This window comes from Mustela nigripes, chromosome 5 (genome assembly GCF_022355385.1).
Source record: "Mustela nigripes isolate SB6536 chromosome 5, MUSNIG.SB6536, whole genome shotgun sequence".
Taxonomy (NCBI): domain Eukaryota; kingdom Metazoa; phylum Chordata; class Mammalia; order Carnivora; family Mustelidae; genus Mustela; species Mustela nigripes.
The window spans coordinates 8,462,548-8,534,636 of record NC_081561.1 but is presented as its reverse complement, the minus strand read 5'-3'; the positions used below and the strand labels follow the sequence as shown (position 1 = coordinate 8,534,636).

The following is a 72,089-nucleotide window of genomic DNA, read 5'->3' as shown; positions in this document are numbered from 1 at the left end:
AGAACAATATCCATGTTGAATATTTAAGCAAAAATCTTTAATACAATTTTAACCAATAGACTTAAACCTATATGGTCAATTAATCAATAAAAGCACCAAGGCAAGTCAATAGAAAGAGAAAAGTTTTTTACTGGAATGATTAGAATCCATATGCATAAATAAACAAACAAATATCAACCATTGCCTCTCAAAAATGAATTCATATTATACCATATCATCTAATATGAAAGTTACAACCAATAGAAAGTCCAGAAAATAACATGAGGAGAAATCTTTGTGAATTTAGATTAAGCAAAGATTTTCAGGAGACAGAAAAGCATAAGCCTACAAAACTGATAAATTGAACTTTACCAAAGTTCAATTTATCTGCTCTTCCCAAGGCCATGAATGAAAAGATAGGTCACATATTGAGAAAAAATAGAGAAGTTTCATATGCAGGATACTTTTAAAAGAATTATAATTCAATAGTAAAAATATGAACAACCCACTTCAAAATTCAGGCAAAAAAAAAAAAAAAACTGAACTGACACTTCACCAAAGCAAATATTTAGAAGGTAAATAAGTACATAAAAATGCTGTTAATCACTAGGGAAATGCAAGTAAAAGTAATTTAATACTACTACACACACATTAGAATGGGTAAAATTTTAACTCTGACAATACCAAGCACTGGGGAGAACATCAATACCATCTGGAACTCTGACTCATACCTTATAAGAATGGAAAATGGTACAAATATTTTGGAAGAGAGTCTCACAATTTCTTACAAATTTGAACATCATTTACCATACATGCTAATTATCAATGTACTGTCTTAAGTTCAAATTCGTCATCAGTCAGTGGAAGGCACAAGAGAGACAGACATTGCAGGAATAAGAGGTTTCTTTTCTCTGTTCTGGTCTGCTGTTCTGATTGTTTTGTTTTGCTTTCTTGTTCCTGCTGCATAACGCATCAGCAGACACTATGCAGGGGTAACCACTAGTATATGCCCACAGTGCGTGCCCAGAACGTTCAACCCCTTAGCAACAACTTGGATCAAATCACTGTCTTTCTATGGCCTTCCTGATGTAGACACAATGTTCTAAAGACCTTGTGCTCAAAACAGCAACCCTACTGCCTCTGTGCATATTTTCCATTTCTTCAGCTCAGCTATAATCCCAGAACGTTATCTCCTGATTACCTGTCAGTTAGGGACCAGCTTTGACCCCAGCAACCCAGTGAACTTCAGCATCTAGAAGGCCACAATAACAACCTATCCAGTGAAGCTTAACTCCAGCTTTGGGGAAGACTCTCCTCTTTCAGCTTTATCATTCTGTGGGTGTTCACCGTCAGTCCTAGAATACATTTTACAGTTCCCTTTGCATCTGTGTAGTTACTCTCCTATTATAATATAATAATTCTTTTTTACTTCCATAGATTAAGTTACTACGTGGTTTCTTCTCCTGATTGAACTGGCTATATGCCATATGACTAGTTCACCTGTTCCTAGGAATTTGCCCGCCAAGACACACAAATAATATTTACCAGCTTTCAATATTTTCTTTTTTACTTCTGGTTTTCAGCCATTTGACTGGATATGGTTGTCTTTGTGCTTATCTTGCCAGAGTTTGCAAGTGTCTTGAACCTGTATATTTAAAACCTTCAGCAAATCTGTACATTTTGGGCTGTGTTATCTTTCAACGTTTTTTCTGTCACATCCTCTTTTTCCTCTGCCTCCTGATCACAAATCCCATGTATTTTAAACATTCTGACATTGTCTCTATAACAGGTGTCTGGCTTCATTTCTTTTTTTATGTCTAACTACTGACAGCTTTTAAACCAAGCCCTTTCTTTTCCCCTTCTGTTCTACATATGGAGAAACTAGTCAGAAAGCCTTATTAGGTACCAGCAGAAGACTCAGATCACTACTTCTTTAGTTCTTTCCACAGCAGCTTGAGAGGCCTGCCCAACTCTCCCAAATGGCCTTGTTATATAAATAATAAACTTTTTTCAGATACCAACAGATTTTTGGTGGTGGATCTATTTATTGTTTTGAGATGGCCACAGCAGTCTTACAAGTACTCATTTATTATTCTTTTCTGAGTTATAGATTAAATAATTTAATCAGTTTTCAAGTAAACCGACTCACATTTTAACTCATATAGGTTGTTAAGACTGTTAAAGGATTATTTTTTAATTTGAATGTTGTATTTTCCTGTTCTAGGTGTTCTGTTCAGCTCTTTTATGTAGTCTCTGTTCTTATCCTGAAGCTTACATTTTCATTCATTGTGAGCATATTAGACTTTATGGTCAACAAAAAGCTCTCTACCCAGTTATCTTCCAAAATGAAGGAAAAATAAAAAGCTTATCAGTATACAAATATCAAATCATTATATTGCATATCTGAAGTTAATATAATGTTATGTGTCAATTATGCCTCAATTTAAAAATTAAAATAAAACTCAGAGACATCTGGAAAAAATTATCAAACAAAATGGCAGAAAGGCTGTTACCAGAAGACTTTCAATAAAAGAAAATTTCATTAACTGATGAATAGAAGGGAAATGATTCCAGAGGAAAAACTTGCTCTGCAAGAACTAGTGATAAACAAAAAATATTAGAAAATAGGTGAGAAAAATATTTTAAAAATTGATAAAATGAAGAAATAATAATAACATAATCTAGCCAGAATTAAAATACTTGTCAACAATTGAATATGAACTCATAGGGCTAATCAAAATTAAGGTATTCTAAGATGCTCATATGATTCAGGAGTAGGGAATAATTAATTATCTTAGGCTTTGTTAAGAGTGCATGTTAAAACAGTTAGGTTATGGATTTAAAAATTTAAAAAATAGACATAGAATTTCCAAACAGCCTGAAGAGGGAATAAAAAGAATAAAATGAATAAATGAATAAAAATAAACAAAAAAAAATAATCCACAAAAAAGAAAGGAAGTGGAACCAGGTGTGAAGCCACAAAATGAGCTTCCAATAATTCAAAGAATTGTATCATACATAACAAATTCCTAATGACAATGAAAGTACCTTAATATTTGCTACCATAAAAGGTAACTAAGGAAACGATACATGCTTGGAAATTAAAATAGTCTTTTAAATAAATTATTTCAAAGGAAAATTCATAATGAAATAGGAAAATACTTAAGATTTGATAACATACTGCAAAGGCAAACTAATGGGATGTGATTACTAAAGCAGTAATTAGTGGAAAATTTGTAGCTTTAAATATTATAGTATGTAAAAGATGACAGAAAAGTCCAAGGAATATAGAAAATGTGTGAGTAATGATATAGAATACAAATATACTACAGAGAAGATAAAATGCCAAAGGGTGGTTCTTTGAAAACAATTAACAAATCACTGGCAACAGTTATCATGATAAAAGGTAGAAATCTTTAAATTGTATTAAGAGTAAAACAGGAGATATACCTTCAGAAACAGCATTGATTGAACAGAAAATAATATTATAAACAATTTTATGCCAGTAAATGTAAAGATGAGATGAAATAAAACTAGATGAAATGGATAGATTCCTTAAAAATGTAACTTAACAAAACTAACACAAGAAGAAAAGTATATTAATAGTCATATAATAATTAGGGAAATTAATCCATAACTAAAAATCTTCCCATGAATAAAACACCAGGCCTGGGTGGCTTTCCATAGGTCTCCCACCAAATAGTAAAGGAAAGGGCAAATCTGACGTCCCTGTCTCAGAAAATAAAAATAAGGAATTACCCCAATCTATTTGATAAGACTATCATAATCATAATAATATAACACCACAAAACATGAACATATTCTGCAATCTCACTCATGCGTATTGATGCTGAATTAAATAAGTAAATATTGTTAAATATTTACTGGATTCAATAAAGTAAGTATTGTTAAGTCAAACTCAGCAAGAAATTCTGACTTTATCTACTTTTAGGGCTGCTATAACAAAGTACCACAAACTGGGCAATTTAAAACAACAGAGAGGCACCTGGAAGGCTCAGTCTGTTAAGACTCTAACTGCAGCTCAGGTCATGATCTCAGGTCCTTGGATGGAGCCCCCCCCACCCCGTCAGTCTCCATGCTCAGCAGGGGGTCTGCATGTCTCTCTCCCTCTTTCTCTCTCTCTCTGCCCTCCCCCTTCCTGTGTGCTCTCCCTCCCTCTCAAATAAATAAATAAAAATCTTGAAGAAAATTTTTAAAAGATAAAACAACAGAAACTTACTCACTTGCAGTGCTGAAAGCAAGTAGTCTGAGGTCAATGTTACCAGTGCTATGCTTCCTGCCATGTCATTAGAGGAAGGTATTTCCTTGCCTCTTCCGGCTTCTGGTGGTGCCAGGCATTCCTTGGCATGTGGCAGCATAACTCGAATCTCTGCTTCCATCTTCATATGTCTGTCTTCAACTCTGTGTCTCTCTGTCTTCATACGGTGTTCTGCTTTTCTCATACTAGATTACGGCCCACTACAATGACCTTGTCTTTACTTGGTTATATCTACAAAGACCCTATTTTCAAATAATGTCATATTTATAGGTACAAGGGATTAGGAGCTCCGTATCTTTTGAGGGGACACAATTTAATCCATAAGAGTGACCAAGTTGCATTTAGCCCAGGAATACAAGATAAATTTCATATCAAAAAACTGATTATTGGGGTGCCTGGTTGGCTCAATGGGTTAAGGCCTCTGTCTTTGGCTCAGGTCATGATCCCAGGGTCCTGGGATCGAGTCCCGCATTGGGCTCTCTGTTCAGCAGGGAACCTGCTTCTCTGTCTCTCTCTGCCTGCCTCTCTGCTTACTTGTGATCTCCATCTGTCAAATAAATAAATAAAATCTTAAAAAAAAAAAAAAACTGATTATGGTCGATTCATCACACTAATGGATTAAAGGAGCTAGACCTTATAAATTTTCTTAGTATATGCAGAAAAAGTGATAAAATTCAACATCTATTTGTAACTACTAAAGCAAAGAAAAAGAAAGAAAAAACTCTTGGCCAACTGAGAGTAGAAAGGAACTTTCTAAACTTGCTACTACAAAAATGTAGAAAGCAAACCTTTATATAATTACTAAATGTAAAAAACAATCTAAAGATACCTGTTATTTTCATTCATTTTTAATACTGAATGGCTGACCTAGCCTGTGTAGTAAGATAGGAAGAAAAGAATAAGACGGCAACAGAACTAGTAGAAACAGAAACAAAACTTATCCTGAATTAGTGATTACTGCTTTTTTTCTTAACAAAAACTCAGAAGCATCTATAGGTAATTTTTTCTATCAATGGTAGCATAAATAATTTTAGTAGGCAAAACATCAATACAAAAATTCAATTACAAATCTTACTCCAGCAACAACCAAAAACTGTAATTTAAAAATGTATAAATAGAAACAAAAATAAATTGTACTTAAGCATAGGGAACACAGTCAATAATGATATAATAACATTATATGGTCACTGATGGTAACTACACTTCAGTTGTGAGCATTGAATAATGTATATTGGATACTTAAAACTAGTATAACATTGTATGCTAATTACACTTCAGTTTAAAAATTAAAATTAAATTGTATTCAGAAATAAATTCAACTAAATATAAGGATACTCTTTAGCAATAAAATTATAAAGAGTTTTGAAAGATTTCTAAGTAGAAAGAGATTCCATGTTCTTGGAGAGACTGTATCATGAAGTTGTATATTCTCTTGCAAATAATTCACAGAGAATTTAATCCAAATCCCAGATAAATATATTACTGTTGAAATTGCAAGTTGATTTTAAAATGTGTTTGAAAGAGCAAAAGCCCCGAATAGCCACCAACTTGCAAAAGACTCTTCAGCTAATGGATTTGAAGATTTATTATAATGCTATGTAATTAAGATCCTATAGTATAACCAGATAAATAAACTCCTGCAACAGAACAGAAAATATAGAAACAAATACATGCAAAATGAACAAACATGATTCATAACAAATCTAGATCTTCATATCAGTGGGAAAAGAATCGGCTATTCAAAAAGGTTCAGGGCATTTCAGTTATCCTTACTGAAAACTGTTATTAGATTTCCTACACACACACACACACACACACACACGAAAAAATAGCTACCAGTTGATCAAAAATCAATGTGAAAGACAAAAGCATAACACTTTAAAACACTTTAAAAGGCAAAAGTGTATCTTTTATGAGTTACAGAACTATTTCTTCTTTTTTTTAAGATTTTATTTATTTATTTATCAGAGAGAGTGAGCGAGCACACAAGCAGACAGAGGCGGAGAGAGAAGCAGGCTCCCCAAGGAGCAAGGATCTTGATGTGGGACTCAATCCCAGGACCCTGGGATCATGACCTGAGCTGAAGGCAGCGGCTTAACCGACTGAGCCACCCTGGTGTCCCACAGAACTATTTCTTAAACAAGATACAAAAAGTACAATCTACAAAGAAAAACACTGATAAATTTGAACTACATTGAAATTGAAAATGTCTGATGACTAAAAGTTTTCATAGAGTGAAAACATAAGTGCCATGCCAGGAGAACATAATTGTAACACATATAACTGAAAAGAGCTTTCACAAAGAATATTTCAAAACCTCCTATCAAATCAAGGGTAAAAAGGCAAACAACCTAAGATAAAAAGTTGGACAGGCACTTTGGACAGGGTAAAAACAGCAGTAATGGTAGGTGGATGGTAGGTATGTAGGTAGTAGTAGATAGGTTGATATATAGGTAGATGGATGGATGGATGGATGGATGGATGGATGGACAAATGGTTCGATGGATGAATAGATAGATGATTGATATAGAAAGATGATGATGATGATAGATGATAGATAGATAGATGGATGACAGGTAGATAGGCAGACCAAAAGTATTATTAATAATCAGAGAAATAAAACTTAGCCATAATGCTATGCAATATTGCTTTATACTTATGGATAAGAAAACAATTTTTAAGTTCAGACAACACAGTGTTGGCAAAATGTAGAGCCACAAAATCTTTCCCACACTGCTAACCGACAGGCACATAAATTGATACAACCACTTTGGAAAACAGCTTGACATTTCCTAATAAATTTGAACATGTCCCCACTCTATGATTCAGCAACTCCACTAGTTAGTATTTACTTGAGAGAAATTCTTGCACATATATACAGAATATGTGTACAAACACGGTCTTGAAAGCATTGTTCAAAATTGCAAAACCTGGAATGGTATAATATCCATCAACAAAATGGAAAAATAATTTGCTATATTCATACAATTGAATACTAGATGGCAGTAAAAATAAATGAATGTTACCTACATCGACAGATAAGCCTGACAAACATAACACAGAACAAAATAAGCAAGTTAGAGAAAATTATATCCAAATTTTTTTCATTATATAAATGTCATAAACAAGTACATCAAAATAATGTATTATTCACATAGATAGGAAAACTATAAAGTAAAGGGAAAAAGAATACAAAAACCTTATGCTATTGAGAGGAAAGGAGAGAGTACAGAAGAAGGAAAAAGGAGGATCATAACAAAAAGAATATCAAGGCAATATTTTATTTCTTGAGCTGGTTAACAGATTCACAATGGCTTTTATTATTATTCCTTACACTGTACACAAATTTTTTATATTATTTGGTATGCATAATAAATTTAACAATAAAAAACTTTAACAAAAAAGTAAAGAGCCAAGGACAGAAAACACATTTTGAATCAGAAAAAGGAGAGGTTCACCCAATCAGACATTAAAACTTTTATAAAATTACCAGTTTTAGGAATAGGATAAGAACAGACAAACCCAAGGATCAGTACAGATGGCCAAAGAACAAAATAGAGCCTAGAAACGTGTATGTTGGAATTTGATATATGATAGAGGGATGTAGAAAATTTCTTGGAGAGGATTCATTAATCAATGTTGGGACAATAAATACACAAATAGAATGGTTCATTTTTTGTCTTAGAATAAATTATGTCTATGCAGCAGAGCAGGGAATGTGAGTGGTTAAGGGCCCGATCGCTGGGGTCAGCGGGCCGCATTCCGGTCCCTCCCCAGGCACACTCGAATCCAGGGCCAGAGCAGGTCACCTTGCCCCTCTCTCGCTCATCTCACTCAGCAATAAAATGGGGATGATCAATGGTAGTAGTCGACTCATAGTCTTCTTAAGATTGAGTGAAATAATCCATTTCAAGGGCCTCATTTGGACGAAAGCTACATAAATGGCTAGCTTCCACAATAACTTAACTTCAAGTTTCTGAAATTAAGAACTTAATGTGATGGGGGATGGAGATGGGTTTAAAATCTTCATTTGCTCCTTTTCTGTCTCAGTCAACAGACTGAGTTTGAACAGCTTGAAAGTAGCAATTATGCCTATTCCACATCATATATTCAGAGCCTAACACAGAACTTGCCATGTGATCGATGCTTAATAAATATGCAGCGTGTTGCCCTGACTTGAATTAAGAAGGGAAGGGAAAGTAGTGTTGCTATAAAAAGGGAAAGAGTCAATGTGGGTGCCAGAAAATGCCACAGCTTTTCACTACTGTGTGGAGAAAAACAAAGCAGTGTTTTAAAGGCCAAATTTAATGGATTCCCAAGGTTATGCTACTGTGAAATTATACCACTGTGAAACAGGAATTAGAATCAGTCAATCCAAAATGTAAAATACCATGGAAGATAAGGTAATAAAACATAGTATACTTTAAATGAATAGTCCAATTAGCCAAACACCGGGGAGAACTTAAATCAGAATGTAACTTTATATGAGCAGAACAAAGAGCAACTATTAATACAGATGAGTAAAAAGGACCCCCCCAAAAAGAGGGGTAAGTACAGCAATTATGTGATCATATGCCATCTCATAGGACAACTAACCACCGAAGAAATAGTCTAATGCATCCACTTAACTCCTTTGTAAGATATTTAAATATATATAATCCATAATTAAAATAATTCAAATCAGCAGAAATCGAACCTGATGAAAAACCGTACGTCTGTGCCAAATTAGCTAGTGGTATAGCAGAATAAAGTTCGGAGCTCTTTAATTTTATAATATAATGATAGTCACTGATTTAAAGTTTCACCAAAATAAAATAGGCATAGGAGAAATGTATCACTTACCTGACATCATTATAATAGTAAAGAAAATATTTTGTCTTGAAATCTACATCAGAAACACTGTTTCAGGCAACACCAAAAAGTTCTCCAATTTTTCCTCTAAAAAATGTGATATAAATATACTATATATAAAAATTTATAGAAAAATTTTCAGAATACTTTATCTTCTTTTAGAAATAGATAGCCAAGAGGAAAATTACGATGAGACACTTCCTTTTCCTCCAAAAAAGGATATTTCCAATTTCATGACCAAGAAGAGAATCTAAAAAGCTCTATTTCTTTTTTGCTTTTTCACTATCATTCCAGAAATGACTGACCATATATCAAAAGTGGATCTTCCAAGCTATTATGTTTCACCATCTGGTTAACCTTATCTGGAAAGCACTAGAAAACAAACCTCACACATTAGAATTTCATCCACTCTGCAGAGTTACCCTGATCATAAAGAGTTGCCCAAAACTGAGATAAATTATTATGGAGACCAGAAATGGGTTGCATTAACTATACATGATTGAATTCAACTAGAAGAATGGTGCCCACAACAAACCCAAAGGTGAAATGCCGCTAGTAGTGGTACATGTGCAGAACAGAAATGCTGGTCATTCAGCTCATGTTTAGCCAATGCAACATAAATACATCTACAATATATCCAGATACAAAGACATTTCATGTTTTTGAGTCCTTCACAATAGTTATGCATGACCCACAAGGGCATGTCCACCCACCACGCACCTCTCCAGTGTCTCCAGACCAATTCAGATTGGATACAAAAATTATCACTATCCTAGAATTATGTCAAAAGTAAAGCCCTATGAGGAACAGCAACAATTCATGAAAATTATAGAACTGAGTTTAGATTTAGGATGAGAACCCAAAGCACGATCCAAACTGTAGTCCTGGGAAATACATATTTCAACCCAAAGAATTAATAAAATGGTCCCAGAAGATTTTACTGGAATTAAATGGAAGATAGCACTTGACATTCCTATATCCTTTTCATCTTTGCTTGTATTAAGTGCAGGAAAGAAGTGGCTTTACAAGTGAAAGATGCCACAGAGAAATTATCTGTGACCTAAAACATTCTGGGGATAATACACAAAGAAGGTGAGGTGCAAATGTGATAATCAATACTCATTTTTACTTTGGAGAACACAATTATCATGACTGTGGTTATGATTTTTGGTAGTTCAAAAGCTACCATATCATTTCCCTACACACAGTATGAAATTCAGTTTGGCATTTGGCCCACAAGAGCATTCCGTGTCACTCTTAGCAGTTTCTCCTTTCGTCCCCATAGAATGCCAAGAACTTCCAAAATGCATTACCATGCAAATGTCTCGGGTGACTTTACTCCACATTTATATTGCAAGGTAATCAATAAATTATTATTTCAATATTTATTGGAATCTCAGAATAAGAAAGAAGACAGATTACACAAATTCATCTTCTGTGATTAATGGATGTTCCAGCAGAAGGCATACACTGATGGAGTAGGTCAGTATGCAGACCATATTACTGAATATTTCAACCCGGGTTGTAAATATAGTATCTGTTTCTCTTAGGGACTGTCACACTGAGTGCAGTATAAAAGGCAATAAATTTCAACAGATTAATTAACTCTTTGGTTACTGGGGCTGTGTGTCACCTATCCTGGCACCTAATAAAAATTCCTTTAATGCCAAGACATAAAGAAGGGCCTCTTTGGAAATGAGTTATTAACAGCATTTCGTGAATAGATGGAGAAATTGTAACTGAGCCATTTAAGTGTCATAAACCGCAGCAAAGGCTGCTGGAGGCCTCTGAGGGACGCCGAGCAATACCATAACAATCAAATCTGAGATGGAAGAGGGATTGAGCTGTCCACTCAGAATTTTTATATTGTCAAAGAGCAGCGAGGAAATAATGTGATCAAGAAGTGAATTAACCTTGTGTGTGAAAGAAAGGGGATGATCTGATGGAAAAGGCAGTAAAGTAAAAATCACTCCATAATGCCTGCATTGCAGGCGAGCCATGAGGGGCTCCTAATGTCTGCAGGCTGTCAGAGAACAGATCCAGACCCCTAAGTACTATAAACCCATTACCTGCATTAGCCTGTAATTGGAATACATTTATTCATGCTTTTTTAGTTCTTCAGGGTCTACGTCTTGTATACCCACAGAGCATTAATTCCTATAAATGTTCTATCTTTGCAGACTCCTGCAAACAAGTAGACGGTCCTGGGTGGGAATTAACATTCAGTGGAGGGAGCGAGGAAGAAAGTGCTGTGCACAGAGCACGGGATTTCTGTATGGACCTTCCATTTCATACTACCCTCTTTAATGCGGCACCTCGACTGCCTCCCCCAAATATTCTTTGGGTGCATTCTGATGAATGTCTAACTACCACGTGTTCCAAATTCTTATATGTCAGGGTGGGGGTTCCCCCAAGCAGAAAATAACAAGTATCAAATACTAAGAACTGTCTTTCGAAATGTAAATTCCACTTTCTCACTGGAGACTGAAACTCGGTATAGGACACTTTTTATAAAGTTCTACAGAAAAAGTATGTAAAAATAATAATATAATTTGAATCAATTTTTTTCCCCCTAAGGACAGCATCTTTATCCTAGGTTACTTAGCAGAACCAAACCCAGCAAATCTCACCAAGGAGGTGACTGGCACTTTGGGCATCTATAGTGCACCAGACAGTGCTCTAAAGGTTTTACATATATGTACCCATATCACCTTGAAGACTACCCTATGAGGTCTAGACTTCTACCACTATCTCCATCTTATAATTTAGGGAAGTGGAGCACAGAGAGGTTAAGTAAATTCCTGAAGGTCGCACAACTGATTTGAACCCCAACAGTCTGTCTCTTGGAGTCTGGATTCTTAGCCATGTTGCAAAATTGCCTCACCAAAAAAATGGTTAATAGATCCGGCATACTATTTAAATTATTCTCCCCAAACAACGAATATTCTACTCGTGCTATAATAATTAATTAAACTTAAAATTCAGCATAGGGGTGTGTGTGTGTGTACGGGCGCACGTGTGTATGTTGTTCTCAGGGATGTTAAACCTTCAGCTGCCCTTCTTTTCTGCTATATCATCAATCATTCTCTTTTTCTATATGGGAAAGTTCCTATTAGCATATAGATGTGCTCCAGTCTTCGGCCTTTATCCTCCATCTCCTTGATCCTGTATCCCCTTAGAGCTTTCCTCACCCCTTCTTGGCAAAGCTTCTCTGACAAGTTGTATTGGCATGCTGTCTCCACTTGCTCCTCTCCTCTGTGTTCTCCAACCTCTTACAAATCTGCCTCCTTCCCCCCGACTCCACAGAAACTTTGGGGCTAAATCTAAAGGTCGCTTTTGGGTCTTGTTTTCTTGGACCTTTGGGCAAATAGGACACAATTAACCACTCCCTCCTTCTGGCTTTGTGGCTTCTAGAATACCACTCTCTGCCTTCCCTCCTACCTCCTGCATACCTGGACTTTCCTTCACTGGCTCCTCTCGTACCCAGCTCTGAGATGTTGAGGTTCTTCAAGTTCCTTTACACCATCACCAAAAGAAAAAAAGAAAAAAAAAAAAAAGGAACTATCTTCCATCCAGTTGCTTACACCAGAAATTAGGTATCTTCCAAAGTCCCTGCTTTTTCCACCTCATTTACCAGATACTGGCTTAAGGGCAATATGTTATCCAGTTCTGGCCACCATGTGTGAAGGAGAGATTTTCCTGATCTGTAAAAAGACACACAGGAAAAAGTGCTTTTCTTGTCCAGGTGATGGCTGACACCAGTTACAGGTCTGAGGTTCCATGAGGAGGAGATAACACTGACATGGTAAGGATGGCAGACCAGAAAGTGGTGAGGCCCTGGGGCCCTTGACGGTGCCCCAGGATTGACCAACCCAAGCTGCTCTCCCTCTGGACATATGTACTAGAACAAACTCTTCATGGTTTAAGATGCTTGTAGTTGGATCTTATTTTATTTGAAACTAAAGCAATCTGACACATTTCTTCCCCACCAGTTATCTGCATAACAAATCACCACAAAATCTAGTGGTTCAAAACAACAATGAATATGTATGTCTCACAGTTACTGTACTGTAGGTCATGAATTCAGAAGCTGCTTAGCTGGGTGGTCCTCGCTTGGGAAAACCCATGAGGTCGGAGGTATGATGTTTACCGGGGCTACAGTCAATTAAAAGCATGGCAGGAGGGCATGGGGTGGCGGCGGGGGTGCAGGAAGGGTGGTGGCGAAGTGTCAGGTAAATATAATTCCAGAATGGTTCATTGGAACACATCATACCTATTCACAACTTGGTGCTTGCCATTGGTGGGGCCCTCAGTTCCTTCCCACAGGGGATTTCCCACAGGTTGTTGGAACACAACATGGGATTTTTGGGGTTACTGATTCAATTTCTTGGCTGGCTATTGGTCTATTCAAGTTTTCTATCTCTTCCTTTTCCAGTTTTGATAGTTTATATGTTTCTAGGGATTCATCCATTTCTTCTTGGTTGTCCAACTTGCTGGCATATAGTTTTTCATAATATTCTCTTATAATTGTTTGTATCTCTGTGGTGTTGGTTGGTATTTTTCCTCTCTCGTTTGTGATTGTACTTATTTGGGTCCTTTCTCTTTTCTTTTTGATAAGTATAGCTAGGGCATTATCCATTTTAATTAATTTTTCAATTTTAGGATTTTGTGTATTTGTTTATTCATTCATTCATTCAAGACAGAGAGGGAAAGTACAAGTCAGCGGAGGAGCAGAGGGAGAGGGATAAGCAGACTGTGCTGAGTACAGAGCCCTATGTGAGGCTCAATCCCATGACCCTGAGATTATGATGTGAGTTGATATCAAGAGTCCGATGCTTAACCGACTGAGCCACCCAGATGCCCCTATTTCTGCTCTAGTCTTTATTATTTCCTTCCTCCTGCTGGGAAGATATAGGATCAATGTATGGAAATCTGTTGCATTTCCATACACCACTAATGAAGCAACAGAAAGAGAAATCAAAGAATCTATCCCATTTGTAATTGCACCAAAAAGTATAAGATACCTAGGAATAAATCTTACCAAAGAGATGAAAGACTTTGAAAACTGTAAAACACTGATAAAAGAAATTGAAGATGACACAAAGAAATAGAGAGACATTCTATGCTCATGGATTGGGAGAACGAATATTACTAAAATGTCTGTGGGGTGCCTGGCTGGCTCAGTCATTAAGCGTCTGACTCTGGCTCAGGTCATGATCCCAGGGTCCTGGGATTGAGCCCCAAATCAGGTTCCCTGCTCGGCTGGGAGCCTGCTTCTCTCTCTCCCACTCTTCCTGCTTATATTCCCTCTTTCGCTGTGTCTCTCTCTGTGAAATAAATAAATAAATAAATAAATATACTTATAAAAAATAAATAAATAAAAATAATACAATGTCTATATTACCCAAAGTGATCTACACATTCAATGCAATTCCTATCAAAATGCATGTTTATTTTTAAAATCTAAATATTGTCATTTATTGACAAAATATGGTTATTGATCTCAGAGTCAAAGAGATTTTAATTAAATGTTTCATTATGAAGCATATTTTCTAAAGTCTTTTGTTTCTGGAACTAATAAATATATGAGCTATAGTTTTTGCTCCTTTATTTAATTAATCTTTTAAATATTGCACAAAGGAAAAAAATACTCTTTAGTTTAGAAAATAATAGATATGGCTTTCAATGGGTAAATGGGTAAACAAAATGTGGTAGATCCATACACTAGAATATAATCAGCAATAAAAAGAAATGAGCTATCAAGTCATGACAATACATATAAGGAGGAACATTAAATTAAGCATGTTACTAAGTGAAAAAAAGCCAATCTGAAAAGGCCATGTGCTAGTATAAGTCTAACTGTATGACATTCTGAAAAAAGCCAGAGGCTCATGAGAGAGGGAAGAAGGGATGAATACAGAGGATTTTTAGGGCAGTGAATCTAGACTGTATAATACTGTAACGGCTGAAATATGACGCGTCATTATACATTTCATGACACCAAGAATGAACCCTAATGTAATCTACAGATGTTATTTAATGATAATGTATCAATATTGGTTCAACAACTGTAATAAATATACCATTCTAAAACCAGCTGTTAATAGGGAAAACTATGGGAGAGGTATATGGGAACACTTAGCAGGTATATAAAAAGTACGAAGGGCATATATGTATATATATATATATATATTATATAATACATTGTATAATATCATATACACTATATACGTATATATAGAACGCATAGTATATGTAATGAATAATAAAAGAGTATGATAACTTAGTATAAACTAAATGGTATTAAGTATTAAGGTATCTAAAGACAGAGAAGGGGAAACAGAAAGAGATAATGATGTGTAAAAAAACAGACCCCAAATGTGAAGGAGTGTAGAACATAGAGAAAAACTGATGAAAAGGACATAGTATAGGCTAGTGAAGCAGGATGAATGAAGGCTCAGAAGGAAAAACACTACCTACCAATAATGAACATTATAAACATCTATATAAGACAGGGAAGAAATTGGCCTTGACTGAGCTTGTGATTTATGGATTTATTCAACAAATACTTCTTTAAGCAACACTGTGGTGGGATGCTATGGAACTTCTAGATGTATTAGACACCAACTCTGCTCTCAAGAAGCCTCCTGGAAACTGAGAATTATAGGATTTTATAACCTAAGACTAGACCAGGAAACTAGTCAGCCCTGTTCTACTACTCACTGCATACTCACAAAGACTGACATATACAACCAAGTGCTCTTAACAGGGAAAATTAGGTCCATGTGGACTTTCTTTCAGCACAGAAATGGTGCTGTTTAGGTCTGAAATGCTTCTTACATTTATCTATTATTTTTAACACAGAAGAAATCCCCTTTATTTCTGGTATGCTAATCTGTTAGCAGGTAAGAGATTTGTAACCATTACCTCTGCCTACAATCATGAGCTGCTGTTGGCAAGGCTGATTTGTGGGTATTGCTTCTTCTATAGGATGCTGCATGATGGAGAAGGAGCAGTCTCAGCCGCCAGGCAGCCCCCAAGGGGTCAGGAGCGCTGCTCTGGAAGACAGCGTGTCATGGTGGGAAACCATAAGGGGTTATCGAGTTCATGTCTATAGTTCAGGGACCCCTTGCATAAAAACATCCCAGATAAAGCCCATTCCAGTCTTTGCTGTGCAGTGCATGAGACAACCCATTTCATTTTGGAAAACAACTATGCTTCAAGTCATGGGAATGAGAAATGATGTATTGTGGATTTCAGTTTAGGTCCAGTACTGCCTTCCAGAGCCACATAAGCCTAATTCCCTTTTATGTAACAGACTCTTAATGATTTGAGGACAATCATTAGGGGCCCATTTATGTTAATGATTCTTATGTCACAGTTTCCTCACCTTTGTCTACCCATAGTCCCTCTCTTCTGCATAAAAATTTTTGTTTGAAGCCCAGAGTCTAAACTTACCTCCTGGCCTCAAACACTTTGTCTTTTCCTTCCTTCCCACACACCCAGGTTGAAAGGAACAGTTGGTTGGTCCTACCGAACATCATGATTAAATGCATGGAAATTATACATAATATAAATATACATGGAAAAATATAAGAATGACAGATATAAAAAATAAATGAATAGCTCGTTTACCATGTGAGGATACCACAAGAAGCCTGTGACCTCAAGAGGACCCTTACCCACCATGGTAGCCCCCTGATCTTGGGCTTTTGGCCTCCCTAACGGTGAGAAATAAATTTCCAGTTTTTATAAGTGAAAAAATATATAAAACTAAGAAATTAAAAAGTAAATATACATGAATAGAACAAGAAGATAAGTTACATGTTGTATATAGCCTGAGCTCCTGTGTTGGCTGAACCTAATTTTTCAACTAGGAACCTGTAGGATACCATTAGATGAAAAAAGCCAGATGCAGAAAATTATGTATTATGTTACCACCTTAAGTTTCATAAAGGAAAAAATATGTGTGTGTTATACTTCTTATGCATAATATTGCTGGAAACATATTAAGATACTAGTAACATCAGCTGCCCCAGGAGAGGGAACTAAGTAATGAGACCCATGGTGTGTGATCGACTTTTCATTACATATGTTTTTGCAACTTTTGAATTTTTAACTATGTGGATATGTTATATAGTCATGAGTAACATTAAAACATAAAGAAAGCAATAAAAATTAAAAATATATAAATATTTAAATAAAGAATCACATCAATGTCAGCATAAAAGAAGTTTGGAGCATTTTCTCTGACAAGTAGTCTCAAGCCTACCCTAGTAATTAAGCTCAAGGGAAAATGAAATAATCCCAGAGTTGAGTTTAATCCCCAAATTGCTGACTCTCTTCCAAGATTCCCTACATATACATGAAAAGGAAGGAGTAAAATAATCCTCTTATTCAACTTTCATAATCACATTTGTATATTAAATATCATTATCTTTAAATTCCCATGCCTTTATATATGTCAACCATCCAGAATTGCATTGTGCATGTATGTCCTCGTTGGAGGTTTCAAAAAAATTTAAAACTATGGCATCGCTGCTCCTTTCAGCAACATCAGTAACTAATGTGTTTACTAATCTAATAAGATTAAGAATCAAAAATACATTTTTAAAGGTGTGGTAAAATAACCTTCAGATTGCACTGTTTCATGAACAGCCCTGAAAATAATTTCTTCCATCATTGAGGTTCAGAATGTGACTGAATGACTATAAAATATTCAAATTACTCTTAATACGTCACAAACCAATGAATAAAGCACTTCAGATATCTGTGACAAACCCAGTCAATTCAGGAATTTGCAACCTGAAATAATTCAATAATAGGTTTGGGAATCATTCACTCAGCCACATGTATTATAGACCAATTGGATCAAGCACGATGCCAACTCCGTGTCAAGTTATAAACAGAAGTATTAAGAGCCATTAAAGATACCCCACTCCAACTTCTTACATATAAATCTGTTCATTTACCTCATACTCATTGAATGCCACCATAAAGCAAGCCCTGTATTAGGCAGGGAGAATAAATATAAGATACAGCCACTTCTTTCTTAAAGCTCCCAGCTAAGTAAGGAACAGAGAGAAAGCACAGATACTACAAAATACTGTGGTTTCTGCTCTAAAAGAAGCCAACATGTGATTCATGAGAATTGCAGCGGCTCAAGACAGGGAATTAATTGTTCATCTATTTGGCAAAGAGGGCACGGGGAGGGATCTTTAGGAGGATACTACTTCTCACAGGTAGAAAGTATGCCAATGGCAGAGATTTCATTCAAAATTCAAATCTCTGGATTTCCAGTAGCATTCATTTTGCTACACCATCCCTAAAAACTTGATCAAAGATCATCAGTACTTATAGCTGTAGCCCCCACAGACAGAGGAGTGAGATTTAATTTAAGCAATGTTTTTAAGATGTGTTATGCTAACAATTACTTACCTCACAGAATAAATATATATATATATATAATATGCATATAATATATATATATTTTAAACAACTCAAACCTTGTACCAAAAGCATTTAACACTTCTACACATGCACTGTATGATAGACATACATGTGTGTGCAGTTTTACATAGAAGTTAACAGATATGCAGAGCTAATGATAAGTGTTATTTCAAAACCAGAAGTCCAATTCAGCTTATCTACAATGATTTTGGTGCTGCAAGCTTATTAACTAACCAGCTGTCAGACTGTGTTGCTACAAAACTCTTATCCCAGCAGGATGCTTAGACTGGAAGCAAGGATGAATCTTTTCATTATGGCTGTCTCTCTTATGTAACTGAACGTGTTTCGTGGGATTATCTGCTTGAACGCAGCTAATGCAGTATAAAACTAAATTAGCTACTTAGAATGTCCAAACACCTTATCCTCTTCAAATGCGTGCAAAGCAAAGCAATGGAAACCTCTGAGATGATGTTTCTTAAGAAGCGGAGTATTGGAGCAAGCCGCGTGTCAGTTCCCAACAGGTAGTAAAAGACCAAGTTTGGCCATGTAGTAGGTCACTTTTACACTTTCATATAACCGACAGTAGAGCAACAATGCACTAGCTCTACAGGAGTACTGGGGCTATGCGAATGTGTCAGAGTCAACTGTACTGATATTTGATAAGGATTGCTGGATGTTGCCACTCATTTGAACGAGAAGATGCAGCTCCTGCACAACTCTTGTTTTTCTCAAGGCTCCTATCAAGAGTGCCTTTCATATAAGACAGGGATGCGACTTAAAACAAAACAAGACAAGACAAGACAATGGCCTTTAAGAACACTTGAGTAGGGTGCCTGGGTGGTTCAGTGGGTTGAGTGCTTTCAGCTCAGGTCATGATCCCAGGGTCTTGGGATGGAGACCCTCACTGGGCTTCTTGGTCAGCGGGGAGATTGCTTCTCCCTCTGCCTCTGTCCTCCGCCCACACTTGTTCGCTCACTCTCTCTCTCTCAAATAAATAAATACAAAATTTTTTTTAAAAAAAGGAACAACTAAATATTATCTGTTAAAATGATATGCCCTAGATCTCCCTAGAATCAGATATTCTTCATAGAGGTTATGTTCAGCCCTTGGACCTAGAGCCTTTGTATAATGTCTGAGTACATCCTGATGCTAGCAATGCTTATTCCCTAGTCCTTCAGCTTTATATATTATCATACCTGCCAATAAAACGTCTCCTGTTTTCTTATTTTTATTCCATTATCTTTTTGGAAAGTTAAGAAAAAAACTGGGAGAACAAAAGTAAGGAAGAACTCATCTTTCACATCACAGCATGCTAAAATGAAGTAAACCAAAATGCTACAATTTTTCTCCAAGTTATGTTGGTCTGCAGCCTTTTTTTCATGGTGAATCCGATTAGCTATTGTTACAAGAAACTGTCTAAGTAAATTTCTCTTTCCATATTGGTTCTATTGCAGATAATACGAAATATCTAAGTGAATGAAAGCTAGATATTTTATTTCTAGAAGAATTTATATTGCTAAGACCTAAATCACAATAAAATAATCACACAGGTTAAGCGGGAAAACAAAAATATGTACATAGAAATAGATATGAAATAAAAATTTATTTCATCCCCTGGGGATAAAAATATATGTTTATAAAAATAAAAAAATTTTAAAAATTGATTTCATGAATAATTATTGCAATGAAATAAAATGAAAGGCAGCAGAATCATGTTCACATGTTATTTGATTGTGACCAAAATTGATTAAAGAACTTCAGAAGGAGGGGAGGGAAGGAGTTTCTAAAAGGGCTACTAAAAAAAGAGACTTCAAATAGTTGCTTTAAATTCAATAGTCATGGGGCACCTGGGTGGCTCAGTGGGTTAAGCCTCTGCCTTCAGTTCAGGTCATGATTCCAGGGTCCTGGGATCGAGCCCCACATCAGGCTCTCTGCTAGGTGGGGAGCCTGCTTCCTCCTCTCTCCCTGCCTGTCTCTCTGCCTACTTGTGATCTATCTGTCAAATAAATAAATAAAATATTTAAAAAAAAATTCAATAGTCATGTTGGCAATTTATGGACTTGATTATACCTTCAAAATGAAAAATAACCCAGTAACAACTCCCATAGAAGAACACTAAATTTTTATGATATGGTATAATCGAATTGGCAACCATATGTATAATAGACTTGATTCAAAGGAGAAACAATTCATGGTAACAAATTTCTGATAAGAAAAGATAAACTCTAATTTTTAAGACTAATTCATGTAACTGAGAAAAGCCATCATCACATTAACCCTCATTGTGGTATTTCATTCTTGTCTTGTTCTGTATAAGAATAATAAGAATGCCTATGAATATCTTAAGCAGATACCTATGGAGAAATGCATCAGGATGTTTTCAGTATAACAAAGGAAAATAATGAGGCCTCAGTCATTAACATAAGTGACATTAAAAAAGTGAGCTAATATTTTTCTAGGGTTTTAAATTTATCAATTTTTTTGGACTATTTTACTGGTCATTGATTATAAAATTTCATTTTAAGGGCTTTAGCTTTTAAGTCAAAAGAAGAGTTGGGGGGGTTGTGAGTTTTTTTGGTAAAAAAGAGTTGTCCCTTCATCATGTATTTATTTATTTATTCAGTTAATTATTTATATCAGTGTGGACTCATAAGTGTTACTTATTTATTTATTATTATTTAAATTCAATTAATTAACATACAATGTATTATTTGTTTCAGGGGTACAGCACTGTGACTCATCAGTCTTATATAATACCCAGTGCTCATTATATCACGTGCCCTCCTTAAGGTCCATCACCCAGTTACCCCAACCCCCAACACCCCTCCCATCCAGCAACCTTCCATTTGTTTCCTAAGATTAAGAGTCTCTTAAGTGGAAAGAAGTAATCATTTCCTTAAACATTATATACAATATCTTAAAAATTTAAAGAAAATAGCCATGTCACATACCTCTCCAGACTTCATTTAATTATATTTACTTAACTGTAGAAACTTCTCCTCTAGAATACAGAGAAAATAAAAATAAGCAAAAACATATCTGTCATAAATTGATCCAATATTAGTTATAAACTGAAATAGCATAGAATAAAACAAAGATTCCCTTAGTTCTGATTCTTTGGTTCTTTGAAATGCAAAAATACAGTGTATTTAGCAAGAAGTTTTGTTGTTTTTTTTTTTTTTAAAGATTTGATCCATTTATTTGACAGACAGAGATTACAAGTAGACAGAGAGGCAGACAGAGAAGGGAAGGGAAGCAGGCTCCCTGCTGAGCAGAGAGCCTGATGTGGGGCTCGATTCCAGGACCCTGAGATCATGACCCAAGCTGAAGGCAGAGGCTTTAACCCACTGAGCCACCCAGGTGCCCCTAGCAAGAAGTTTTTATGTCAATTACATTTTGCTATTATTTTATATATTATAATATTAAATATACCTTTATATTATACTATTAGTTTCTTGGCAGACCTTCCAGAATGTGTTTTGCATGCTGATTTTTTTACCTACTTTCTAGCGTTGAGCAGAGCAAATTGCCTCTAACCACAACTACAATTAGCCAAATATTAGTGTGAGTTCCACAAATCAGGCTAGTCTAATAAAATCTTTCAACTTATTTATTACAGAAGTCAGTTTAAAAAAAAAGTAAAATAAACTATAATAGATTTTACAGACAAATCAAAGTTTTGATACTACCTATAAACTGTTACTTATTCAATTGTATCAGTGAATCAAAACTTACCATTTCCATAAAGCATCTTGGGAGAAATTTGTTGATAAACACTTCCTTTGAATAGTTCTGCCCTTGATATAGGTACAAGATTGATTTGTCCAGCACTAGGTTTTGCTAAGTAACAACTGTTTTGTTCCAAAAATGCAGAGCAGCCTTCTATTCCCTGCTGCAATATTATTTTCTAAAACACCAATGTGGGAGGCCCTGGAGTCAGACAATGGAGTGCCCTGGCTCAAGGGATATGCAAAATTCAAACTTCTTTGTATCTATGAGGACCTCTTCTACTGAATTTATTTGAAAATAGAAAGCAATCACTTTTAGACAGGAATGCAAGTTTAACTTTCCTTTGTTAGATGGTCAAAATCTGTGCCTAGAGAACACAGAGGCAATAAGAGCAGAATTTCACAAGAGTAATGTTTACCTTTGGTGTGTGGAGTTCCAGATTAGATATTCATTCATAACCAATTCATTCCAGTAAGATATCTATGTTGTTTCCCCAGTCCCTTCTCAGCCAGACCACCCTGAGGATCCTGTTTTCTCTCTCCTTCCTCCATGCAGCTTTGGTCTGTGCTCATGGATTTTCTCTAGCACTGTCAACTCTGTCTCCTTCCGAAGGTACTACCAGAATGGATTAAAATGCGCTACAATTTCTGTAACACAATAGCCATGTGCTAGCTGAATTGGGGCTGATCAGAACTGAGACGCACTGGAAGTGTGAAAATTCAAACTGGGTTTTTAAGACTTTAGGTAAAAATGAAAACAAAATATCTCATTAATAATTTTTATTTTATTTTTTTAAAAGCAAAAAAAAAAAGAAAAAAGAAAAAAGCGGAAGCAAAGCAAAGCAAGCACAGGCTCAAGATGGAGTCACTTATGCTAGGCCAAGTCAGCAAACTGGGGCTTCAACCTCCCCAAGAGGTTTCTCTCTTGGGGAAACCTTCTTCCAAACCAAGAGGTTTGGGAGTTTCAACCTCCCCAAGAAACAGTATTAACTTGTCAGTCAGGAATTTTCTGGTCAGCACCAATGAATCAATCTGTCCAATAGGTCCTCTCTATCCCTCAAAGGAAAATGAAGTAGTCCACCTAATAAGACTCCCAGGGAAGGTGATCTTGTCGAACAGATCCTTTCTTTTGCTAATAATTTCCTTGCCCCACCCTGCTTCTTACAAAAACCTTTCATTTTGTAACTCCCTTCTAGTTTCTAGATGGGATACTGCCTGATTCCTGAATGTCTTAACAAAGCCAATTAGATCTTCAAATTTACTAAGCTGAATTTTAGTTCTTTAACAATACTGATTACAGGGATTTCTGTGTGCATCTGTCTTCGGCTCTGGTCATGATCCCAGGGTCCTGGGACTGAGTCCTACATCTGGCTCCTTGCTCAGCGGGAAGATTGCTTCTCCCACTCCTCCTACTTATGTCCCCTCTCTCTCTCTGTCAAATAAATAAATAAAATAATTTTAAAAATATATTGATTACATATTGAAATGATAATCTTTCATCTATATTGGGTTAAATGAAACATTATTAAAATTAACTTCACTTTTTCCATTTTACCTTTTTAATGTAACTAGCAGGAAATTTAAAATTGCATATGTAGTGTATATCATATTTCTATTAGTACTGCTCTAAGAAGTAAAAGGAACCAAACGGTAAAAAGATTAACCCTCCACAGAAAGCAGTTTAGGAATAATCTTGTAAGAGGCTTAACAAATTGCTTTTTAAAAATAAAAATAAAATAAAACTTGTCACAAAAGGGATTCTCAATCTAGTTGCTAAACAAGTAAAATAGCCCATCGTTCTTATTATATGTTTGAATTCTTCTTGCAGAATTTTGTACTACACAAATTATTCATGCAAAGAAAGAAGGGGAGAGAGGACTCAGGTCCCCGGTGGCCCAGACTGGGTGAACCTCTGTGCATTTGAGAGAGAGCAGAACAAACTCTGTAGCCTTGGGAGTCAATCATCCTCCTGGGGAACTGAATCTATAGCCATAGTCTCCTTGGCATAATCCATAGTTTCCATCCCACCCTAGAACTAATCCTCTTATCGTTAACACTAATCGCATTGTAAGTACTTGTGTAAGTTTCTCCACCCCAGGACTGTGAGCTTTGTGAGGGCAAGAATCAGTGTCTGTCTTACTCAGGGCCATGTCCAAGTGCCAGCTGCATATATGATTTGTAAGTGGTCCTTTTTCTGTTCGGTGCACCTGGAACCACACATCTACCAATGAACTGTCTAGCTTGGAAATGCTATTGAAGTAGATAGAAAAGAGATGACCAATAATAATACTATGTAAATGATGATATAGAGTACACAATCAGCTAGATACAGGGAATAGGACTCTGTGACCTGAGAAAGAAACCACCACTGATCTCTGATCACAGCCAAGAAGCCCTAAGGAACTTGTAAGTGCTTGTCCATATAATGGCCCTAAAACAACCCGTAGTTTCCTTATAATACATTTACAATGAGGTTTTGACCCCTGCTCTCTTTCAGGGGATGGCTGCCATGATCATTCCTGCAAGGACCACATAGGTCCAAAATCAACCCCTCCCCATCTGTACAATGAATCCTTTAGATGATTGGAGGCAACCTCAGTCAGAGGTTGTCCTGGCTTGGACCCATAACCTCTGAGCAATTGCCACCTCTGGGTCTGCCCGCACCCCCCCCCCCAGCTTAAGAGGGTACTTTCTCTCTGACCACTATTAAAAGTTGCCTGCTCTGAATTCTTTCAAGAATGGAGGTGGGGGAACAGGACTCCTTGTTAACAATTATATATAACAATAGTAGGTGATATAAAAATATATATATAATGATACTAAAAAAAATTAATAGGGTGCCTATGTGGCCCAGTCAGTTAAGCCAGAGTGACTATTGGTTTTGGCTCAAGTCATGATCTCGGAGTGGTGAGATACAGCTTGGCCCTAGGCATGGAGCCTGCTTAAGACTCTTTCTTTCTCCCTCTCCCTCTGTTCCTCCCTCCCAAAAATAAAAATAGTAATAGTAATAATAGCTAACATTTATTGAGGGCTTAACAGATAATACCCATTGTGCTAACCATTTAACCACATTTAACCCTTTTTCACTTGGTAATGCAACTAACCAGATTAAGTACTGTTATCATCACCATTTTATACCTTGGAACACTGGAACCTTAGAAGATTTAGGTAATTTACTCAAAGACACCCAATAAGCAAGTCCCTGTGCCAGGATATAAATTTAGTCTGACCCTAGAATCTAAGTCTTAACACTATGCCAAGATGATTTGCCAGGATGTTTGAGAACCTGAGAAGCATAAAGAGCCCTCCCATAAAGAATTGTCCTGAGGGATAGAATGCAGAAGTACTTACAGCTGCCCCTCCTTCCCCAGGAACATTGCCTGGGAATACTAACTTCCCCAAACCTTTTAAGGGACAGTGTGTGTGTGTATGTGTGTGTGTGTGTGTGTGCACATGTGTGCGCACAGATGCATGCATGCGTATACAGAAGATTTCATTCTCAAGGGTTAACAGAATCAACCAGAGAGCCTGCTGTTACAACACGAGCTGAGGCTATAGTTGATGGCCATCTTCTTCCTTGTCCAACATCCGTCTTAGATTTATTTTACCCTTAGCCTGCACCATAGCTGATTGCTTGCCTAGTGGGGTAACTGAGACACTTGAGCCCTTAGTTGCTTTGCCCTTCTCAGGTCATGTTGCTGCTATTGCTTTCTGCAGTTTTGCTCACCTTGGAAACGCCAGGAGACACCCCACTGAATCCCTAGCTTTGCCAACATAGATCGTCCTTGACCCCACTAAATAGAGTAGTATTCATAATGAACAGGTCCTGATAAGAATCCAGGTCTTTCCACCACCTGCTTGCCCACTACTACGAGGTACCCAAATAATCAAAGTATAGTCATAACTCTAGTTTCAGTGGCTCCTATTATGGTCCCTGGTTCTTCCATGGAGATCAGAATCTCTAATTAGTAGAGGAATGGGAAGCACAGATTCTCCCGCGGAGTCACTGGGAGGCATTCGGAGAAAGGCCAATATTGTTTCCAGTTCTTGGTTCCCAGACTGATATTCTAGCTCTGTGTGCACAAGATCATATCTATCAGTTGTGGGTTTTAGGCATATAAGGATCCTGGATGATAGTCTTCCAACTCTATCAGGGTATGGTTCCTGAGAAGGAGATTTGATGTTCATTAGAGCATAGCAATGTCTTACCAAGCCAGCTGCTTCCAGGAGATGCAACACCACCCAGTAATACCAGTAGAACCCATGATCATGTATCATTTTGTGACACCTCCTTTACCATAAAGTGGGTCCTGTAGTCAGAAGCAGTCAGAAAATCAGGTATTTTATAAGTTCATCAGATTGTAGGGCTGGCAAAAGCCATGTGAACAAGAAAAATTCATAACAAAGGAGATACCAGTTCCATAAGGACAAATCACTGCTCTCTCCAGAAAAGACAGGCTGTTCTGTAATCAATCAAGCAGCTGACTCCTCTCCTTTCAGGATTTACCATCAGTCTTTGCTGCTGACAGGCTTGACATTCCAAGACTTCTACCAGCTTTAGTAAACAGGAGCTTTAGCTGCCCGGGACAGGCATTTACCCCTTCTTAACATCATGACTATTCTATGAGCAGATCAGGCAGACACTGAAGCAGCTGAGAACAGATGTTAACTAACATACATTGGACAAGTCATCCTGCCCACTTGTTCACTGTGTGCCTCCTCTGTGATAAAGATACTATAGGAAGAATAACTTTAAGTCATGATTCATGAATTTTGTGTACACACCCTTATATCTATGCACATGCCTTTTCCAGAGTTCCATCTTCAATCTGTCAGTTTTGTACCTTCTAGACCCCTGACCAGAGTAGACATTAATTAAGACAGAAGAGGCCATTTCTCCCTCCATGCAAGGTGGACAATCAAGTGCTCACAGCTCTGTCTCATGGGGACATTTCACCCAAATGTCTCTCTCTCTTTTTTTTTTAGGACTTTATTTCAGAGAGAGAGAGAGAACAAGTGGGGAGAGGGGCAGATGGAAAGATGGAAAGGAAAAGCAGACCCCCCACTGAACATGGAGCCCAGTGTGGGGCTCGATCCCAAGACCCCTGGACCATGACCTGAACCAAAGGCAGATGCTTAACTGACTGAGCCACCCAGGTGCCCAGACACCCAAATGCCTTCTTAGGGCCATCCATGAGGAGGGCTGCAGTAGAGCAGTATTGCATTTTCAGATCCCACCAAGCTATTCAGCCAACTAATCCTTAAAAAAGGTCTGTGTTGCTGCTGAGCTGTGATTCTTGTCTTGGTGTTTTCCAGAGGTTCACCTAACCCTATCCTCTATAGTTGATGCCTCCAGCCCCCGATGAATCTACTGGGTCACACATGTCAAGTGTCAGAGCTACTGATACTCCAGTACATCCTGAATCTGTTACAGAGCAGATCCAGGCCACAATTAGAGCTGAAAGTCTTTTGAGTTACCTCATGAATGGGTTGACACTATTCCTAAATGTGGTATATGTGACCTCCAAAATTGAGGGGCCATCAGGTGCTGGCTCTCTCTCTCTTTCTCTCTCTCTCTCTCTTCAGTAAGGACTGCAAAGTGCAACAGATTTTCTTTCACTTGAAAAGATGTAGCCAAATCTTCTGTGTCTCATATGACTTTCCTTCAGCCAATCTCTGATTTAAGCCACAGCTCTGGTGAGAGCTCAGATCCACTTGGTACTTGCAATGTTTCAGCTCCAGCAGACCCTATGAGTCTCTCTGATTCCTGCTCCAGGGTCTCCTCAATACCACATGTGTTTTTTAGAAAATACTTATGTATGTTTTGAAAGTTGAAACTCACACTCATCTGTAAATAAATGATCCAAACTCCAGTCCTGCAGGCTTTCCAGAGTATTGCCTTTGCTCATTCTCCCACCTCTTCTCATTCTTGTTTACCTTCTGCTTCCTGAGATGGCTTTCCAAACAAACTACTTGCACACAAGTTCTTTTCTCAAGGTCTAATGTCCGGTGAAACCAAATTAAGAGACGATGCTGCCGACTCATAAACCATTAGATGCCCCTAAATTGGGCAGATTCTGAGCCCTTATAGGTTTTATCTCCCACGCTGTGATACTTTTTCTAAAATATCTTCCTGGAATATCGAGCACTTGCCTCCTGTTCTCTTGATTCAATGAGAATGACATCAATGATATGGAGAACTTCATGACAATCAAGGTTCCTGCGGGATTCAATGTTGAGATTGAGATGTTGAGAATGTTGAGAATGAGAATGAGAAGGTTACCTAGCCCTAGAAAAAGGCAGTGAATGTAATGTGTACTGAAGTCATTTTCACAAGGGAGCGAAGAGCTTTTTTTCTGCTTTTATGGATGGGACATTTGCCAGCTCAATAACCATAAGACAAATATGAGAGGCTGTTTTATCTATTTTAACAAAAATTGGAGCTGCCACTTCGTTAAGTTTACAGAATCTACCAAAATAACACCATGAAACTCCTGTTGTTGTTTTTTTTTCAAAGACCAGAAAGATGAATTAAATGGGTTATGATGGAGGTCATCATCTGTACATTTTTTTAAGTGTTTCCTGGTACAATCTCTGCAATCCCTCTTGGGCACAATAAGCTTCTGATTTTTCATTCTGGCCCAGGGAGGTCATATGATTTTAGGAGCTTTCACCTGGCCCTTCCTAGCACAAGAATTCTTAACGACAGGTCAGAGAGGGATTTATCAGTTGCTAAGCACGTCAGTACCAATTACACCTGGGGGAGTCCATAGACACATTGGCCACACGATAACACAGACTTTGGTGTCAATTTTGTCCCCCTGTAATTCACTTTCCACAGCATGCTCCTCCTTGGGCAAATGGCTTTCAGTCCCTTGGGGAATGTATTGGGAACATTTATTGTAGTAATTTGTAGTGGCATTGCAGGGTTCTTCCTCAAGGGACCTGGCTTCAACCTCAGCTGATGGGTCTGGGTGTGAGGCAGTTAATGTCAGCCTTTTGCTCACTACTTCTGTTTGTTTTTATGGCTATTCAAGGCAAACAATATGCTTGGATACACATCTGCCTCATTGTTGGGAACACTTTGATTGTGAGCTTTCAGGCTAAGGCAACCTGGTTGGATCTCTGGCTTTGCTACTAGTTTAATAATCACAACCACCTTAACTAAATGGTGCCACAGGGTTCTGCTCTTCTGGAACCCTATCATCCCTGTAGTCCTCATTGTTTACTAGGGGTTCTAGTTCCATGGAAGCATTTCCTACTTCAGCCTTGGTTTACAGAGGAAACCAGGCTTCTCAAAGATACCAATGCTCTTTTCATCAGTGTATTCCTTATTGCAGTGCCCACCCAGCCTTTCCAGGAAAAATGGTCAGGTGTTGGGTTCTTTGTTCTCACATAATAAGTTCATTCCAAAAATACCCATCTCCTGATGTCTTCCTCGATATTCTGCCAAGGCCATTTTACCAAACCTACTTCATTTTCTGTGGACTTTCACTGCATTTAAGTTTCAGTGAACCATCTTGGCAGGGCATTGGGACTGCCTCCAGGTGACCCTGCTTAGCTACTAAATTGATTCATGGACGTAGCTCCTACATCATCAAATCTTCCATTATCCAACCTGATATTTTGTCTCCAGCCCCCCAATCCAAAACCTGCAATATCCACTCCAGGATTCTGGCATATGTCCTCCTAGTAGCTGCCAGTTCTTATCAGCTAGATCTAGTGATTCTTTGGATGACACAACTATTTCCTCCAAGAGAAGGGAGTGCACTTCCCCACTCAGGCTATACCAAGAACTCATCTTAATTTTTAGTCTGGAGACAATGAGGGGATGTTGGAGGAGATCTTGAGGATAAGCATGACCTTGTCAAGCAACAGTCTCTGATGAGGTCTTTTCATTGCCTTCAGGTGAGAGTGGCAGTGCGTCTCTCTGCACAAGGGGAAGGGGGTATTTCTACCAGCCCAAAGGGCTCAAGGGAATTTCAAAGTGTAAGTTTCCCCCTTCCTAGATCCTTCTCCTCCCCTATCAAGGCCCTGACCCTAAAATCAGAGATCTGCCAAGGATACACATTCAATTACCAATCAGCTCTGCCATCCTTATAATTAAATCTTGAACAGGGGTTTTGGCATTCTGCCTGTGGCTGCAAGAGTTGAAGATCTCTTTAGATGCTGATAGGAAGATTTCCTACCTCTCATGAAAGCCCTAAGTTGATAGCTGGCTGATCATGAAAGTTAAAAACAAACAAACAACAACAACAACAAAAAACCCCAGCAAATTCTGCTATCCTTCTAAAGTGTCATTGTCTACTCCCATTCAAGGGCTAGAGCTACCATGCAGGATAGTGTTTTTTGTTCATCTTCTATGCAGCACAGGTAAGAAGAGCCTGAGTAATTGTGATACCCCAGCACACCAGGAATAATCCTGTTGCCATCTGACTAGTGAGTGACCTGGACACCTGAGGGGCTACATTTCACACTTTCTTCTTATGTCAACTTTCTTAGGCTGATTTCCCTCAAAAGCATAATCTAAGACAGGTACTTGTGTGTGGCTAGGTCATTTGGAAAGTCATCCTACTGAGAAGCCATGAGGGGATAAAGAGAATTGTAGACAAGATAATACAAGAATGGGTATTGAAATTGCTGCTGTGAGCAACACAATTCCCCCAGGACCTCTTGAGAAGCACAAGGAATGGCCTCACAGAACTGCCTTGTTAAAAGGTAAGAGGCAGGCACCTTTGTCCATTGGATACTGTCACCCATTGTTTGAAAGCTGGCCCTGGAGTGTTAACTCACCAACACTTCAAAGGTGTGCAAGGTGTGAGCTGAGAGGGCTACTGTTGCCATCGGAGTCAGCAAAGTCAGAGGAGCTTCAGGTTAGAAAGCAGAGAATTGTAGAGAAAGGAAACTCTCAGAGAAAAGCGACAAGTTTGCATGAAACTTTCCCAACCAAGTCCGAATATGAGTCAGGGCTTTTGATGCAAGAGGACTATGAATTTCTTAGGGGTTGATAATCAGTTCACAGCTACACAAACTTTAGTTTCCCCCTGGGGTCTCACAGTGATGTAATGGAGTCGGTATCTATAAACACCTACTCTGCAGTAAGTTCTACTCAGGTAGTGTGTTACATACACCTCACATTGGACACGTAAAAACATGGCACTGACTATATTACTTTGCTAGGGTTGCCATAGCAAAGTAATAGACAGCCACCAACCATAGACTGGTGGCTGAAGCCACAGAAATTTATCTCCTCCTAGTTCTGGAGCTAGAAGTCTGAGATCAAGGTAGGGTTGGTGTCTTCTGAGGCCCCTCTCCGTGGCTGTCTCTACATGGCCTTCATTCCATACATGTCTGCTTCCAAATTCTCCTTTTTTTTTTTTTTTTTTTTTTTTTTTTTTTTTGACAACTGCTACACCTCACCATTTTCTCATTTCTGTTAAATGATTATTGTTCTTTCTTGGAGTGTCTCTTAGAGAGACATCCAGGTAGGTGATGTGCAAACCCCAGCTTGCTCTAGGAAAAAAGCTCTGAGACTTCCAGCCAGCTCCTTGGATGCAGATATTTCTGAATGCCCAGTTCGCTCTTTTTTAATTTTTTTTTGTTGTTGTTGATGCCTGTCAGATTGAATTACGGCCCACCCTCACCACCTCATTCTCCTTTAGTTACCCCTTGAAAGATCCTGTCTTCAAATACATTCACACCCTGAGGTAATAGGGCTAATGTCCACATATGAATTTGGGGGGAAAACACAATTCAGCCTTTAATATTGAACTTTACAATAAAAATATATACTTATACTAGGTTAAAGTACAGCTTATTTGAATTAATACAAAAATTACTCTGTGGGCACCTGAGTGGCTCAGTCAGTTAAGCATCTGCCTTAGGCTCAGGTCATGATCCCCAAGATTCTGGGATCAAGCCCAATATCGGGCTCTTTGCTCAGCGGAGCTTGCTTCTCCCTCTCCCTGCTGCTTCCCCTGCTTGTACTCTCTCTCGTCAAATAAGTAAATAAAGTCTTTTAAAAAATTACTCTTAATTCATAAAGATCCTTTCCCTTTTACAGCTGATTTTTTACTGTTTTATTATTTTATTTGTCTTTCAGGCACACGAGAAATCTTCATATGTGTAACTTCATGCTTAATTTAAACATTAAATTCTATGTTATTTTCATTATTTTATTTTTTCATGGCTTAAAACAAATTCCATCTATTCTCTAAATATATTTCCAGTGAGTTTGGACTTGACACTAGTTGAAAGATAAAATCTAGGAAGAACTTGTGATCTCTGTCTGTCAAATAAATAAATAAAATCTTTAAAAAATAAAAATAAAATAAAATAAATATCTAGGAAGAATGGGATTTGCTACTAAAGGGGGAAAGTGTAAATTAGCCTTCAGTGAGGTAAAGTTGAATTTTCACAGATCAGCTATTAGCAGTTTTCTTGTTTTAGTTTCGTTTTTGGAGATCAGCATATTAGCATTACTGTAGCTCTGATTACTGCCTTGTCTAATGTCTCTGTTTATATTGGTTAACTCTCCTTGGACTGCCTTTCCTCCCCTCTTTCTCTCATTCCAAATCCAATGGAATCTTCATCATTTAGGTTTTGCCTCTTAGAGGAAGCTTTCATAAGCCATGACAGCCAATATTTTACTTTTTCTGGATTCCCATACTACTGTCCTAACACTCATTTGGCATTTCATCTTAGTCATTCATTTACCAAATATTTACCAAGTGCAGAGTGTGTACCAAGCACTCTGCTCTAGATGATGGTACCACAGATGCAGATGAGACAAAAATCTCTGGCTTTATAAAACATACGTTTGAGTAGTGGAAAAAAATATGTGGGGGAGGCACAAACATCAAATATATGGGAATCTATCATAACTGTTATGAAGACAAGAAATGCACAGGGAGGACGGTATCTGGGTGTAGAAGGGTTAGACCTCCTACTTGGGTAGTCAGAAAAAATGCCTGATCAGGTTACATTTGAGCAGTGACATGCAGAAAGTGAAGCAGCACATCCTGCAGCTGAGAGGGTAGTGTTCCGGTAGATGGAACGGTTAAGTCCAGAGCACAGACGCTTGGAGTTTTTGGAGAGGGGTAGATGGGCTCTGAAACGTAGCTGTATTAAGCTGGAGCCTTTCAGATCAAGCTCTTACTTAGAAGTCATAGTAAGGGTTTTGAACTTTAATCAGAGTAAAACAGTAAGCCATTAAAGCATTCCGGGCAGGGGAAGGATATATTCTGCCACAGGTTCTAAAAGCATCATTCTGGCTGCTGAATAGAAATTGGGAGCAGAGAAATAAAGGGAAGATAGAAAGACCCGTCAAAAGGCTACCAGAACTGTCCAGGCAAGAGCAGATGGTTCCTTATGACACCTCTGGTGTCCTAAGTTGTTTTATACCGACGTTTACCTTTTCTTGTATATCCATAACTCCTTAAGGGCATGGAGCCCATACTTGTAATTTATGGATTATGTATATGACCCATGCATATGCCCATTTAATAGGAGCTCAATAAATGTTGCCTGAATGCTTTTAAATCTACATTATTTAGGTAACAGCATGGCATCATTAAAGGCTTTGTCATTTACTGTTTCTTTAGGAAATTCAAATTCTCTAAGTCTTAATTTCACCACTTATAAAATGCTGGTAACACTGGTCTTAAATAATTAGTAAGGATTAAATAAAAAAGCCAAGCCAGACTCACCACTTATAGTAAACATTATCTGCTACTCTTATATAAACCCTCACATCCAATACAAAATACAAGTGCTGCCCTTCCTGTATAAGTCCTGTGACATTTTAAAAGCTACACATAACTGACTGGATTCTAACATATATATATTAACCCAGTCTATCGCTTTCTGGCTATCTAAATCATGCACTCAAAAATGTCCCGGCTTCCTTGCAGTAATCTTTGCCTTCCATGTCATTTTATTGTTACCTAAAAATATCACAGCTATCCCACCGTGGTGTTTATCTCAATAAATCCCAGTGATTGTAGATGCAGCCCTCAATGCAGGATAAATGTTTATAGTTTTGATAGCTGGTAAAGCCATGGGCTTTACATTCGGAGCAGTAAGTGGCATTGTCGAAACAATGCTGGCAACATTCGTGTCACATTGCAAGGCCTGGGGTTGCTGTAGCTACGAGGTGAATTATAATGTCAGAAGCAATCCAAGTGCGCCTTCAGTCCACCTTCACCAGAAAGCAGGCGCAAGTCAGGCAAGAGCATGAAACCAGAGACAGGTAGAGGGACCATACCAACTCATCTGGATCGAGAAAAGGGAAGAGGGGAGCCAAGGGTTTCTAAATCCAGATTCAACATTCTCCACTAGACTTCCTTCTCCAAGTCAGCACAGGGCCATTGCATGGTCTCCTGCGTGGTGGCCCACCGGGTGCCAGGGCCCAGGGAGGACTAGGCCTCAGCAACCCGGAAAGCTGCAGAGGCTCAGAGACCAGCAACGAGCGAACACTGATCGGAGGTTGACAATTCCCCACCCGATCGACGTTCACGGCTCCTACGCCATTTTCAGAGGCTGCAGAAGCGCATCCCTCGCACCCTCAAGCTCACTTTGCGCTCTTCCCGCGTTCGGGAGAGGAGAGAGCATGCGCGAGAGGTAACCGCGCCCCCGCCGCCGAACGGCCCCAGACCGGCGAGGGGGCGGGGCCGCGCAAGTGCGCTCGCGCAAGGAGACACGTAGGCGGAAGTGGCGCGCGCGGCGCCGGGGATGCGAGCACCTTGCGAGGAGGCGGCGACCGCTGTGGAAAGTGCGGGAGTAGGCGGAGAGGAGAAGCAGGAGGTGATGGCGACGGACTTGGGGAGGGGGAGCGCTCCGTCTGGCTGGCGCCACTCGGGCTGGGGTCACCCTTTCAGGTGACATACCGACTCTGGAGTAGATGTGTGACCCCCGGCCCTTCGCCGTGTTTGGGACCCAGACGGCCCCTCTCCCCAGAGAATCTGGACGTAGTTTATCTTCATCAATAACGGGCCTGAGGGATCGGGATGGAAGGCACCGGGGACTTCGTATTTTAAAGAACGGAAACCTACTGGCTGGGTTTCTGGGGAGGAGTATGTCCTCCTCCTCGCCCCCTTTCCGCCCTTTGGCTGGCTAGAACTCCCTGAGGTCCCCGTCCGTGGACTCTGAGGTCACTTCCAGGAGGGCCTTTTAGGCTTAGAATAAGGGGCCTCCGGAGGACTGTCTGTCGCCTGGGTTCCCAGGGCTGTATCTTAGTTGAGAGCGACTTCCGGGTTCTCTGTTAGGGTTCAGGTTACTCTGCCGAACATTTCATTTGTAGTGCAAGGTGATTGTTCTTGCCAGGTTATTAAGCCTAGGTGATAAATTTCCACTGGAAGTATGCAAATTTTCCAGTCTGTGCAGCTTCATTTTCTCCCCCACCTCCCCCCCCCCCAAGAAATACTGAAAGAAGGTGGAATGCTTTGGTGTGCTCGCGGAGGGTTTTTTAGTGTTGGGTATATGCGCTTCTTCCATGAGGACCTCAGATGTTGAGAATTGGTTTTTGGAGTAATGCTTTCCTAAGTGAATTGGGGTAGTTTGGAGCTTGGAAGAGAGAGCTACAGCAGCATTTTGAAAATAATTTACATCAGTGTTTGTACTTAATTTGTACTTAATTTCTTAATATATATCAACTCCTAAATTTAGATTTTATCCCTTGAAAAAAATAGAGTAACCATCAAGAAGGAGCGCACGGTTTCTTGAACTTCGTGTAATGAAGGGTGTACAAAGACATGAGACCGACTCTTGTATTTCACTGTTTTATAATCACGACCCATAGGTCACAATATTTAGAGTTCACTTAATTTATATATAGTGGCAAAGTTATTTTATTTGTAACATTGAGTGTGACAAAATACAGAATCAAGTTTGTTCTGGTTATTTACGCTGTGATGACATGATTTCCTCATATTCTTCCCTTTTGTAGTGGGAGACTTTTCTTCTGAAGATTGGAAAAAAACTAGATTAAGACATTAATTGAAATAATTTTGACTTAAGTAGGTCATTGTAAGTCAGTGTTACCACCAGTTATTTATAATTTTTAAATATCAATATGCTCTAGAAATTGCTGCCTTTTTATTCCAGTTTAGCAGTTATTTTGTACCCCCAAGTAACATTAAATATCTGTGTTGACTTTAGGAAGAGGCCTCATCCAGTGATTCACACCTGTGGGTTTTTTGTTCTTAGTTCAAGGGGTTATTGTGAATTCCTAAAGCAAAGCAAATTAAAGCTCCTTTAATTTGAAAATAGTTTTTATGCTTGATTTTAGTTTTCCTGCACCAAAAGGGCATTGGCCTAGTTTCTTTAGTTGTTGATTAATATCCATCGTTAGTGAAATGGAAGGCATGTGGCAAGCATTAAGGATCACGGTTACCAGGTATCGGAGTTCACAGCATCATCTGTCACGTGAACTGACCAGTGATGTTCTGATTAATAAAAGTGCATTCTGAATGCAAGGCCTTGTAGGGCAGATTTTCTGGTGCTGGTGCCTCAAGTAAGCAAAGGAAGTGAATTTATTTCCATGTTCATTTCAGATGCTTTGTGGGAAATTTCAGTGGAGATGTCAATATTTTGGCACAGATATCCAAGAAGTAACAGTGCTGAAGGGATTTAACTCTACATGTCTGGCACAGATCTGCGACTCCTAAGATTGCTAATAGGTGTGTTAAAAGCAGCAAATTGTCGGAAAGGGGCAGGATGCTACTGACTGAATGGTGCTTACTAAAGTGCAATAGAGCCCTCCATTTCATATCTTACACTTTTGCTATGTGTGAAAATATTATGAAGATGGTCTTGTCTCTTCCCTTAAAGATGTCATAAATTTGTGAGAGAAGCAGACCCCAAAACAAAAAGTTAGGCCATTCTGATCTAGGTATTTGTAAAAATCTTTATAAAGTGCTATGAGAGTCCAGAAATCAACCAGCTTATAATTTGTAGGACTTTAATCAGAAGTGAGGCATAATGAGCATTCATGTTAAGTGTGAAAGAGGGATTGGAAAGGGAAGAAGAGATTATAAACAGGCTAATCTAGTAATCTAGGCAAGAGAAAACAGCTGCTAATGGTAGGGTCAGAAACAGATTCTTGGTACATTTATGGATGTAGAGTCAACAGGAATGTTGGCAAAATATAGAATGTGAGGAAAAGAAAAGAGTCTAATAAGTTCCAGATTTTTTGCATCATACCAGTAAGTGACATTGGGACTATATGGAAGAGCAGGTTTGTTTGGAGGAACATAGTGAGTTCAGCCCTGGACACTTTTAAAATAAGTTGCCAGTGGAACTCATGAGTAGAAATGCTTTCAAAGAAGCATTTGGAAATGGAAATCTGGATCCCAGAGGAGAAGTCTGGGTTGGAAATCCGGATTCATATTTCCAGCTGCACATCAAAAGGGTGAGAATCTGTGTCAGCAGACCATATCACACTAGCAGTAGTTAAAAAAATTGAATGGCATCCAACATTAGTGGTCTGTCTTACTATATATTCTAGGCACTTTTACATTCATTTCATTTAATCCTGACAAAAACTCTACCATAGGCACATTTTTTGTTAAGTTTAGGAGGGTTAAGTAACGTCTGCAAGGCTTTTCAGCTATCAGTATCAAAACTGGTACTGAACTCAGATCTGTCAAAATCTAACCCTGGGGAAAGGCTTCTCATTATGGTAGCTGTAATTTTATTGGATCATTACAGTGTGCCAGCCATTTTGCTAAGTTACAAACACCTCCAGCAGAAGTTGGGGGAAGGGGATAAGTTTTTGATACTAACAAAAGTAAGAAAGAGGTCTTCTAGAAGTTTTATTTATCTCTCTATGTAAATAGATACACATTTGCACATTTCTCCCAACCTCTCTGTTTTCTATACCATTTTTAGTTTTGCTCACAAAGTTTGCCAGCACCAGAGTACATTTGAAAAATCAGTTTGGATAGACAGCACGTGATTGCAGGGTGGAGTTTTGAGGACATCCAGGGGAAGGGACAGTTTATTTGGTTCATCAGAGTATTTGTGCGGAGTATGTGTGCATATGCGCAGAGTATGCCAGATACCAAGGATGCCGAGACAAGTAAGATTTGAGTCTTGCCTTTCCAGTGCTCTTCCCTCCCAGCTCAGGGAATTTAGGGAGGGTATCACAAAGGAAGAAGCACTAAGCTTATTTCAAATCCTGAAAGAAGACATTGGGCTGAAAGAACATCATGAACGCAAGGCAAGGGTATTTGAAAGTTCATGGTCTTTTTTAGGAATGTATTTTCAGGAATGTATTAGTAGTTCATTGTGGGCAGTTTAAGGCTTGACTGGAAGGGGTGGAGGGAGGAGATTTATTTGAATTGTACTCTGTATCCATGCCTACGCACATGGAAAGTAGTTACTCCAGGTTTTTGTTTCTTCTCCATTCAAGATCATGTAAAGCATGGTTTATAAGGAAAGTCAAATCTGAAGGGTATCCTGCAAGATGACTTAAAAAGTCTTAACTCAGAGATGTCTGATTGAAACAGTGTGGGAAGGAAGAACAATATATAAAGAAGAAGAAACAGGTAAAAGAAAAGAAATAGAGTAAAACTTGTTAAAATTATGCTTTTTCTATTTAGAAATTGGCAGGTGCCCTGTAAAATAAGTGTTCTTTGATGCCTGAGTTAGTTACAAGTTGTATTCAGAACCTTGATCCCAATTTAAATTACTGAAGATAGCTTGCTTAATCTCTATAAACAGCAAAGGAGAAGTGATCATGAAGAAGTGATTCTAATTCTTGCCATTTTTAAACCATCATGACAGTTTCTTTTAAAAAAGACTTCCAGATCTGTCAGAATTATCCTTCTCTATCCTCTTTCCTCAGCTATTCTAAATTTTAGTTCCCATTGGGATTGTAACAGATAGTAGGTCTTTTCTAGGAAGATAATATTTTCATCCTCAGGTGGTTCTTTGTCATAATTCTTCACTCTGTCTTCAACCTCCACATGGAACTCATTCTTTCGTGTTTATAAATCCAAAGTGAAATGGACAGTCATCTATAGGACCCTCATGTTGTTGTTTTTTGTTTTTGTTTTTGTTTTTGTTTTTCACAGACTAACAAAAAATGATGTTTTCCGGCCTTTTATAATTCCAGAGGCTTCTTTCTTATATTTATAAAATATAATTTTATATATTTCTTTCTCATATTTATAAAACAGATGTATTGAGGTAAAATTGTTACACACACACAAAAATTGCATGTTTAACATACACAATTTAGTGAGTTTGGACACATGCAGGTATATCTTTGGTACCATCACCATAACGATCAAGGTAATACACATTTGTCACCTCCATAAGCTTCCATGTTTTCCCCTTTGTGTGTGTGTGTGTGGTTAAGAATGTTTACCATGGTATCTGTCCTCTTAACAGATTTTTAAGTGCACACCACTGGGTTTTTAACTGTAGACACTATGTCTTATTAGTAGGTCTCTAGAACTTACTCATCTTACAGAACTACAATTTGATACTCATTGAACAACAGCTCCCCAAAGACTTTTTAAATTAAAATGATTGTCTCCAAAGGAAGAAAACTTTTACTTTTAACCTAAGAAAGGCGGTTGATAAAGCATATTTTTCTTTTTGTTGTCTCTGATAAATCTAGCTTTTCTAAATAACTTAAGTTCTTTGAGTTTATTCCAAAACATCATTAACAAATACATTTTACGGTTGACTTGGTATTTAAAGGAGCATCAGCTCATTTCTGCAAAGACTGACGTTAATGTTGAAGATGTCACTCATAAACTATCATGGATAGATAATTACAAATGATATCTTTAATACATACAAAATCCATAATAAAAGTATGTTTACTTCTTTGATGAAGTAAACTCCAAGTTAGCTTTTGATTTTTGCTGTGGAAATGAGAATGGCATATATTTAGTGGTGTATTGGTCTTTATCAGAGAAGATAAATTGGAAAGTAGACATTGTTTTTGGTTGCTTGGAAGCTTGTATGGAGGAATTAATATATTAATATCCAGAAAGAATCAGATTTTCCTATATAATTCTTAAAGGGTGATGTGAAATATTTGGAGCATAATATCTTATGATCCAAATGTTTTTGCTTTAATTGCTTATTTCCTTCTTTAGGACTTACCTCAGCAAGCAAAAGAAACACTGAACAAAGGAGAGGAAACCAATAAAGATAATTTTAGAAGCACTGAATGCAGCAAAACAAGAACAATGGATCTCAAGTTCAACAACTCCAGGAAATATATTTCTATCACTGTCCCTTCCAAAACACAGACAATGTCACCACACATCAAGTCAATAGATGACATTGTAGTACTTGGCATAAATCTCAGCAGATTTAACAAACTTACTCAGTTTTTCATATGTGTTGCTGGAGTTTTTGTATTTTACCTAATTTATGGATATTTACAGGTAAAAAATAGTTACCTATTTATAAGATGCTATTTGTAACAGTTGAGGTCAATATGGTCATTACTAATAGTTTTGTCCAAGATAGTTTTCTGCATAGGATACAACTTTATTTGCATTTTTGAGTTTTATAGTATAGAAAAAGTTAGTCTGCTACTTTTAGCAGGGATCAAAATTTCACAGTTAAATATTTCAGATGGGGAGAAGGGAGCAGAGACAAACTTAAAAAGTAAAATTATGAAAAAATTTGAAATACGTTAACAAAATGTAGGTGATGATTGTACCCATGTGTTTCTAAAAGAGAGTGATTCAAGTATTCAGTGGTATTTTGGAACATAATTCTCCAAAAAAAATTGAATGATAATGCAAAAGCCATAATTTAGTTGGTTGTTGATTCTTGGAGCTCAATAATAAAAGATAATTTTTTTTATATATAATCTACCAGTATTTCATTTTTTTTTACCAGTATTTCATTTTTTTTAATATAATTTTTTTATTTTTTATAAACATATATTTTTATCCCCAGGGGTACAGGTCTGTGAATCACCAGGTTTACACACTTCACAGCACTCACCAAAGCACATACCCTCCCCAATTTCAGAGCACTAAATGAGAAAAACATGCAGCCCAGAATACTATATCCAGCTAGGGGGTGGTATTAAAAGATAATTTTTGCAAAAGTATATGAGGATGCTATATGCTTTTTCCAGGAGTTTCTTTTTAATCCTGTACCATCTGAATTGCTTTTTTTAATGAAGCACCTGTTGTGTTCTCATTCTTTTTACCTTCCTCTTCAAATCTAATTTTGTCAGAACCTTATTTTTCTGTGATTTTTATTGGTGCAAAACATTTCTGACATTGCTACAAATTGTCTTCTGTTTGTATTATGTTACGGGATAGTTGTATACCGTTGACTAGCAGCAAATTCCTGACCTTCAGGAACATGGGCTGGATGGGTGAAGAGCCAGGCTAGTGTAAACAGAATGTTTGGGGACTACTTCTTAATTGTCAATTCATTAGTATTTTCAGCCATTAACAACTTTGCTTTTTTAGGCAGCTTTCTAATGTAAGAAAACTTTTTATAATTCAAGAAATGGAAATAGATGTGTTTTGTTGAGCTAGTTAATATTTCTGGTATTGTTTAGTGTTAATCAGTTAAAGTGATCTTAAAAATTATCGTACTCTTTTCCATTGTCCTGTAGAGATGTAATATAAAAGGAAGTATAAATAAAGAAAACGGTAGAATTGACTGTTCCTTAGATTGTAAAAATTCTATAAGGAGTATTAGTGTAAAACAAAAACTTGATTTAAAAATCTTAATATTTATAAAAACTAATTACCCCACTGGCGGATGATACAAAAATTCAGATATCACAATGAAGAACAATGAAAAATAGTAAATTTTATCAAACACAGGTTTTAATTTCTTGTTGAGAAACTTCTTTTTTTTTTTTAATGCCATTGTTAAAAAATTTGGGTCAGAGTTAGCCATTGCCAAAAGGAATATGAAGTAGAAATTTACAAATTTTAATTATCTTTTTCTGTTTGATAAATTGTCGGATTTTAATTTATAACAATGCAAAGCTTTTAAAGTTAAATAAACATTGCTTTTACTTTGTGAAAACTAACACTGCTAATAACTCTTACATATAATAGCATATTAAAATAGTTTAAAGAAAATGTCGGTTAAGCCAAGTATTGGAATACATATTACTGACTTGTTAATGGGTTATTAATAATTAATGTAAAGTTACTTCATAATATAACATTATGTTTGACAAAGTAGCCATTTCCTTTACATGTAGAAAATTTTATATAATCTGTGGCACAAATATTCCAAAAAATCACATTATTAGTTTGAACTGATTAGATTCCTATAGAAAAACAAGTCTGAGATAATAGACTTCTAATGAAATATATTTGTTATACAGTAAATGAGTCTTTGAACCAACTATCTTTCTCATTGTTGGGGCAATTCTTAATTTTGGCAATCTTTTTTTTTTTCCTTTTTTTTTTTTTTTTTTATTTTGTTGTTGTTGTTGTTGTTGTTGTTCTTAAAGAAAAGCCTGGGATAACATTTCTTCATAGTTATCCCTCCTTCCCTTTGCTTTTCTCATCTGAATATCTAACATCAGTTCTTCAGAATGGCCTCCTGAACTTCTCTGATTTTACGAGAAGCCTTGAGATTTGGGTGTTTTTTTGCTTTTTATATTTTGTTGTTGGGGGTGAGCCTTGGGTTCTTTTTAAAATGTTGTGTTTGTAGGAATTTATTGTGAGGAAATTGATCTGTCCCAGAATTTAACAGTATTAATACATCTTTTGACAGGAATTAATATTTTCAATGGAGGGTTTTAAGTCCTATGGCTGGTACCTTACTTTAGTACAGTTTGCATTTTACTCCATATTTGGCCTAATAGAACTTCAGCTTATTCAGGACAAAAGGAGAAGGTATGTGTTTTGTTTTTATTTTTTTAACAGATCATTAATAGTAGTTAAATTCTTTGTTTTGTTCTTTGGGAATATGGAGTATCTTATACATGAAATATATGCATTTGCAGTTAAGACATATCAAATACCCAATAATTTTTATCAGTATAATCAACTTAAAAAAATATTAAATATAGTTCAGTTGTACACTGAAAAAAGTGGTCTCTCTTTTAGTGTAATGTTATCAGAAAAATGTGGTTTAGGATCAAATTATGATAAATATATCTTGAAACAAAGTATTCAGATGTACATACGTGTTTTTATAAATTTAACTGAAATGAGTGTAATTACTAAAAGGTTTACAGTGCTAAGAAAGATCAAAGTGGTGAAATGAACGATCAATGTCACTTTTATAGTGGTTTTTAAAATGCATGATTAATATTTTGTGGGATATATCCTGTTTAACATTGTGTTCTTTATAGTGTGCAGTCACTGAGACTGCATGTTTAGACATCAGAGAAGCATGCTTTTTCATCAGAGCCAAAGGAGTTTGTTGACAACATTTTACATTAACTATCTAATTTGAGAAATATCTTGAAATACTTTTAATGGTACACAGAACAATATGCAATAAAAACTTGATTATGAACAGGAGGAGGTTAGGAAGTTGAATGTACCTTCTTAGTAAATGTCAGTGTGGTTATCCTGTCATACCAGGCTCTAAGATGTGAATATTTCATGTAGACACTGAACAGTTTAAATGCAGCAAGGAACTATAATACTGATAGCCTGTCTTCAATGATAGAAATGTTTAGTCTTTCAGTAAAAATAAAAAAATACTCACAGCTACTATTTTTCTTACAAAAATGTTTTTGGTATTTGTCTGAAGGTAACTGTAAAATTTTAAATATTTAAGTCTGTCATAGCAGTATTCCTTCATAGTTCTAATTTTGCCTCTCAATCTCTCTTTATTGCCAATAAATTATTCTAGCAGTGATAGTAAAAAAAATGTTTGAATCTGAGGTTAGCGTCTATATTATTTTCATGCTCTGAAGCTGCGGTACTCGGCCATATAGGTGATAGAATAATTAAATATATCTGTCAAGACTAATGTATAAGAAAGCATGATGATTCATTACCAATTGCAAACTGCTGGACGTCTGTTTCCAAAGTAAAATAATCTAATGCTATCTTTATAAAATGGAAAGCAACACAAAGATCTATCTCCTTTAAAAAAGATACACCTCTGGGGTGCCTTGGTGGCTAAGTCAGTTAAGCATCCTACTCTTAATCTCAGCTCAGGTCTTGATCTCAGGGTCCTGAGTTCAAACCCCACACTGGGTTCCACACTGGGCTTGGAGCCTACTTAAAAAAAAAAAAAAAAAATACACCTTGCTTGCATCTACCCAAATGAAATAGGGAGTGAGTCTCCAGCCATGTTTATCCCAAGCCTTAAACCAGATAACCATAACATTTTTTTTTACCATAACCATATTTTTAAAGATAAAATAATTTGTGTTGATTTAAACATAAATGAAGGAGAAGAATTTACAGACATATAATAAATATAATTATGAATTGAAACTTTTTCATTTCCAAGGCACATTAAAAAATATTTTTAGAAAAAGCCTTTAAAGGTATGTTACAGTGAAAATATGCTAAATGACATATTTCTGAATTGAAGTGGCCTTGCTCTTTAGACCTTTAAGTAGCCAAACTCTTTGCTTAGTTTTCTCTTTTTTTCTTTCTTTTTTCCTATGTTTATATGAATACTATATACTTGAAAGAGTAAAGGATTTGAAGTCAGAAAACATGTATTTGAGTCTTGGCATGGCCTCTAATTAACTCTCTTTAGACCTCTAGGGAGTTGCTTAAATTCGCTGACATTTGAGGATCAAATGTGTAATGTGCGGGGGGTGCATTGTAAGCCTTAACACCCTAAATACACGACTTGTTATTTTTCACCAAAGTTACCTTGTAACTTTATTATTACTTTGCATGAGGTTTTAATAAAGGAGATCTGTCACATTGGTTGTAAAGGGGCTGTTGAAAGTCACAGCCCACCCCCCTGCCTAAAGAAGTAAGAATTTGGGATACTAAATAAAACAGCCACGCGGCACTCAAGAGGAAAATGATGAATCTAATGTCCTGGTCTCACCAGTGGCTGAACACACCGCGAGGACGACTGGGGTTTTCATGCATCTATACAGCAGGTTGCTATCAGAGTTTTGACCCTCTGAATATAGGCCTCCTGAATTTTAGGTTCCTTTTCTTTCTACCCGTGGTTGTTACTTCTATAATCACTATTCCTTGTGATTTTTTCTGACTTGAGGCAAAAAAAAAAAATTTATTTTCTGGCCACTGTGTGCAATTTTTGTCTGAGGAAATTGGACCACTCTGACTTCTATCATTATTGGAGGAGCAGTGCTGTCCTTCCTGATGATACCTCACTGAGGATTAAGCCCCACAGATGGCGTAGAAATCCTTGTTTGGGTAACACCGATGCATATGTGCATGCCAGGTTATTTCTGCATGGACTTTAAATGTTAACTAGTGTATTAGTAGTAAAGTAGGAAAGGCCTCAAATTGAAATATAAGTGGAAAAGATATATTTTAATTGAATTTTCCAGTAAATTATTTTGCCTTATATCTAGCCAAATAAAAAAATAAGGAGGAATTTTGTTGTCTTGATTTAAATGTGAACACAAATCCCAAAGTGGAAGCTACTTCCAAGTATGCAGCATAATCTGATTATGTGAATAGTACTTCATGTATTAGTCACACCAGTGTTGTACAAGATTATTTTAGACCATTAAATATCTTGTCAAAGTGAGCATATGCTTGCAATAATATTGCAAAATTCTGAAGATGCCAAATTAAACACCCCTTTAGGAAATTCAGATAGAACCAAAAGTAGTGATTTGGGATCGTGAGGAGAGAATCAGAATCTCCATCTTGAAGAGTTGATTATTGTAACATCTTGTGGAATACAGAGTTAAAGTTGACATCGTGGTAATAAAAACCATGTTTAGAGTTTTAAGCTGCCACTCCAGAATATCTGTAGATATTCTGCTCAGGTTATTTTAGCAGAAGGGCTGAATGTATTTTTCCTAATGCTAGATGGGAACATTAGGAAACAGAACAACAATTTAGAAGTTGAAAATTAGTTAAGGTGCCTTTTACTGTTATGGGGGTCAATATTGTTTAAGACTCAACTCTTTTTTCCTAAATTTAGTCAAGATAGTTTTTATATATATGGTAGAACGGCTGTTAAAAAAAAAAAAAACTTCTTACCAGCATTTTTTTATATACCATCTGGAAGAATCTATGTAACTCTGACACGATTTTTTCACACAATTGAAAGTTCTCGCTTGTGATTGATTAAATAAGGGTAAATTGTTGTTTTTACCAACATTCTTTCATATAAGTGTGATAACTTTTAAAATAGTGCTATTTCACCAATAGTGCTAGAAATATTCAACAGAAATTAGGCAGTTACACATTGTAAACACATTATCTTACAGTAGTATGAATTGGGTCCCAAAATGAAGATTTTAAAAATTGTCTTTTACAGAATACCAGGAAAAACCTACATGATAATAGCTTTTCTAACTGTGGGTACTATGGGGTTATCAAATACTTCCTTGGGCTACCTGAATTATCCTACCCAAGTCATCTTCAAGTGCTGCAAATTGATTCCTGTTATGCTAGGAGGAGTTTTTATTCAAGGTATAGTAATGATATATTTTCATACTGTTTGAAACTAATAGGATATGTTATGGCATCTAGCATTAGGAAAAACATTAAACTCTAGTTAAATATTTTCAGTAAACATTCTCAATACTAGAACAGTTCTGAGTGACATCTTATAAAAATAAGGTATTATAAAAACACTGATACTTCTGTGATATCTCCTAGTATTAGAAATCAGTAATTCGGATTTAAGAAAGATAAAAATAGTATTTTATTATTTTTTTTCTTTTAATCTGGAATCTACCACATTTCCAAAAATACTGTGTTCATGTATTAAAGGCATAGCTCAGAAATACCTGGAAAACCCCCTTTTTCAGCTCTTTCATTCTTCTGCTCCTCAGGGCTCCTCCTTCTCCCTTCATTATACAAATGGGCAATTCTCACTATGAAGTAAGCTTAACCTGAGCAGAACTGCTTTTTTACCAGGTCTGCTGGCTTATTGGCTTCCTAGATCCCCAACTAAGTTACAAGCTATGTGGAAAAAGGAGTAAAGAAGAAATTCTAATAGCAAGTCGAACAAGTTTTTGTTATTCATGTCATTTTGTTATTCATGAGAAATACTTACATTGATAATCAAGGGCCTTTGTATCACTGAAGTTCTTATACAGCCCAACTTCATTTTTTAGATTTGATGCCTGCCCACAGAGGCCCTCTAATGAAAGTGTGTCTGCTGGCTACTTCACATATAATTTTAGGGTAAATGTTCATGCAGGAAAAAGTACTGACACAAATTCCCATTAAAAACCACATGCATGTATAATATTTCCTTAGCGATCCTTGTGAAAAAGTTACAGTACATGATTTTATTGAAATGTGGATACACTGTAACAGGTTAATTCTCACCAATCTAGATTATGGTAGTTGTAAACTTAAACAGTTCTATAACCTGAATAATTGCTCTGGTTACTTTGCAAATGTATAAACTATAAGAAAATTAATACCTTCTATTATATATGAAGTAAAGGAGGCACTCGTGTCCACAAACTCTAGTCTGTTTACTCACTCTCATAACATGTAAAGTAGGATCTTCTGTCTGACTTACAAGGACATGTTGGTGCTCACTGGTCATTAATTCTCAGAAGCCCTTCTTCTGTGACTGTCTCAGGCGTTGATCTAAGTGTTCTTCATACACTTTTGACTTTGGGTATAAAGAGCAGATCCTGCTCAACTTGGTTAGACACATAGTCTAAAACTGTGCCAAGTGGGCATTTGCGTAATGAGCTTGGCTTTCATTTATTTGACACAGGGAAGCGCTATAACATTGCAGATGTGTCTGCTGCAGTATGTATGAGTCTTGGCCTGATATGGTTCACCCTCGCTGACAGCACGATTGCACCTAATTTCAACCTGACAGGTAAGGGAAATATTTGGGCTCCTGGATTTTGCAGGTATTTTGGTTTAAGAGTAAGAACTTTTGCAATTTCGTAAGAATTTCAAAGGATGGTGTGACATCTGTGATTTTCATATCTAACATAAAGCTTTCAGACTTTCCATATAAGATATAGTAAAAATATTATGGTCCTGGCAATGTAAGAGTTATTTTTAGTGCTCTTGTATTTTGACCTGACAGGAAGTTGTTTGGCCAGTCAAAATCTGCGATTAGGTGCCTCGTAGAGAAATTTCTCATGGTCGGAGCTGGAAGTTTACACATGAGTTATAGACAAATCACATCAGTAACTTTTTATTCTCTTTTTTTAAAATTGAAATTGTACATTTATTTGTCATTGTTTTAGCTGAAGAGGGAAAGTTATGTTATATGTTAATACTGAACTCTGTGCTCTAAATGTGGTTAGAATCTAAAGTGCCTGAACTTTCCACCATGAAGTTACCTTACAGTGTGCCAGATAGACCTTTGTAAATAAAATTTAGATTCTTCACAGACAGAATAGGTATTATAGTATATTTAGAACTAAATAAGTATAAATGTGTTACAATAATTGTTTTTATTCTAAAGACCTTGAAGAGAAATTATTATGTGTACAATATTATCATACTTACATTACTGAGTTTTATTCATAAGCTTATTATCATCCCATCTACTAGCCTGACAGAAACAGTATTTAAAATACTTAGGTGTTGGAAGGGGCCTCTTTGGGCAAGAGGAGGAGTAGGTATGGATGAAGATGGCGGCACCCAAGGCAACAAACTACATCATGGAGGTCTCCTGTAACCAGGCAGAAAGCAGCAAGAAACCCATGGCTGAAGACGTGATGATGACATCCAGAGGTTATTACTTTGATTCCTGTGCTCACTTCGGCCTTCAGGAAGAGATGTTGAAAGATGAGGTGCACAGCCTCACATACCAAAACTCCATTTCAGAACTGGCAGCTCTTTAAGGACAAGGTGGTGTTGGATGTGGGTTCAGGCACATGGATCCTCTATGTTTGCTCCCAAGGCTAGAGCCCACGAGGTCATTGGGAACAAGGGTTCCAGTATCTCTGATTATGCGGTGAAGATTGTCAAAGCCAAGTTGGACCACATGATGACTGCCATCAAGAGGAAGGCGGAGGAAGCACTTTGGTGGAGAAGGTGGACATCATTAGTGAGTGGATGAGCTATTGCCTCTTCTATGGATCAGTGCTCAGTGAGGTGCTCTGTGCTCCAGATAAGTGGCAGGCACCTGGTGGCCTAATATTCCCATACCAAGCCACTCTATATATAACAGCCATTGAAGACAGGCAGTACAAAGATGACAAGAGCTACTGGTGGGAGAATGTATATGGCTATGACATGTCTTATATTAAAGATGTGTCCTTCAAGGAGCCCTTGGTAGATGTGGTGCACCCCATGCAGCTGGTTACCAAGGCCTACCTCGTAAAGGAGTGGGCATCTACACTATCAAGATAGAAGACCTGACTTTCACGTCTCCAGGGCTTCTGCTTGCAAGTGAAGTGGAATGACCTGTGGCTTACCTCAATATCAAGTCCCTTGCTGCTGCAAGAGGACAGGCTTCACCAGTCCCAAGTCCCTGTACGTATGGTGGAGCAGTATTCTACATGGAAGACTACCTGACAGTGAAGACTGGTGAGAGCTGTGGCACCCCTGGCATGCGGCCAGTGCCAAGAATAATCATGACCTGGACTTCACCATTGACATGGACTTCATGGGCAAGCTCTGTGGGCTTTCCCCTAACTGTTGGTAGCACCCAGTTTCCCCCATCCCAGCCAGGCCAGGCCTGCATGGGCCCGGGGCTACAGCCTTCTAAGGCAGTTTTGGGCTTTCCCTTCCTCCCTTCCATCTCAGGGAGTTTTAGGGGTCTGGGCTGGGAAGGTCACACCGTGACTGTTTTTCATAATTTATGCTTTTATATGGTTGCATTTATACCAGTAGATCCTCAGCAGGGGGGAAAAAATAAAAAGGTGTTCAGAGAAACTCTGAAAAATGGGAAAAAATTCTAATTATTCATGAGAAGAAAAGTATTACATAAAGAAAATCATTTACATCAGCTTTGTTGTTCTTTCCAAGAATCAAAACTTTACTTACTGGCTATGAGTCAACCTTCTTTATTAACTTTCTTAACCAGGCTAAGTTAGTGGATTTAAATGTAACCAGTATAGGCTCTTGGAGCAACCCTTTTGACAACCAGAAGATTCTGGTGGAACCTATTACATCTCTTTCAATTTTGATTGTTCAGAGTATAAGTGATCACTACTTTGATGAGGTTTACTCTGGAAAGCTTATAGTGATAGATGTGTCTGACATGGCTTAGATTTTTCAGGAACACTTCATGTCAGCAACACAAAGAGGAAGACTGTATATGAAAACTGAGGTAATTGACTCTTTTTTTTATGAAAAAGTAGTTTTAGAGAAGGCACAGAATTTGCAGTTAGAGACATGGCTTCCAGTTCTGTTCAGGTCACTTAAAATTATAATCATGGGTAGATTGTCAGACCCCTTTATGCTTCCCTTTTAAAACAGAGCTAAATGATGATAGCTTGCCTTACACAAGGCCAGTGGGAGGGTTGACTGAAGTGATGAAATAATAGATAAGAAAGTGTATACACTTGCTGCGCATGGGGGACAATGATGGAATGAGGTAGTGACAGTAGTCCTGCAACTTCTCACGGTGATGTAGTGTCAACCCATTCTGACTCCCCAGGAAATATTTGGTAAGAGAATTGAAACTTAATAGTATTTCATCATTAGGAATAACTGATGAGCACTTATCACAGCCCCTAGTCTGACAATATATTATCTAAAAGAGATTGGATTAACTATTAAGATGGTTACTTAAGGTAGACTTAAATAAAACTTTGAATGTATAAAGTGAATATATCAGAATTTACTTATTCAGATAAATGTCTGCCTTTAAATATTCTCTTCAGGGTGCAGTTCAGGTATTTTTACACCATTGTCATTGCTCAGAACATTTTTGGAATGTCTTCGAATGGCCTGTTAGTAGCGAGGATATTGTATTCAGGGTCTTCAACAGAAGCTTGTCTTTTTGTTTTGACAAATTTGATATTTGAAATAAGGAAAAGAGCATTCAGAATCAAGTTTGGTGGATAAAAATGTATGATTTGATAATAAATGCCACAAAGTGAGATGATCAAAAGGCAAATTGAAGAATAAGTCTGAAGACTTGAAAGTTCTCTATTAAATGCATACACGTATATTTTTCTTCTCCCTGTAATTGCTTATACCTTGTTAAAAAATAATGCAAAAGGGAAACTTCCTTAAATCCCATCAGACTTCTGGAGGTAACCAACGCTGCCTTTTGTTCTTTCTGTAAAGCACCATGGCTGGTGACCAGGGTCCCACACACTTGCCGTTAACAGCCTGCTTCTCAGGTAGACATGCTCATTTGCATGAGTGTTGATTTCCAGCTTTGTGTATGCCAGTTGTACCTATTCCAATAACCATGTAATAATATTACTTAAATTGTTCAAAAACAATTTGAAGAAAGACAGAATAGTTTCTGTTAAGTTAATTGAAACAGTTTGGTTGACTCGTCAATAAAATCACTAGGAAACAACTGTAAAAAAATATCATACAAGTGTGAAAGAATTCTTTCACTTTCACCCAACTGAGAAGTTCCTGCATTTTCCATGTGCTTTTTAACAGAAACAACTAGGAAAGCATTAACAATGTGTGTTGCAAGTGTGGTTTATACAGAGGAGAACGTACATAATTTAAGTTAGGACCCGTACTGAGAGAAAAGACCTTGGCAACTGTGTGCATGTTCTTGAGTTCTAAATGAAATGATGTTAGTAATGTAGGTAACACTTTTTATGATTTCCCTCCTCGTCTGATTTTTTCAATTAACCGACTAACTGCTAGTTCCAGTAGTGCTCCCAAGAATTTCTTCTATAGTTGTTTAATACAGTATTCCTTTCAAACATTCCATCCTACTTAAAAGCAGAACTATTATTTGATCTAATAGGGAAACAAAATAAGCCTGAATATAATTTATTAGTGCCGGTTACTTGTGTTTTTAACATATCTGTGGCCATTACAGCTGTTGTAGATAAAAATCAACTTTTACTGAAACAGGGTGATTTAAGATCTGCTTTTGTTTTTTTACCCCAATTAAATCTCTGATAAATCTTGATTGTTGTTCGCCTATTTAAATAAAGAGGTTGTGTTTCTCCTATGCTTTCTTAAAGGTGTGATCCTTATTTCCCTGGCACTGTGCGCAGATGCTGTCATCGGAAATGTTCAAGAGAAAGCTATGAAACTGCATAATGCTTCTAATTCAGAAATGGTAAGTACCCCAGCGCTTTTTCTTCACAGCAGATAGACGCAGAAGTGGTGATGTGTTTAACCTGATGAAATAGTTATGGTATTAAGGACTTGTATGGCATTTTTAAACTAGTTTGTCGTCATCATTTTCGTAAAAGTAATACATTAAAACATCATGAGAACTAAAACGTAAAGGTACCACTACCCCTGCCAAGAGCTTATTGTATAATATTTGATAAATTTTTTCATTTGTAGGATATTTTTTACATATTAAAAATTTGCTTTCTTCATCACTTTTCTCTCTTTGTATTTGGTATTGTTTTCCATTTAGAAGTTTGTCATTTTAATGATTCCCCCTTTTCTTCATGGGTTCTGACTACCTATTATGATTGAAAAGGGCTTTCCCAACTTTGAAGATTTAAGAATTTTACCCATGTTGTCTACTCATGTTATGATTGCCTTTTTAATTAATTTTTTGTTTGTTTGCTTGTTTTTGTGTTTTTATTTTTTTGTTTTAAAGAGTGAGAGAGATGAGGGGGTGGCATATGGAGAAAGGGAGAGAGAATTTTAAGCAGGCTCCACTCCCAGCTCAGCACCTGACATGGGACTCAGTGTTGTAACCTGAGACTGACCTCACCAAAATCAAGAATCGGACATTTAACCAACTGAGCCACCCAGGCTTCCCTAAATAAGTCTTTGATCCAACCAGAACTTTAAAAAACTTTCTTCTTTATCTATCTACTTGCCCCAGTATCATTTATTGAAAAATCTACTTTTCCAGCAGAAGGGCCTTCTTTATCATATAATGTATTTTTTTAAGATTTTATTTATTTATTTGATAGAGATCACAAATAGGCAGAGAGGCAGGCAGAGAGGGAGGAAGAAGCAGGCTCCCTGCTGAGCAGAGAGCCTGATGCGGGGCTCGATCCCAAGACCCTGAGATCATGATCTGAGCCGAAGGCAGAGGCTTAACCCTCTGAGCCACCCAGGCGCCCCATCATATAATATTCTAATGGAGGATTCAGAGTAGTATTCTTTTGAATTCACTTCTGCACCAAAACCATATGATGACAGCAGCTTTATCATACATTTACCATCTGCTAGGACTAGCCAGGAATATTCCTTTTGTTTTTTGAATATTACTACCATTAGTTATTCTGGGCTATTCAGATCCCCCAAATAAACTAGAAAACACCATTGTTAATTGTGATTAGTATGGCATTGAACTATAAGTTAAGTTAGGGAGAATGGCATCTATACACTTGAGTCTTTTTCAGTTCAAGAATAAGGTATGATTGGGGCACCTGGGTGGCTCAGTGGGTTAAGCATCTGCCTTTGGCTCAGGTAATGATCTCAGGGTCCTGGGATTGAACCCCACATCACCCTCCTCCTCTCTCTCTCTGCCTGCCTCTCTGCCTACTTGTGATCTCTGTCAAATAAATAATAAAATCTTAAAAAAAAAAAATAAGGTATGACTTTGCTTTTATTCAAGTGGCTTTTTTTAAATGTCCCTTAGATTCTTATTAAATTTTTTTCATATAAATCCAACATATTTCTTATTGAAGTTATTGTTAGGGGGTTCATCTTTTTGCTGTTGTTACTGCAAATAATGCCCTTTCTTTCCTTACATCTTCTACCTGGTTGGTATTTGGATATAGGAAAGTTATCATGTGTATGTGTACATTAATTTGACAGCCAACCCCTTGCTAGACAGAGAGCATACCACATGAAGGGTATATAGGAATGGTGTTTCCTGTTACTTTGTTTTGTCAGCAGAATGGGCATCTTTAAGGAGTCTTTAATCTCGGTCAGAAGTTTTCTTGAAATTCATCACCACTCTTCCTAGATGAGGAATCAAGAAAGTATAAGTAGCTAGAAAGTTGCTATAATACAGTGGTTAAGTGCTTAGAGTCTGGACTAGGATTGCTTCATCTATATCCTAGCTTTACAGTTCTCTTATCGGGGGAAAATGACTTATTATCTCTAAGTTTTAGTTTCTTTTATCTGCAGACTGAGGATTGATCATTTAAGAGTGTCTAACTCATAGGCTGGCTGTGAGAAGTAGGTGAACTAATTCATGTAGAGCGTGATTAGCACATTATTATTAGCATTATTAGTACCTGACTGGTCACAGGTGCGCAAGTATGACGACAATGCCCTGCTGATTGTGCATAAAAGGAGTTTAAGGAGCTGGGCTAGAGAGATTGTAGGAAAACTGAGACATCCAGCAATAGGTATGCCCCTGCTTAGTTTCATTATCTGTTAATATCTTTAGAAACTTAATGTTTGGGTTTTCTGATGTTTAATAAGTAGCTTGGGAGGTTTTTTTGTTTTACGTGTGTTTTTGGAACCCCAGAGTTCAGATGTGGTTTAAATTCCGTAAGCAAGCCAGGCAAATAAATGAATATTATATAACTGTATCCATGGAAGGATCAGTACTGCTATGTTACAATGTACGTAAAATAAACCTAAACTTTCATAAACAGGCTCAGTCATTATCTCCAGAAAGCTAAGCCATATCGAAACAATGATGTCATTTAAAAACGGTTTGTTCTTCAGATTTAATTGAGTAGATTAATTGAGCCATATATTGTGACTCCTTCATTTTCTGCCTTTGGTTTGATAGCATTTTTCTTATCCACTTTATTTTTTTATCTACCATAGGTTTTGTATTCATATTCAATCGGTTTTGTGTACATTTTATTGGGATTGACATGCACTAGTGGATTAAGCCCTGCAGTAACATTTTGTTCAAAGGTAAACACTAATCACATTTTTAAAAATAAACATCTCCCATTAAATAGTTCCCTCTGTATTTCTTGTTCAAAAAGATTATTTTTTATGTAATTTGATAACTCCTTTAATATAATATATGCAGATCAGAAATTATTTCAGAAATGAAATGATTTGTATTTAAGCTTACTGTATCCTTTCTTTACCCTGTAAGTTAATTTTTAAGCGATTCATAATGTAAAAGTTGGGGATTTTTAATTTCATCATTGTTTTCCATTAAATCAGAACTAAATAAGAATCTTTGCTTTACTGAATTGTTGAATGGCTTATTATTGCTCAGGAAGTTGATTAAAATCTGTAGTTTTATTTCATTTGTAATACCTCAGGGTTTGTTTTGCATTTTCCTAACAGGCTTTTTTTATATGTTGCAGAACCCAATTCAGACTTATGGTTATGCTTTTCTTTTTTCCCTCACTGGGTATTTTGGAATCTCCTTTGTTCTGGCTCTGATTAAAATTTTCGGTGCACTTCTTGCTGTAACAGGTAGGAATGATACACCTGCTGAGATTATGAAATAATCATTTAAATTTTCTCTGATACTGCTTTTCAAAAGATACGGGCAGCATCTGCTCTGCATTAAAAAGAAAATTGTTATATTTTCATCAATTTATTTTTTGGCTTATGGTGTTTTAAAATTCTAAAGACAATGATGTTTCCTCATAATTTTTTATTTGAAGGGTTAATTTTAAAATCAAATATATACATTTATCTAAATAGTAACTTTTAAATACATTAGAAGGACGTTTTATTAAAAAGTATGATGGGCTGAATATCCTCAGAGAAAAAGCCTGCTTTTGTATGCACTTTTAATTTACAACTGAAAACTCCCATTTTGATGCACTTAAAGTACGGCAGGTATATTTTAAACAAAGTTTTTTGGATGGACCTTTCATTTGTACACTTTCTAGGGAATTAATCAGATTATCCTTTCTAGTCCCTAATAGTTATCATGCACCTGCCTTATGCAGGAACTTTGGCACTTTAGAGGAATGGGGGTTGAACTGGTTTTGCTTTGGAGGAGTCAGGAAAACAGATGAGGGGCTACAGATGAAGCCCCATGAGGAGGACAGATGACTCCGTGTGCTAACCTTATAGCATTTGCCCAGTGAATGGTCCAGATAACAAATGCTATCGGCCTCTTCCATATGGAGAGAGCCCTGAGTGAAACCCAGGATTGGGAACAGTGTGGCATTGCCCTGAAGGGCGCTGGATTGAGATGTCAGTGATGTTTAATGACATGTCACTTGGAGAATAACTCTCTCCTCTTCTCTGGGCTTTATTTCTCTCTTGTGAAGAGACTGGGTTGGACTTGACCATTTCTATCAGAGATACATAGGACTTACATTATAATGCATACATGCATTAGTCATTTACCTGATTTTAATATTTCATTGTTTTAGGGGAATAATACTTCTTCTAATACTACAGCGTCAATTAAGCAAAGGAATAAATACCTCTCTCTCTATAAAAGTTTATTTGCTTCATAACATTTGTCTTTACTTACTCACATAGGATTCCCCTTTTTACTTATTTTATGACTCCCCTTTTTAAAGTTTACATTGCTAACGGTAAACAGAGGACATGTCATTGTAGATCAGGCTGTATCCACAATCTCTCAAGTCATCTCATGCTACCAAGAAAGGTTGCAAATTCATATACTTAGCTTGGGTTCCAGTTTTGCTCATAAGATAACTGTTCAGAAAGGGTTTGATGTCAGTTGATATGTATTGATTAAACCCTGTGATTGGTATAAAAAATGTGAGATGCCGCCCTTACCTTGAAGGTGCAGGCAGGTTTATTTCTGTCTCATGTAGAAGAAATTCAGCTGTAGTAATAGTGGCCACATGCATATCTGTTATTATGTACCAGGAGCCATTGTACATGTACATATTCATTTTGATCTTGCAATAATCCCATATGTTATTGTTCCATTTTACGAAGGATCGACTGAGGCACAGGGAGGTGAAGTGACTTGCCCAGTGGTCAACCAGCTAGTAGGTTGCAGAATCAGGATTCCAAGCGAGGCAGTCTGGCTCCATCCTGTGCTCTTAACCCACATGTTATCCTTCCTCCTGGCCTGGTGTGGTGGCATCACACTCATTAGGAAACCAGGCTTCTTCTGTCTTCTCTGCCATCTTCATCGTCTTTGCACGCAGCAGGATGGGAGAAGATGGACACACCTTTCTCTTTATGGAATTTTCCTAGAAAGCACACTTCCTAGAAATAGCACTTTTGCTCTTTCTTTGGCCCAGATGTTGTCACATGTCAACACCTAACTGCAGAGAAGGTGGAAGGTATGCCCGTAATAGGGAGTCCATTTTACTAATACAGAAGGAAAAACAGATTTGGGGAATCAGGCTCTGACACATTTCCGAAACCGATTCTTCATTTGGAGTTCATTTCTTTATGCTTTGGATAGTAAGTGCCAGGAGCTGTAGAATCCAGAGATAGAGGATGACTAAGATGAGAAACTAAGTAAAGCTCAGCATCTAGAGGAGGAGAGCAACTCATAATGCAGAGTGGGGCAGAAGACATGATGGAGACATACTGCCAAGGTCCTCTCTCTACATGGGTGGGACCGGGAGGAGGGTTTCAAACCTGACGGCAGACTTGAAGGTCAGACTTAAAAGGTAAAAGTCAATACAGATGTGTAAAGAGGACCATAAAGATTATTCATGGCGTTACCCAGAAATGACCGTGATTAAGATATTAGTGTGTGCTTCAGCTTACTACTTTTAAAGATTAGCCCCTGCTCTACCTAATCATACATTCCTTGGGAAAGCCTATCTTTCCTAACAGACTGAGTGTTTTTAAGGGATGACCTGCCTCCCTAGTGTCATGGCCTTTATCAAGTACTTACTACAGTTGTTCTTAACATTTAACCGTATGATTTAATGTCTATACCCTTCTTAGACTGTAAACACCATAGCAGCAGCAACAGTGACTTTCTGTTTGGTTTTTGCTTTCCATCGTTTTCTTGGCGTGTCGCACAGATCTGGTACAAAGTAGGGTCTGTAAATATTTGTTGAAAGTAATTTCTAAAATATTACCAAGATGGTAGGCACATTCTAAACCAGCCTTTTTTTCTTCCCACAGTGACAACAGGAAGAAAAGCCATGACCATTGTACTTTCATTTATGTTTTTTGCTAAACCATTCACATTTCAGTAAGTACTTTTTAATTCAACAAGTTTCTCTACTTGTAGATACCTGGTTTCATATTTCCTCCTAAGCAGCCTTAATTTCTTAAAAAAAAAAAAAAATGTGTTTCATCTAGAGCCCTAGTTTATTGATGTGTCTTCTGCTATTTCAAAAATTTAATTATTTTGAAGAAATCATATTGTACGTTTAAATTGCCTAACCAGAGTCCCAATGCGATTGTGACCCCATTTCCAATATAAATGAATGTGAGTGATGTCTTGAGATTAAAGGATTCCACCTTGCCCTGATACATACACACATACATTTGAAACCATTTATATATACGCATAGTTTTTAAAGTTGTTATTTGTCATCCTCTCCCACAAAGGACTTGAGGTAGAGAATTATGCTGTAAGTTTATTTAGTTTATGGCTTCCTATAAAACATTGACTATTTTCTCAATTGTCTAGTATGCGTTTGAAATCGTATCATTTAAATTTATGCTGCTTAATAATTGAGAAGAATCAAACCTAGAAATTATTATTGTGTAAGCTTAAAAATAACCACAAGATAAATTTCAGTCTGTATTGTTTTCTATAAATTAGTTTCTCTTTCCCTATATGCTAGGTATACATTACAGCAATCTATGTCAGTTCCCCTACTTTCTCAGCATGTGCAACTTTTTATCTCCTATGTGCTACCCAACTGGGATAAACCTCTGGACTGCCATCACAGATTGACCTACTCGGTGCTTTAAGTGTACTCTTAGACTATTGATTAGGACATGGACTTGAACTTGCTGTTATCTTCAAAGTTCAGATGACCTACATTTAGGATTTTGTAAAGTCTCTCTGTAGATACTTAACATAAATGAGATGGAATTCTATCTAATCTGATCTAAAAATACCATTTTTTTATTTTAATGCCATTGTAGGCCTCCGATAGCAAAATTTTATTTTATTGCAGAATTACTGTGAACTTATCACCAGTTCTGTGGTTAACAATAAATTGTTACCTCGATACTAATATTTTTTCCTTCTTTCTCTTCTTAGGTACGTGTGGTCTGGTTTGTTAGTTGTCCTTGGTATATTTCTCAATGTTTACAGCAAAAATATGGATAAAATAAGACTGCCATCACTATATGATCTGATAAACAAAACAGTGGAAATGAGGAAGTCAAGGACGTTGGCACAAACTGTATAGGCAGTAATTCATCCTACCTAAAATAGAATTCTAAGGGAACAATCATCAAATAATTAATTTTCCAAAGGGAGTGTTATAAAAACCAAAGGATCTGAAGGCATGCTCTCCGTTTGTGGATAGGTCAGCTATGAAGTCAGCCTCTTTCACAGAGCACTTGTTTAACTGTTTGACTTCTGAAGCAGTCGAGAGAGCCGCATCTGCCACACCTTAGAATAAAATGTCAGTGTGAAGGACTAATTCTTAGCATTCTGTTGAGAATTTCACTGGAAATGGACCATGTTGCAAAACTAATTGGATATCATCATGACATTTCAAAGAAATTGATATAGTAATATCAACTGAGATTGTTTGGTCTTTGTTCCTTTTGCTGGTATTATTTAAATGATTCTCTGTTATAAGAGTGAACACATGATTTAAAGTCTAGAAAGAATAACTTCATTATAAATAAAAATTATTCTGTGATTTTTTTAAATAAATATGTTGTTAGAAGTTTGTTATGAAGAGGGAAGTGAAGCCTTTTTGGTAGTAAGGCTTTATGTAAACTTCAGACCTTAGGCTTTTCTCTGATCATTTAAAAGTATTCTTTAGAGAAAACATGATTTAAGTTTTCTGTGGAATATAGACCGTCTAACAAAAGGAATCAGCACCCTGCATCCTGTAAGTATGTATCACAAGAAAAACTTGTTACTATCCATCAAAGAAGTGCTAAAAGATTTAATGATTTGGATTTTTTAATTAAAGAAAAAATAATTCATGTCTCAAATTATAATTAAATAATAAAACTATCATAGTTTTTCTCATAAAACTGAAATTTAATTTGACAGCTTGAAGATTAAATAGGGTAAATGTAAGAAACACAAGTAGATTTTAGCAAATTTGTGTAATAGGTAGTTTGCAGTTTTGAGTCAAAACTCATAAAGCTTTTGGCCTTTAATGTTTTAGCAGTGGGGTTTGGAATTGCTTCCAGTATATTAAAAAAATCATCTCAATCTTCATTTTCAGTATAAGTGATTCTAGTTTTAAAACAGCTTAGTTTCTGCCTTCTTAGTGATATCACTTACATTTTGTGAGTATGATATTCTTGGAATATTTCATCTCATTCTTAAAATTCCATTGTATTCCGATGGTGACTTTACTAGTAGGTGCATACGTGGGTACAACAGAGGCTATAATAATTTAAGGACTTAGCATAAGGAATTCTGACTGATTTTTGTTTGTCATATATTAAAATACTGTGAGGGTATTTTTCCCCAAGTGGTGATTGTAGTTATGTTTCCGTATTTTGAAGTGAAAGGAATCTTAGTTGGTATTTTACTATGCCTTCTTAAACTCTTAAAATGGTAAGGATTTGTACTTTAAAAATGATTTTCCAGGTTCTTGCTATGATGTCAACTTTTCAAAGCATCCTTTTATGCCTACTTTTTTTTTCACCTTTGACTATTAAGAATTCTTCCTCCCACCCCCCACTTTCAAGCAGTTTAACACTGCTCAAAAATTGGTTTGCCAGCCTCACCGTTTATACTCCCATTTGCTTTTTCTTTTTTTTTTTTTTTTTTAACCTCCCATCAAATGAAGGTGAACCTCATCTCACTTATTTGTGTCCATGGAGTACTCTTCTTAATGAATAGTGTGAAACCCAATAATTGCTATAGTAAAGGAAATCAACATTTGAATATATACTTTGTGTCACGTTTTATAATAGCATTCATAAACTTTATGTGATCACAACAGAAATATAAAAAATATAATTAATGAATAAGGGAATTAAAAATAGTAATCGCTATAATCACTAAAATTTGAGTGCTTATTAGGTGCCAGGCACTGTTATAAGTGAAATATTCAATAAATTATTTAATTCTCACAACATCTCTATGAGGGCAGGTATTGCCCTCATTTTACAGATGAGGAAGCTGTGGCCAGTGGGATTAAGTGACAATTGCTAACCTTACATGGCTAGAAAGAACCAGAGCTGTCTGTCAAGCAGCCTACTCCGAGAGTCAGGCTCTTAATCAACTTTGTAGCCTCTCTAAGATGATGTGATTATGTTCACGGTTTTGCAGATACAGAGATTGAGGACCAGAGTAAGTACTTAGCTCACGATTAACTGGATTTCAAACCCAGTTCGTCACACCCCAGAGTGCATTTTCTGTCTACCATACCCCACTATGAGCACAGAAGTAGCCCAGAGTAACATAATGGAAGATGAAATCTTTTTAGTAAAGACTTCGTGAGACATTAATGAATAGACAAGGATCATTTGATTGGAACATTAGTTAAATGCAGATACATGTCTTTGTTTAATCAATATGTACATATAAATTGTTAATTCAGCGGTGTTCATATTAGGTGTCTGTCACAGAGTAGACACCCAGTAAATACCTGTGTTATACACGACTAGTGATCCAAGAATATTATTAGGCCAAAAACTACACTGGACAATATCTTCTGAATTCTGCCATTTTCTGTCCCCTTTTTTGGTATAACCAGTGCAACAAAGTAACAGCAGAAGAATCTGGTGGTCTCCCATGGATTACCGTATTAGATTTTACCTGGATGGATGTAAGCCCGCCTAGCCAGAATCCTCAGTAAGGCCAACTTGTATAATAAAGAGTTTAGCTGGCCTTTTTCCTTGGTTCCTGGGAAGGACCTTCTCATCTTGGGGGTTTCCCAAATAACAGGCATGCCTTTGATATTCATGGTGGGGCCCTACCTAGATAGCTTCAAAGTAAGGGCTGGCCATGCTGGAATGACCATCTTTGGAGTTGGGGCTTTGAGCCTTGTGATGTCAGTCCAACCTCCAGAGAAGAACAGGGTTTGTGTCATCAGTAATTCAGCCATCAAGGGTCTGTATAGTGAGGCTTTATAAAAATGACATAGGAAAGCTCAGGAGAGCTTCTCAGGTTAGAGATCTACATTGATGTGCCTGGAGGGTGATGTGTCCTGAGGACCTGGGAGCTTAATGTTTGTAACCTGCCCAGACCCCACCCTCGGGGGTTCTTCTTATGTCTTGTCCTGATTCAGAAACTTCATAACAAAGTATAGCACTTCCCTGAGTTCTGTAAATTATTCTGGCACCCTAGAACCTGACTCTGAGGGCGTAGTAGGGACTGCCCAATTTGTACCCTGTTGGTAACAAAGTGGCTTGGGATCCTCCAAGCTTGCAGCTGGTTTTGGAATTGAAGACAGTCTCCTGGAAACTGCCTACAAAACTAGACCGAATCTGGGTTTTCAGAACTGCACTGCTGGCTTTATGGTGAACAGATATTTTAAAATACTGTGAGCATTCTCTGGGCAATCCTCTCAGTCTCTCAATTTTCTCAAGTGATTTTTATCATAAATCCACTAAACATTCTCGATTCATCCTGATCAAAGAGCATGGAATTCTAGAAAAATTTGACCAGGATAATAGGCCAATAAGAGGGCTTAGCATAATGAAAATATTTTTGCATTCCAGTATCACATTTGCCCTTTAAAATGATCAAATTATCATGTTATGCATATGATGCCCAAAACCTTTGTGTGCTTACTTCCTAAATAAGCAGATGAGAGGGTTTTTTTTCCCATTATATGTTTGAGCAAAAAATTTTTTTCCTATTTTCATTGACTCTGCTTTCTATGGGTCCCTATTAAAAGTTCTTCTACTTGCCCATTGAGCCAACCGTCTTAATGTTTTTAACAAAGAGTGTAGCGTCACTGACTTGACTGCTCTATTTTTGCTTTAACATAATTTACTCACCCATTCTCACTGGGCACATACAAGCCATGCATTATACTAGATGCTGAGGTTGCAAAAAAAAAAAAAAAAAAAAAAAAAAAACACTCTTAAGGAACACCCATTCTAAAGAAGATTTACTGTGCTTTCTACATAAAAATACATGAAACTATGTTGTTTTCTTCAGTCATAGATACCTTACTAGCCTTAAGTTGTTGCAAAATAATTCCCCATAGTGGTAGTGTTTCCAAAACTTAAATGTGCATGTGAGTCACCCAAGGATATTCTTTAAAAAGATTTTAACTTGATAGGATTGTGTATGCTCCTGCTGCTGGTCTGTGGACCACAGAGTCTTGGGAGTGCCAGATCAATTTCCTGTTTGGTGTCGGGACATCTTAAACTCCTTGGACAACTTCTACCTTATTCCCTTCCATTTGCTTTCCAAATTTCCATTCTGTGTGACCTGACACTAACATCTCTCAGTCTCTTTGTTCAAACCGACCAAAGATCTCACCATGTTGCAGAGTTGCTAGCATAAGTGAAAAGAGTTCTTTAATCATTGTAGGTGTATGAAAGATTTAATATTCATTACTTTCTCCATAAATGTTACTTTTTTTTAAATCTTCACAAAACTAAGATAAACCCATAATTTCCTACCAGTCATGGTCTGTTGTTTTAATTTCATGGCATGTAGTTAGAAGACTTTTTATGCTATTTTGTAGTGACATTATGAAGAAAATGTTCACTTCAGTGATTTACTCCTGCTTCAGAATGAACTGTGTATTACAAGGGGTTTGGGAAGTAGGACTTAACACTTAAGGGATTCTTCTGAGACTTTAATCACAAAAATGTGTTTTATTAAATATCTTAATCCTATGATACCCCCAAATTTCTAAAACATAATTAATTAGTCCATTTTAATCAGTTTAACACAATTGATAAGATTTAAATAGATGAAATAAGTAAAATGTGGATAATTATTCACAATAGATAATGATAGAAATGAGACCTTGGAGTCATTATAGATTTCCTTGCAGGACTCATCTCCCTTTTTTTTTTCTCCTAATGCCAGTCACAATGAAAGGAATAATAAAAAGCAGATGAGTTCAAGTGTATATTGTGCTTTATTTCTGACTCAACAAAATAGGAACATTTGGGGATTGATTTTTTTATATGTTCTGGAAAACATATATCTTAATTTTAATTGCATAGGATTTTTTTGTATGTGTGGGTGTATGTATAACATACATACATACATACACCCACACACACCCCCACTCAGGGATGACTCAGAAATTCAGGTAATCTTTCTCTAGTTTCTAACCACATTTTAATTGATATAATGTTAGTATGCAGTATATGCCAATCTTAGTGATGTAGGAAAGATGTTAGGGTCGAAGCCAATGGCCAAGAAAGAATTCTTGAGACTTCTTTGGTGCAAAAAGGTGGTTTTATTAAAACACAGGGACAGGACCCGAGGGTAGAAATTGCTGCACTGGGGTCATGAGGTGTAGCTGATTATTTACATTCAAGTTGGGAGGGGGTTAAGAATAGTGTAAGTCTCTAAGGAATTTTGGAAGCAAGGTCTCCAGGACCCTGAGGTGGCTAGCTATCATTTATTACTGTCCAATAAAACCTTAGTCATGAGACCCTTCAGATGTATAATGGTGAGTCCTGTGCTTGGGGATGATGGCCAACATATTTTCTTGGGGGACAGAGATAAAGGAAGTTTCCAAAGGAATTTTTATATATTAAAATAGACTTAGAGGGTCATGGGTGTTGGGCTAAGACTGCCTTTTGCCCTTAGCAAAATATTAACAAGGCAGCTGAGTTCCTAGAGGAATGTCACTCTGCCTGTTTCAAGGATTTGTAAATGGGCTGTAAGTAATAATGAAATTTAAAGTTTCTTTTGCCTTTGTTTCCCACATTATCAGGACCGTTTTCATATCTGAACAACTCATGAAATCAAAGAAGTTGATAGCAATATCTGCTCTTAAGGTTTGCTCTAATAGGATGGGGTGGTGGTAGGGGTAGTTTACTGTAAACCTCCCACAAACACATCCATAACCAGTCAAGCCTATCATTTTTTTTTTTTAATTTTACTTATTTGAGAGTGAGAGAGAGCGTGAGAGGGGGCAGGAGCAGAGGCAGAGGGAGAAGCAGACTCCTCTCTGAACAGAAAGCCTGACGCGGGGCTCCATCCCAGGACCCTGGGACCATGACCTGAGTCAGGCACTTAAGTGACTGAGCCATCCAGGTGTCCCTCAAGCCTATCTTTAAACCACTAAGAATTGTGGGATTCACAAGAGGCTTGCACCGGGGGAGTGTGGTGCCGCTGCCGAGGGGGCTGGTTCACGGAGCTAGTGCGTGCTTGTCGGACTAGTTCAAATGGTGCTGTACACCAGCTGACAGTCGTACGCTGAATAAAGAAACTCATTTTTCAGTGTCCCTGCTATCTCATAAATCCTCAAAGTTACTCTCACTGGCATATATTTAATTATTCACTCCATTCTTAGCAGTTTGCCATTCTCATAAAACACAGGCATGAGCAGTTGGGGGGGGGGGGGGCTGTTGTTTGTTTCCCCTTAATTCTGAGGGCTTGTCTATTTACAAAGTTTCTAAGATCTAATAGTTTATTTTTTCCTTCCCTCTAGGGCTTTTATAAGTGATGTCGGTTCTGCTTTTGTCTCACATATCCCTGAGCTGTTCTTTCACGGCTTCCTTCTCTTTACTGTATTCTTTCTTGCTTGGCTCAGAGACACTCTCAGTCTGATCTTTCTACCTGTTCTTCATCTACCCAACCTACAATTTTTCCCATGCAGTGTAGTGTTGTTGTTTTTCTATATTCCAACTATTACATTTTCATACCTAATACTTCCACTTGGATTTTTCTAATGATTTCTTGGTTTTGCTTGATTTAGCAGTATTTTCCCTTATTACATTTATCCTGGTTATTTTAAATTCCTGAGTTCTCTGTTTGAATCATTCTGTTTCTGATGTTTGTTTTACAGCGATTACACACCTTTGTATAGGCATTAGCAGTGTCCTGTTCTCCCCGCTGCCCCCTGCCAAGCCTTCTCATTATCTACTACACCCCAGTCCCCAACATACAGCTCTCCCCTGCACACTGTGCCCCCACACACAATGCACCCCCTCCTTCCCACACCATGCTGCGCGCACACACACACACACACACACACACACACACACTCTTTTCTCCTTCATACTGAAAGACTTAGAACAATCTTAGTCACCCCAGGACACCTCATTTTTTGCTTTTGTTTTTGTTTTTTTCCTAGAATCCTTATGTTTATCTATCTGCCTATCTCTCTCTTCTGTGATTTTCCCAGGGTTGTTTTAGAAGAAGCCAGCAGTCTATGCTAGTTCACCATCTTGATAGGAGCCAAAACTAATTTAAAAAGTTCTTACTTGTCTTACTGATTCACTGATTTGCCATTGCAGTGGTTCTCTAATTTGCCATTGCAACTCATATAAATAATAGCTGGTTGGCTGCTATTTTGATTCAATTTCTTTTAGAAATACTAGCTCATTTACCAATTTAAATTGAGAAAAATTCAAATTTGAGCAGTAAGATTTGTAATGCTTAACAATTTAAAGATCTCAAATATTTTGGAAGGAAAACTAAGTAATGGAAATATAGAAATCAGTCAATAATAATCTTAAATTTTATATTAGATAAGATTGTTTTACTCCATATGCATAATTGTTTGAAATTGGAAAACGTTCCTACACCTAAAGCTTTGATTATTTGAGATGATACTGATTCATATACCTAATAAGATTCTCCAGTTGTGCTGCTGTCTAATGCACAGTGAAGGAATCATGACTTGTACAAAATCCTGGGAGACGGGAAAGGCAGAGATCATTTCCATTGTACAGACTTGGAAATAGGCCTCCTCAAGATAAATGTACCTAAAGTTAACATGTAATAAGAGACAGAATAGATCCAAATCCAAGTGTGTGTGACTCTGGATCCTAATGCCTGTCTGATAACCCATTCCTGAAACTCTACTCTTTCTAGCCACCGCACCACCAGATGAAGCTTGGTATCCTCTCCATTGTTTCTTTGTCCTCCTCCAAAGGGCTTAATGCTGCCTTCTTTCTCTGGCCCATGTAACACTGAGCAAGACTTTTTCCAAGGAAGGGATTCTATGGACAATTCTGCTGGTTTACCTATTAACCCATCTCAGGAGACTGGTCAGCTCAACTAGGCTTTAGAGGGATGCCTGGACAGTGGTGAAAAAGGGGATTTTCTTCCTGTTGCCCCTGCTTAAGTAAATCCTCCTCCTCATCAGTGAGATGCCTAACTTTACAATAGGCACTTTGAGTAGACTACCAGCAGGTAATGGGACTCAAACACAGGGAGAAGTTTTACGGACAAGTGGACTCAAAGGACTAGTCAAAATGTGAATCTTAGTAGAAATATTGAGCATGGAGCCAAAGAAAGTATGGTCAAGGTTGAGAAGACATCACTGGGGTAGAACACATGGCAGAAGCTGAATCACAAGGGGAAAAAAAAAAAATAGAGAATGTAGGTGCCAGGATCAGAGGAAAACGAAGTGGAATATGAATTGCTAAGCTGTGAACTCCAAGGTCTGTTTGTCTCCACGAGCAGGAGATCCCGAAGGGACTAAGTCTAAAGCTAGGGTAGGGATTAAAGGTCATCTACAATGAGAAGTTCAAAAATATGACACGCAAAAGCCAGATCAGAAGTTATGCTTTGATGATTTTATGTGACTCCTCTTTGTTAAAACAATGTCACCACCATAAGAAAGAGAAGAATCAAGAATCTAGAATTTGCAATCAATATTTCTGAATTATTTTCAGGAATGTGATGGGATTTAACATCAGTTGCTTGATTTTACTGTATTTCACCTGCCACATTGAAAAATAGATAATTCAAAGCCCATTCACCACAGAATTGAAATTTCTTTCTTATGACAGTTTTGTTAATGAGTAGTATATAATTTGAAATTATGATATTAAAAAGTCAAATACATTAAGCTTTTCTAAGCATACAACTTCAATAGTAGTATGATTTAACTTATCTTCCAAATAGACATGAATATTCAAATGAGGTGACTATAATCTCAGAAGGCTTCATTAGAACCATATGAACAGGGGCACCTGCGTGTCTCAGTTGTTAAGTGCCTGCCTTTGGCTCAGGTCATGGTCCCAGGGTCCTGGGATTGAGCCCTGCTTTGGGCTCCCTGCTGGGCACGAAGCTGGCTTCTCCCTCCCCCACTCCCCGTCTTGTGTTCCCTCTCTCCCTCTCTCCCTGTGTGTGTCTCTGCCAAATAAATAAATAAAATCTTAAAAAGAAAAAAGAGAGAGAACCACATGAACATATACTTTTCCTGGAAAGCAGAGATGGTCATAAATGCTTCATGTTCTATTTTAAAGTGACATTGACTCATATTAATAGTGCCATCTGGACTAATGACTTTTCAGAAAGGTTAATAAATAACAATCCGTGAACCCACATGTCCCTTCCACTGAAAAGTATGAGAAGTATTCAGTCCCTTCCACTGAAAAGTATGAGAAGATATTCATATTTACTACAATTATTACAATTGCAATTATAATAAGCAATGAGAAAATCATAAATTTTTTAATGAAATCTGTTGACCCAAATGTCACATTGCTTCATCCATTCAACAAATGTATATTGAGCAATTTGAAAGACTCCTAGAATATTTATAGGATATATATAAATGGCATAGCTCCTTCACTCAGTTATCCCACAAGAGAGACGCAGGCCTAAAGTTATGGTATAAAAATTTCTATAATGTGACAGTAATTTCTGTGATTTAAATACATATGAAATGTTCAGAAATACTTTCTAAGAAGTGGTATTTAAGCAAGTGCAAGTAGAAAATTATGAGGACTAAATAAGCACTCAGAATTTGGTGTTGGAGAGAATGGAACCAATATCAGAGGTATTTAGGAGCTGATTAATATGCGATTGGAAAAGAGAGGAAGAATTCTAGGATAATTTTTGGAGTTTACAAAATAACTGACCATTCCTCTTTAGAAGTGCAAACTTCACGAGGAGCAATGAAAGAAAGAAATTGCCACAGACGGGGGAAAGGCAAGGAGACAGGACAGGTATCAGGTATGCTGCCTTGGATACCTGAACAGAAAAAGGACAATAGTGAAAAAACTCATGAAATCTGAGTGAACTTTGTAGTTTAGTCAATAATATCAAACCAGTCCCAAATAGTGAGTTTGCTAAGTGTTTTGTTTGACAAATATGTTAATACTAGAAGAAGCACATGTGGGATTTGCCTGTACTCTACTCTAACTCTTCTAGTAAATCTGAAATTAATTCAAAATAAAAGAATAAAAATACAAAGTTCCTATCAAAGATACCACCAAGAGAGGAAAAGTACAATCCTTGGAGTGGGAGAATGAATTTGCCACACATATAAATAATCAAAAATAACTTGTATCTAGAATATGAATAGTTTCCTTTTTTAAAAGATGTATTTATTTTTGAGAGAGCATGCGGTGGTGGGGAGGGAAGAGGCAGAAGGAGAGAGGAGAAGCAGACTCCCCACTGAGCAGGGATCCCCATGTGGAGCTCTATCTCACAACCCTGAGATCATGACGTGAGCCAAATTCAGGAGTCAGATGCTTAACCAATTGAGCCACCCAGGCGTTCCTGAATAGAGTTTCTATAATCACAAAGAAAAAGGACAGCCCTGTTAAGCTAACTGGAATTTAAATTAAAACTTGGAGGGGGAAAAAAAAAAAAGGGATAGCCCAACACAAAAGTTAGGAAGAGACTTGAAGCATTTTACTAAAGAGGATAGCCTAATGGCCGTTCAATATAGGAAAAGGTGCTCAACCTTAGTAGTCAGCAGGGAAATACAAATTTCACCTGAAGTGAAAATCTACAAATGAAAAAAGTCATAACAACTACATATTGACAAGCATGTGGCGGAAGAGAAATTGTCATAGACTGTTGGTAGAAATGTAAATTAATGGAGCCAGGTCAGAAAGCTACTAGGCATTATCTACCAAATTTGAATATACAGATATCCGTGACCCAGAAATTCCACTCATATGCACACATAACAGAAACGTGTGCACCTGTCTATCAAAAGACAGAATATTCAGAGAAACATCATTCCTAAAAGCAGAAACTGAAAGCCACCCAGGTACAGCAGCCTCCTACAATAGAATGGAAAGAGTTGGGGAGGGGGGGGGAAATAGTATATACATATAAATGGTATGAAAATAAATTTCAAACGAATAATGTTTCATGAAAAAACTTAGTATGAAAGAACATAAAATATATGATTCCATTTATACAGATGTCCCCCAAAAAGGCAAAACAAAACTATAATGTTTAAATGTTTTGGTGGTAAAATTATCTAGGAAAGTCAAGAAGTGATTAAAAAACTTGTATTTGGCGGATAAGGAAGAGAGGAGGGTGGCAGGAGGGGGTGGGTATGGTGTTTGCAATGCTCTGTTGCCCTATGTGATGATTTCATGGTGTGCCCCAAAGCACTGAGCTGTATAGTTTTATTTCATGTTGTTTTCTGTATGTGAGTCTTAACATTCCATAATGAAACCGTTTTCTAAAAGAGGAAATGGGCAAGCAGAATATATACTCTTTAGAAGATGACTCAACAGCTCACTAAGTGGGGCATCTTAGACCAACCCATGCTTATTCCTTTGCCTTAAGTCTCATACTCCTCTTTCAGTGAAAAATTCACTCCTTAATTTTAGACTAAATCAGACATTTTTAATAAAACATAAGATTTTCTTTTAGTGGTGCCTTCTCTTTATCAGAGTATCTTTAGCAGGCTCAAGGTGCACATGAAAAGTTGTTTCTTGCTTAATGACAGCAGCTGATTAAATGGGTGTAACTCACACACACACACCTACCTTTAAATACGTATTTATTTTTTAAACCCTCCTTCAAAGACAGTATATTTGACTTGAAGGGAAGTAGTCAGTCATTAAGATACTTTTTCATCACATACTGCATTAAGTGTTTTCCATTTAGAAGACAGATCTAAAACACCAGTCTTATCATTCTTCAGTTTGCAAATTAAGTATAAAATCCTGCCAGTGTTGCATTCATTAGAATAAAACAGTCTTGGAAATTAAGCACTAATTTCCCCCTCAAATGGCCATTTCTGGGTTTTTTTCTTTCTAATTACCCCTGTAATGAAGTGGCCAGTATTATGGTAGGAAGTGATTTCAAAGGCAGCAATTTCTTCTTATGAATCATATACTTTATTTCTCCCCTAATGTGAGTCAACCCCAGTTATAGAAAATGCACGTGCAAACTCCCATCTCTGCTGAGACTAAAATCGTTTTTGGAATAGCAAATCATACTTGCAGCTCCGAAAGTAGGCTTTCAAGCATTTCACTAAAGCAAAGAGGAAGGAGAAAGCCATTATATTTTCACTACGAGATCATTGCTGATCACTCTAATCTGTTGCTCTCAGAAGCAGATTTTCAATATCTTAAAACACTGCCAGGTTAATAACACATCTGGCAAGGATAACGTATCAAAATAGATGTGAGAAAAGGCACTTAGAAAACTATAAAGCACTATAAAAGGATTAATTTCTGTTAAGCTGTTAGTCTGAGCACGTCCTCTACTATTGATCATGCCATTCCCTCTGCTTCTAACACAGTTTCTCCTTT

At 37.2% G+C, this 72,089-nt stretch overlaps 1 protein-coding gene and 2 pseudogenes across 3 annotated transcripts; 2 read left to right on the top strand and 1 right to left on the bottom strand.

Moving 5' to 3' along the window:
* LOC132018525 (elongation factor 1-alpha 1-like) overlaps positions 1 to 4,379 on the bottom strand; it is a 104,574-nt pseudogene extending 100,195 nt beyond the window's left edge.
* Positions 4,380 to 34,979: 30,600 nt separating this feature from the next.
* On the top strand, positions 34,980 to 60,165 carry SLC35B3 (solute carrier family 35 member B3). Of its 3 annotated transcripts, XM_059399412.1 has the most exons (12): positions 35,001 to 35,091; positions 36,840 to 36,965; positions 38,699 to 38,834; positions 40,401 to 40,694; positions 43,018 to 43,139; positions 46,693 to 46,847; positions 48,118 to 48,225; positions 52,478 to 52,575; positions 55,218 to 55,310; positions 55,718 to 55,829; positions 58,443 to 58,512; positions 59,539 to 60,165. In XM_059399412.1, exons 4-12 carry the CDS (start codon positions 40,494 to 40,496, stop codon positions 59,687 to 59,689), a joined length of 1,110 nt encoding a protein of 369 aa, XP_059255395.1. In that variant the 5' UTR covers positions 35,001 to 35,091; positions 36,840 to 36,965; positions 38,699 to 38,834; positions 40,401 to 40,493; the 3' UTR covers positions 59,690 to 60,165. The 3 variants fall into 3 exon arrangements, with proteins under 3 accessions (XP_059255394.1, XP_059255395.1, XP_059255396.1); XM_059399413.1 differs by lacking the exon at positions 36,840 to 36,965; XM_059399411.1 differs by lacking the exons at positions 36,840 to 36,965; positions 38,699 to 38,834 and having other exon boundaries at positions 34,980 to 35,091.
* On the top strand, positions 48,987 to 50,013 carry LOC132018477 (protein arginine N-methyltransferase 1-like; annotated as a pseudogene).
* Positions 60,166 to 72,089: the final 11,924 nt, after the last annotated feature.

What these genes read in the sequence shown, in the direction of transcription:
- SLC35B3 (XM_059399411.1), top strand. Translation starts at nt 35,020, where the DNA reads ATGCGAGCACCTTGCGAGGAGGCGGCGACCGCTGTGGAAAGTGCGGGA. An exon ending in CAGTAACATTTTGTTCAAAG is followed by an intron (nt 55,311 to 55,717) that starts GTAAACACTAAT and finishes TATATGTTGCAG; the next exon opens with AACCCAATTCAGACTTATGG. An exon ending in TGCACTTCTTGCTGTAACAG is followed by an intron (nt 55,830 to 58,442) that starts GTAGGAATGATA and finishes TTCTTCCCACAG; the next exon opens with TGACAACAGGAAGAAAAGCC.